General features: G+C 48.0%; 7 protein-coding genes across 7 annotated transcripts in view; 5 read left to right on the plus strand and 2 right to left on the minus strand.

Moving 5' to 3' along the window:
- The window catches only part of LPAR2 (lysophosphatidic acid receptor 2), a 10851-nt gene extending 240 nt beyond the window's left edge, over positions 1 to 10611 (plus strand). The window contains exons 2-3 of the mRNA XM_032205008.1: positions 3952 to 4694; positions 8812 to 10611. Coding sequence (XP_032060899.1) covers positions 3952 to 4694; positions 8812 to 9113 — 1045 coding nt within the window. The 3' untranslated portion in view covers positions 9114 to 10611. The remainder of the gene's footprint in view (positions 1 to 3951; positions 4695 to 8811) is intronic.
- Positions 10612 to 22613: 12002 nt separating this feature from the next.
- PBX4 (PBX homeobox 4) lies at positions 22614 to 37721 on the plus strand. The gene is made up of 9 exons (XM_032204989.1): positions 22614 to 22887; positions 26726 to 26799; positions 33891 to 34132; positions 34491 to 34681; positions 34996 to 35131; positions 35380 to 35536; positions 35737 to 35843; positions 36457 to 36543; positions 36919 to 37721. Exons 1-9 carry the CDS (start codon positions 22631 to 22633, stop codon positions 37009 to 37011), a joined length of 1344 nt encoding a protein of 447 aa, XP_032060880.1. The 5' UTR covers positions 22614 to 22630; the 3' UTR covers positions 37012 to 37721.
- Positions 37722 to 37878: 157 nt separating this feature from the next.
- On the plus strand, positions 37879 to 41012 carry DSN1 (DSN1 component of MIS12 kinetochore complex). Its single transcript, XM_032204990.1, has 12 exons — positions 37879 to 37929; positions 38031 to 38052; positions 38147 to 38201; positions 38390 to 38644; positions 39058 to 39131; positions 39340 to 39412; positions 39630 to 39717; positions 40045 to 40104; positions 40282 to 40353; positions 40462 to 40609; positions 40679 to 40766; positions 40856 to 41012. The coding sequence occupies exons 1-12, from the start codon at positions 37895 to 37897 to the stop codon at positions 40939 to 40941; spliced, it is 1056 nt and encodes a 351-aa protein (XP_032060881.1). The 5' UTR covers positions 37879 to 37894; the 3' UTR covers positions 40942 to 41012.
- Positions 41013 to 41159: 147 nt separating this feature from the next.
- Positions 41160 to 43554, plus strand: MVB12A (multivesicular body subunit 12A). Its single transcript, XM_032205007.1, has 9 exons — positions 41160 to 41258; positions 41339 to 41431; positions 41887 to 41983; positions 42060 to 42186; positions 42283 to 42420; positions 42576 to 42673; positions 43024 to 43088; positions 43176 to 43226; positions 43310 to 43554. Exons 1-9 carry the CDS (start codon positions 41169 to 41171, stop codon positions 43370 to 43372), a joined length of 822 nt encoding a protein of 273 aa, XP_032060898.1. The 5' UTR covers positions 41160 to 41168; the 3' UTR covers positions 43373 to 43554.
- Positions 43555 to 43781: 227 nt separating this feature from the next.
- Positions 43782 to 58023, minus strand: ATP13A1 (ATPase 13A1). Its single transcript, XM_032205006.1, has 26 exons — positions 57706 to 58023; positions 57092 to 57181; positions 56595 to 56785; positions 56171 to 56243; positions 55716 to 55871; positions 55248 to 55317; positions 55009 to 55115; positions 54255 to 54384; positions 53937 to 53992; positions 53176 to 53302; positions 52766 to 52903; positions 52155 to 52275; positions 51360 to 51517; positions 50419 to 50594; positions 50018 to 50128; positions 49358 to 49483; positions 48919 to 49027; positions 48137 to 48336; positions 47676 to 47772; positions 47113 to 47294; positions 46678 to 46792; positions 46190 to 46386; positions 45609 to 45751; positions 44919 to 45030; positions 44554 to 44697; positions 43782 to 44217 (listed from the first exon to the last, which is right to left on the minus strand). Exons 1-26 carry the CDS (start codon positions 58021 to 58023, stop codon positions 44107 to 44109), a joined length of 3558 nt encoding a protein of 1185 aa, XP_032060897.1. The 3' UTR covers positions 43782 to 44106.
- Positions 58024 to 58195: 172 nt separating this feature from the next.
- On the plus strand, positions 58196 to 59978 carry CHCHD5 (coiled-coil-helix-coiled-coil-helix domain containing 5). Its single transcript, XM_032204992.1, has 4 exons — positions 58196 to 58243; positions 58315 to 58455; positions 58559 to 58710; positions 59488 to 59978. Coding segments are annotated over exons 1-3 (294 nt in total). The 5' UTR covers positions 58196 to 58241; the 3' UTR covers position 58710; positions 59488 to 59978.
- A 5475-nt stretch (positions 59979 to 65453) lies between these two features.
- The window catches only part of LOC116500088 (LIM homeobox transcription factor 1-alpha-like), a 4436-nt gene continuing 3966 nt past the window's right edge, over positions 65454 to 65923 (minus strand). The window contains exon 6 of the mRNA XM_032204996.1: positions 65454 to 65923. This exon is cut by the window's right edge and continues 1269 nt beyond it. The gene's annotated coding sequence lies outside the window, so the exon portion shown is untranslated.

Consider the following 65923-nt stretch of genomic DNA (forward strand, 5'->3'; position numbering starts at 1 on the left):
AGTCCCTGTAAGCTGACTTCTCTATCCATTGTTCTGTTTTAATCAACACTAATTGTGGTTTTTTGGGGGGAGGAGGGGACGTAAAACCAGCCATTCATTCCTGTTCGTTTCCACGCTGCGATCGATGGCTGGTGGCTTGTTCCCAAATGCTAAACGTCCTCCCAGGTCTTGAGGAGCTGAGCAGCATTTTCCACTTGTGCAAGCAGGAGGAAACGGAGAAGGGAGGACGCTTGCACCTTTACTTTCTGTGTAAAAACTCTGAGTTTTACTGTGAACCCAGAGCAGTGATTACCTGAGTTAGAAGGGGGAGAGCGCGCGTGTGTGTGTAAAACTCAGGCAGGGAGAAAAAGGCATTTTGCACTCATTTTGTGTGCTCACACAGCAGTGGTTTCTACCAAGGACTGCCTGCAGAGCCAGACTCGGTGCGAAGGGGGAGAGACTTGAGCCGAGTTTGAAGCAGTGTGGTTAGAGCAGAGGACAGGTCTGTGCATTGCTCAAAGGGCCGCTGTAGTTGTTGCAGCGTGTAGCCAGCGTTTTGTTTTACCAAGTCAGCAGTACTGCTAGGGGAAAATCTTGTAGGATCCCGTTAAAGAGTGTAAGGCCACGGATGGGGGTTGCTCGGACACTGAACAATAGGCTCCTCCAGCTCCTTTGTGCATCATGGCCCCAGCCTGCCTTTCTGTCTGCTTGCTGCTGTGGGCAGGGTGTTTCTTTCCCCTGGCCTGCTAAATTCTGATTTGCAGCATTGTCTGCTCTTGCTGCCAAGCTCCGAGGGCAGTTTTCTAATTGCAGAGTGGCAATGAGCTGGTGTGCCAGCTCCCAGGGCCTGCCACAGGCATTTACCTGTCATTTACCCCACCCAGCTCGTGGAATTGCACGGGTCCAGCTCGTGACCTCGCCACCTTTCAGAGGGATCGCAGCTCTCCGGCTTCGTGCTGTGCTCCAGCTGGGTCTTGCCTACAGAAGCAGTTCAGAAACTGTCATTAGGATTGGGAACTTTCTACGCTGCTGCTTTACACATGCAGAGCACAGCTCCTTTGTGGGTTTGTGCAGCTCTGTAGTCCCCTCCCCCTGTCTGTGTACCACTGAAGTACTTGTGCAACGCTGTGAAAAAAGTTCACAATTTGGGAGCGAGCACTCAGGAAGCTGGCGGGGCACATCATAGCTGCTGAACTTCTTTTTGCAACAAAATCAGGTTGGTTTCTGTAACGTAGTGGCAACTAAAGGTAGCTTAATCTGGATTTAATCTGGTTTAAAGGTAGTTTAATCTGGATTTCATTTGTTTTAGTGTCTGCTCAGAAATCACTGAGGAAAACCCTAGATCCATCGCCATGTTATTTCACTTTGATATTGCAAGGCTTCTTAAAGTTAACTGTGGTATGAGCTGTCTTTGTGCTACAGCGTGCACAGGCAAGCGCCTGTGCCATGATGATCTTCAGACTCGTGTCCTGAGGGAGGGAGCATTTAACACTGCTCCCCAGCAGAAATATGAATGGGATTAAAGGGCCCTTGAAACTTGCTCCCTGCTTACGTGGGTGGATAGCGTATGGGGCGCTTTGAACTTTGATGCCACTTCAGGTTCTTCCAGCCTTCCTCCCTGGGCAATCCTTGTACGTAATCTTAAAAACAAAGTGATTTATCTGACTTCGGCAGCGGTTTCCTTTTTGGTTTGGGGTTTGTGCTTTCAAAACCGTTTTTGCAATAAGAACGGCCTAGCCCTGGATTTCACCTAGATGATTTCCACGTGGAGATGTGGTCGGTGCCTCCCCAGATACACCCTGCACAGGTGGTCATCTACTTGCCTGTGATTCACCGTGGTTGTGTTCATCCTGTTCTGAAGCTTTCCTCCCTTCCTCATTCTTCCATCGCTTTCTGCTGTTGAAACCCAAACCCTTACCAGTGATCTGCCAAGTCTCCACGTGGTATCTCGGCAGCACCTACTTGGTTGCTTTTGCCCCCCTGTGCTGAGCTTGGACCACACTGCTCTCCCAAACATCTTGAAAGAAGGATGGAATTACTTTACTGTGCCCCAAATGGCCCATGGGATCGGTTGATTTCTCTTCATCCTTTTTCCTCACCAGCATTTATAAGGATATTTCCCTATTCAGCAGCAGAGATGGGATTTTTAAGCAGAGTTGTGCTTTTTTTGTTCCCATCTCATGGCAGATGTGAAGCAGGTTGATGAGGAGCCCACCAGGCAGTGGAGATCAGAAGTTTAGGAGCACAGCAGGCTTTCCAGACCCAGCCGTCCTGTTTGCACAGCTCGGTGGTGTGCGCAGGCAGGGCTGGGTGCGGTGCGGGTGATAATGAGCCAGCCTGCCCGCGATTACCTCTCCTCCCTGGTACCAGCGACAACGTTGCTGTTGTGCCAGGAGCTGCTGCTGAAGCGTCCAGGAACACGGGGAGATCGCTGCCAAGAGAGCAGAGGAAGATGTAATTAAGACTCCTGAACTCTGTTGTGGGTTCAGGGTGATTAAAATGAATTGTAAGTTGGTAACTGTGTGTTTTTTTTTTTCCCCTGTCTGGAGAGGATAGCGCTCTTGCTGCATGGTCTCAGGCTTTCTCTAAAATGAGAGCGGCGGCTGAGCTCACGAGAGGATAGGAACCAGTGACTTCATGAGCAGAGCTCAGGAGGGTAAGGAAAAACGATGTCACTTTTCAGCACCTCGCAGTGCTGGGAGGAAGGAGGCTGCAGGCTGGGTCTGCCCTTCCCAGCAGGGACTGCAGCCAGCCCTGACTTGAGATTTCCAAGCCCTTGGTTAGGAAAGGAACACGAATATCTGCTGTGGGATGTAATGCTTGGGCTTGTCATCCCTTGGGTTCGTTCACAGTGCTGCGTTTGTCGCTTTTTTCCCCACAGACAGGCAAAGATGTGTCAATTACCAGGTTTCAATTCTGACCCTAAAGCTGTAATGTAAAGCATCTTTCAGCTTAACGTGCTGCCTCGTGTTTGGTTGCCCACAGGACAGGAAGTTAAAATGTCAGAGAGGCGCGTGGGCTTTGAAAATTAAGACTTATTGTCATGGTCCAGACAAATGGCTTGCCTGCTCTTGCTCTCAGCAATGCCCAGTGCTTCAGAGAAACGTGGAAAGCCCTTCCTGAGACTTGCACATCTCTTCCTATCAAATTGTCACCAAGTATAATGAGTCCTGAATTGCAGCCTTGTTCCAGACCTGGAAGGGAGTTGCTTCCTGCACAGGTGACTTGCTGGTTGGTGTTTGGAAGCGTGGGATGCTGACCCACATACTGGTGTGTAGCCTCGAAGTGCTGCAGCTCTTCCTGATGATCCAGCTCATCAAGACCCAGCAGTACATGCAGGCTTCTTGCTGTCACTGACTTCCTTGGGCCTGGCTCTAGGTACTTTTCCACTTGGTTCTGACTTTGGAGAGCGCTCCTCTGGTCTGGAAGGACCAGCAAATGCTGTGTGTAGTGGTCTTCAGGAGCAACGGTGAGGTTATATCAGCCCTGAAGCACTAAAGCTACCCCAGGCGAGATGAGATGCGTGCTTCCTGAACCAGAAGCAGCAGTCCTGGGGACTGCAACAGCTGCAGGGGCTCATTCTCCATCAGAGTTTTTTAGCGATTGACTGATAAGCCTCCTTTGCTGCTGCTTTGTTTGCACATTTCTGAAGCGGGACATCTGGGACAACAAAAATAGTTTTGTCTGTCACCCCTGCGAGGCTGCGTGGGGCAGGCAGGGAGAATCTCTTATCAGATCTGGCAGGCATCTGCCGGGAGCGTTCAAGGTTTGGCTGCATCCTCAGCATGGCTTTGAGGACAGATGAGGATCCAGCTCAGGAGACGTGTAATTTTTTCTCTCTTACAGAATGTTTTCTTGTATTTGAGGCTGTTTCTGTGTGCGTCAAGGGCACTAAAGCGACGCTCAGCATCCTCTGGGCTGGTAAGAATTGTGTGGGCACGACGAGCTAACGATACTCTGCTCCCTCCTCAGGACAGCAGCGATGAAGCACTGCTTTTACAATGAGACGGTGGGGTTCTTCTACAACAACAGCCGCAAGGAGCTGACCACGTACTGGAGGACGAAGGACGTCCTGGTGGTTGCCCTGGGCCTGACGGTGAGCGTCATCGTGCTGCTGACCAACCTGCTGGTCATCACCGCCATCATCATCAACCGCCGCTTCCACTACCCCATCTACTACCTGCTGGGCAACTTGGCAGCTGCCGACCTCTTCGCTGGCATCGCCTACATGTTCCTCATGTTCCACACGGGGCCCAGGACCGCGGAGCTCTCCCTGAAGACCTGGTTCATCCGTCAGAGCCTGCTGGACACCAGCCTGACCGCCTCTGTGGTGAACCTGCTGGCAATCGCGGTGGAGAGGCACCAGACTGTTTTCACCATGCAGCTGCACAGCAAGATGTCCAACCAGCGCGTGATGATCCTCATCTTCTGCATCTGGGTCACGGCCCTGCTGCTGGGGCTCATCCCGTCCTACGGCTGGCACTGCCTCTGTGCCCTGGAGAAGTGCTCCAGCATGGCGCCGCTCTACAGCAGGAGCTACCTGACCTTCTGGGCCATCTCCAACCTGGTCATCTTCCTCATCATGGTGGTCGTGTACACGCACATCTTCATCTACGTGAAGAGGAAGATGACGCGGATGTCCAAGCACACCAGCTTCCACCCCCGCTACAAGGAGACCATGATCAGCCTCGTCAAGACGGTCACGATTATCCTAAGTAAGTCCCCTTGCTCGAGTCGAAGCCCTGATGCTCCATCCTGGGTTTTGTGGGGCTGCAGGTGAACATGCTTGGGTCAGGGGGGGCTGGGAATTGCCTCTCTGCTTCTCTGAAGCCGCTGGGGTGCTGGTTGGGTTTGGCTGCTGGGTAATTCAATGGTTTTGGGACTGAATTTTGTGCGAGCCGTGGTCGGGGCAGGCAGGCAGAGAGAATGCAAGCTCCCAAATCCCTTCTCTGGCTAGCAGAGAGAAAAGGGGCTGTTACTGATGTCATTTTTGTAATATCTGACTACATTCATGTGCTTTAGGCAAGCAAAAAGCCCTCTGCTCTTCCACAGAGCAAGCACACAACGGTTGCACGGCACTAGAGCCCATAGACAGCCCTTATCAAGAAGGATTCATCCTTTAGAGGATGGAAGGAGGTTTGGGGCAGACATCACAAGGTGACGGGGAAGACAATGAGGGAGTTCTGTCCAAATTCCTCTGACTGTTTACTGGAACAAAGCACTAAACTTTGCTCTGATTTTTTTTTTTAAGCAGCTAGTGCTGGGTCTGTCTGCTCTGGTAAATAAATTACTGGGACGTCTCAGCTCCTGGTCTGAGCAGGGTCTCCAGCAGAGCGCTAAGTGCCCGCGAGTTAGCCCGGCTGGGTTCGGTTTGTAGTGCAAATAGGAGCAGATCAGTGACTGGAAGTGGTTGGCACTGAGGCTCTGCCTCTCCAAGCCATTTAACATCCTCCAGATACCTGACCTTATGCGGGTATGTTCCGCACGGTGCTGTGCGTCTTGGTAGCCAGGCTACCGAGATGAATGGGTAAATGCTGCTTCCAAACACCATTCTGTGCATTTTGTCTCTGTGTAAGTTGTGCAGAGGCTTCTGTCTGCAATCCCCAGACAGCAGCAAGCATGTGGGTGTCTCTGAAGGACACCTCTGAGGAATACTAGAGATCTAACAAGGCAGGCTGGCGTGCTCGTGAGCTGATCAGCAGATCACGGCGTTTTAAAATCTGTTTTACTGGGCTAGCGATGTTCCTTTAGAGCGAAATAAAGCAACACATTTGGATTTTCTGCAACCCTGCTTGACTCTGGGCTTACGGTCACAACCCCCTGGCTTGTAAATCTTGCCTGATAAGTGCAGAATTTGCTCAGTCAGGGAAACCTCGGAGCTGCAAACAAAGACTACTCCCTTGCAAACTCCTGCTGGCAGCGTCGGGCTCGGCAGTGGGGGGAGCAGAGAGGAGCAGCCTCTGCTGCTCGGTGCATCCCTGCTCGGGGGCACTCTGCTGCTTGCTGCGTCCTGTTGTAACTTGCAGGCACCGAAACTGGGGGGGTTGTGCCTGTTCCTGCCTTCTGCGGGATGCCTCCTTGCCTGCCTTACGATCTCGCCATCTCTTGTGCGCAGCTGGGAGCTCCGGCTGCCTCGGAGCTGGTCAGATGCAGTGTAGAGGGGCTAAAGAAGAATTTGCTTTTTGTTTTTCTGCAATCCAGAGCAGAGGGGAAAGCTTTGTTTCCTCCGTTTCTTCCTGAAAAGTATCCGAGGGGTCATCCCATGGTAACAGCGGGACTACTTAATTTTATGGCACTTCAGTCTCCTCTGGAAGAGGGTTGGCAGGGTGGGAGTGCTGGGCTACAAGGAAAAATGCAATTCATGCTTGGTGCATCGCCTTGTTTTGGGATATCCCGTTCCTCTTATTGTCCCCACTCCTGGCTTGGCTTGCCTGCCTTTGTCTTCTCCCTCGAGTGAGTAAAGCTTGGGTCACAGGAGGCTTGGAAAAGCTGCTGTGGTTTCACAAGGAATTTGGTGGCTGGGGCTGGACAGAGTGGGGAGGAAACTCATGTGGAAAGTTGAGGGAGAGCGAGGAGCTCCTCGGGCCTCTAGGACTCCCGTAACCCGAGGGCTTTTTCCCTTTCCTGCAGTGTTGGAAGGAAGTGACTGTTTCATACAGGTCACTCGCACGGGTAGGAACAAGAGGAGGAATTCCCCAACCCAGGGCCAACACCTTCCAGCTCAGACCTGGCGTGTGCTTGTGACTGCAGAGGGTTTTTTCCCCTCTCCCCGTGAAAGCCCTGGTGTAATTCCTTCTCCACCCTAGTTCCCTGGCCTTCTGCAAACTTGGACTCTGCTCAGAGGAATGCTTTGCGCCTTATGCATCAGAGGGTGTAGCTGCTGGTGAGCGTGGAGGAAGCCGAGGGTGCGGTGTGGAGGCTGCATGCCTCCTCCATGCAAGGCAAAGTACCCGCAGCGTAGAAATCCTGCAGGTCCTGGGCACTCAGAAGCCGGTCCCTAGAAATCAATAAGAAGTTCAAGGTACATCTGGAAGGCAATGGAGAGTTTCCCACAGGCTGGTTGAGCAGGACGGGATCCCCTGATGAGTAAACTTACGGGGCTGAGTTGCTGTGACCATGCTGAGGGGATTATTAAGAGTTCAGACTTCTTTTTGGCACGCTTTAATTTCCATTAAGGAGCAAAGCAAGCAGCTGAAACTTTCTAGGTACTCCTTTTTCCCCCTTCCATCTTTAAGATTCGCATCTTTAATATTCGCCTGGCTTTACTTAGTGCTGCTGGGAGCCGGTCTCTCCGGAGAATCTGGCTTTCATTGCAGATGCTGAAAACCTGGCCAAAAAAGAAAGTTGCATCACAAAACAAGCAGGTCCCTTTCCTGCGGATTGACTCGATTTAAAGGAGAAGCGTTGGACCTTCCTTCGTGACAGCCAGGCATCTATTTTATAGCTTTGCTAATTTTAAAGGGGGCAAAGCAGAGTGCTGGCCGCAAGTGCAGGGAAAGCACTGCCTGGCCCAGATGTGGTGGCTGCTGTGCTGACCTTCTGGGAGCACAGTTTGCTCAAATAAAAAGGGTTGCAGGATGCAGTTGCCTATAATCAGCCCCAAATGCTTCAAGAAACCCTGGAGATCCTTTACGTGTGCTCCCCTGGCTCTTCCCCAGTGCGGCGTTTCGTTTAATGACAGCTTTGAATTCAGCCTCTCGTTTTGGTGCGACTCCTCTGGCTGGTGTTCTTTCCCGTCTCAGATGTTTTCCAGTAAAGGGTGTAGTTGTGAAGTTCTCGGCAAGCCTGGCTCCCTTCCACCCCTTCCCAGGAGACGCAGCAGGGTGCAGCTCCCGTGCTTCAACCTTCTGCATGAGCTCCCGGCGCGCTGCTGCTGGGCGAGTGCTCCATTTACGTCAGCCTGAGAGTTAAAACCGCGACCATAAAAAGGGATTTAGGAGTTGCGGGGCACCTCCCACTCCATGCAAAACAGCAATTAGCCCAAGAGCTGGGCAGGTGGTGGCAAGAACAGACTGAACCAGTGGTGGAGTCCATCCGGCTCAGCCCTCGCGTTGGCCAGCCCATCGCTCGGCTGTGTGTGTGGTTGTGCAAGGTGGACTCCATCGCGCTGCCCCAGTGTTGGCCACAGCTCTTCCAAAATCCCCATAAGCTGCAGGGACAGTGAGGATGACTCCGTTCAATTTGTATTCCTCTGGCTCTTCCCTAACTGTAATGGGAGAAGAAGGGGAGGCTTTCGTTACAAAGCATTTTGTTTTCCCCAGCTAGGCACGCTGAAGCCCTCCTTCCCAGGACATGTCTGAGCATTGCTTGCTGATAGGAAGTAGAGAATAATTTTCCTCCTTCTGCTTCCCTGTGGCTTGTGCTTTTCTTCAATTTTTTTTTTTTTTTTAAGCTGTTCCTATCTCAAACCTGCAAGTTTTTTCCAATTTCCTCCTTATTTTCTTCCACCTCCCTCCTGCTGAGGAGGGGGAGTGGGGGAGCAGCTGTGTGGGACTTGGCTGCCCATCGGTGTTAAACCACAGCAGCACTTCATCTCCACTTTGTAAAAGCAGTGAGGGGAGAGGTAAGTCAAGCTACTCGGAAATGTTTGTGAATGAACAGGGTGGAGGAAAGGGGGGGAAGAAAAGGCAACGTCTCCATTTTCAGTAGTTTGTGGCAGAATCCTCAGGCTTCCTCCCAAGCACGAAGCAAAAATTTAGAGGGGAAAACTGGTGTTCTCCCTGTTTAATTTTTCCACTATGTAAAACACCAGTTGAGCATCCCTGTGGTGAGTGACTGGGCAGGGCCAGGAACCTGCTTTTTTTTCTCTAACAGGGGTTCTTCTCTTCCCAGGTGCTTTTGTTATCTGCTGGACTCCAGGACAAGTTGTGCTCCTGCTGGATGGCTTGGGCTGCAAGAGCTGCAATGTTCTAGCGGTGGAGAAATACGTCCTTTTGCTGGCAGAGATCAACTCGTTGATAAACGCTATTGTCTACTCTTATAGGGACAACGAGATGCGTAGCACGTTCCGGAGGATCCTCTGCTTCATCTGTTACAGGAATTCCAAATACACACCCACGGTGGTGAAGTTAAACACCACAGACCGCAGAACACTTTCTCAGAACGGGCACTTTACTGTGGACTCCTCTATTTAGCTCTTCAGCATCGCTGCTCTGTGGTGGCCACTTTCTGGATTTAAAAAAAAAAAAAAAAAGAGCAGAGGCTAAGAGCAACCTGCTTCTAAAGCAGTAGAGACCTCTCTGTTGTGCTCAAGCATAAATGTTTCTATAGAATGCTTGTCATCGATAAAGGACGAGGTGCTTTTAAGGAACTGCTGAATGGTGCGTTGTTTAGGACAAACGTACTTTGAGTAGTATTGTTATTAAAGACTGCTATTTCTAAAGCAAGGTTGATTTAATTTAGCAGCCTCTAGAAGCATGCTGTATGCAACGGGAATCTCGTGTGATCTCTCCGCAAGGAAAGTATTCTCTTGGTACTTCAGTATTACTGCCTTCAGAAATAGTCATTCCGGTGGTAGCGTGCTCCAAAGACCCAAAGCCCTTCAGTTTTACTCATCGCTTCCTAAACAGAGCTGCCTAGTGTTTCCCAAGAGGGTCTTATTCGGGTTGTGTTCCACACTTTTCAGGAGTCGTATTCTTCTTAAAGCCTCTTCAGAGAGGAATCTGTTTGAATTGCTTCCTGAGAAGCAGATTCCTGCTTTCCGAAGTGTCTGTTACCGAATTTCAAAGTATTCTGGGCTGCTGGAGGATGTCTTAAGAGCACCTAATTCCTCCCTAAAATGGAGAGTGGTGCTGTAACTAACTGCAGTTGTGTTTGTGTTCTGCTAAGTGATACCATGTGGTATGCACAAGTTCATTGCCTATTCATAAATGTGGAGTGAGTCATGTTCCCATTAAGCCATCTTTCTACTCACTGAAAGCCCTTTGGGACAGGTTTAGGTTAGATTCCAAGGCAATCAGTATTTTTGCCTTAGGCTTTCATGTGCAGTTTGTACCTTAATATTCAACTGTGCCAATAATGTGTTAAGTCTGTTCAAATGTAGTCTTTCTCTCAGCAAAGCACCGTAAGAAGTTAGCAGTATTATTTAATATCAGTGCGAGTAGGATCTAGTTTTCTGAGCAAATCCATTTGCTGCATCTGACACACGATGTCCCTCTTGTGAGGCCACGAAGAGCAGATGCTCTGCTGGCAGAAGAATATTCGTGGCCAAGGAATTGTAAATGCTTTTTGCAGGTTTCCCTCACCTTCACCCAGTTAAATTTTTAATGGTGTGAATGTGCCTGCATCAGTCCAAAATCTAGAGTCATGGGTTTTTGTGAGAGCGGAGAGGCTAACAGAAGGCAGTCTCTTTGAGTATTTGCGTTGAAGTCTAAACTTGGAGTTTCAGGGTTTTTTAATAAAATGGCCTGGTTCTGTCAGATGACCAGCTTCCTGATTGATCACCCCAGGTGACTTGGCAGAGAAGACAACGTACTGGAGGGATCGTTGTTCAAATGCACACGTATGGACTTTATTGCAGAACATGGTCAGGAAAGTGACTGTGTTAAGGCGACACACTCTTGGATCGATGAAAACAGCCTTGGAATATGGTTTTGTGTCCCAGAGACTCTTTGAATAAATACTTTGTCCTGGGTTTTAGAAACAAGACTTGGAATTTTTCCCTATTTCCCCTGCCTCCTCCCCCCGTCTTCCCCCTAAAGCCCTGGCTCTGGGAAAAGTGCCCTTCTCCAGTTTTGTGTTGTGATGCTGGAAGGGACAAATACCAACCTTGATGCTTGCATGCACTGTAAGGTGCTGTGTGGGGGACTGCCCTGCCACTGCTCTGCCTTCTAGGTGGGCAGCAGGGCACTGCCTGAGTGTCTTGAGGCTTCATAGCCTCCAGAAGGTGTCTGGAGATGTTATAGCCTCCAGAAGAGACCAGGAAGAGAACTGGAGGAAGTAACTGTAGCCAGAGCAGAGGGTAAGACTACAGTCTTGGTCCTCTGTTTACAAATACCAGGCTTGTCTCGTTTTTAGAAAATGACTCACCATTAAAGTATACAAGGCACCAGGGCTAAGAGAATAGATAATGGTTTTTATTGCCAAATAATTCTAGCTTCCTTTTCCTTGGAAAAGATTGATTTGGGATATCAGGCTGTGTGTACGTGCTGCAGGTGGTCAATCTGCAGGAGCTGGAGGAAGACTAAATAGTGAAACACCTGGAAAGTTGTTACTGGGAGTGAAGCTGGGATGGAACAAACTTAGACGTTTTCTCTCTGTTTCTCTGAACATCCCCAAAGCAGGAAGTGCGTGAGTCCTACTTCATGCAAAGATAATTTTTCAAATAAATACATGTCGAGCTGCTGCTGCTCCTTAACAAAGGAAAGGGGGTGGGGAGGAGAATGACTGTATGTGGGGTTAGTACTAGTCTGAACTGTAAAATGGGATTGAATTTAGTTGTGAATGAAATCTTTGTAGTGGGTGAGATGACACTTGGCTCCCAAAAGCACTGCAATTGGCTTTTATGCCCAATTGGGCCTCTAATGGGCTGCACATGTTCTTCCCTGAGGGCTTTGCTAACTAGCCTTACCTCACCCTTCTGCTGGCTGGCTGCTGAGCTGTGTTCCAGCGACGTGATCCCACTCTGACAAGTGCTTTCATGCAGGTACCCTCAACACAGGCAGACGTGATTGCTGATGACTGACTCCTGATGCCTTACGATCACCATATAGAGGGGATCATATTTTTTTCCCCAATATTTTAAATGGCTTATTTGAATTTAGCCTGATGGCCCTACTGGTGTAAGTACTAAACTCTATGCAAAGCTGGAAAGCGTATCAAGGATTTGACCAGGTTGTACCAAGCAGAACCCAGGCAAGGTCAATGCTTTTTGTATAAAAATAGTCTGATTAATAATGAAAACTGAATGTATCAGTGCAGCTTGTGCTCTAGCAGTCTTCAAAATGCATGTTTTCAGAAAGGTGAATAGAAACTCGTGAGTGTAAGGAAGAAAAAAGTCCCAAACTTTTATTGGAGCTTGCTCCTGAGTGATGGCTGCTGTGCATCAGGAATGGAGATGAAATTCTTGGAGATTGCTCTTCCTGGGTGACTTGGGACCCTTTGATTTCCAGTTGTTTCCAGCTGGCTGCAATAGACAAGAGAACAGGGAATCAGGAAGCATAGAAGCTAGCCTGGAGAATGCTGTTTTCAGTGTGATTTTTGGGAAGAAATGGTGACGGCATGAAACAGAAACGATGGAAGGATTTTTAACAGCCCTCCCAGATGGGGGAAGCAAGAATGGGAGCTATGAATGGTGCATAAAGAACTTGCAGTGCAGAACAGGGAGGTTTAAGCTTTTCAGTGTTGTGACAACTTCTCATCCTAGTTTTGTTTTGAAACACACAGCCTGGCTTAACTGTATGGAGGCAGGAATCACGCTGCTGTGTTTCCTGCTCGCTGTTTTGTGTCCTAAACAAGAAGCTGCAGGAAAGGGTGTGGTGCTACTGATTACACGTTAATTTTCCAAACCTGCTTAGAAGACCTGAAGTATAACTCTGTCACTGAGTAAGGAAGGAGCTGGTTGCTGCCAGATTTATGGGGTAGCTCACTTGTAAAGGCATGATCCCCAGCCTTTGGTATATCTATCTTAAATGTGGTTATATCTACCTTAAATTAGCTATCTTAATACCTCTCGTGTTCAGGTAGAGAAGCTTCCTCCCCCTTTTCTTTTTAAATCACAGTATGAAACTGCCTTTTAAGGTTCATTGCTGGTTTCACCGCTTTTTTTAAAGAGGAAATCTCCCTGGAGGCTGAAATTAGCATTTTTATTTTTATTTTTTTTGTCAGGCATGTGATTGTTCTAGGCTTGCTTTGCATTGGGTGGGAGGAAGGAAGGGACACCTAGGAACTATTTGAAAGGGATCGAATGTGGGACAAGTGGGAACACACAACTTGATCAAAGATGGGCCGTACGGCTCCAGGAATGAGAGGTCATGCCTTCCTGACTGGTTGAAATTCCTGAAGCAAGCTGCTGCCAAAAGTAATACAGATTTTGGTGCGTGTTTTTGGGGAGGGTAACGCTGGGGACTAATACTGTAGGGACTGATAGACTTTGAAAAATTTTATTTATTTTTTTTGGGGGGGGGGGGGGAATGCCTCCAAGAAGGGGGAAGACAGAAAAAAAGAGGGAAAGTAAGATCAATAAGGGGAAGCTGGTGATGGTGTGTTTTTCTTTGCTTTTAAGGTTCAGTTCTTCCTGACCTACTGAGACATGGAAAATGGAAATCAAACGTGCTGATGCACTTCTGCATTGGCCACGCTTACGGTTAAGCTTTCTGGAATCAGTTGGGCTCTTCTGGGTCTTGGACAATATTGGAATACCAGGGCTAAGGGGTTATTTTTAATGTGCAAGGATGGCTGGCGTAACATCTGTGGCCCCTGGTCTGCGTGATCATGGTAGCTTTGGTTTGTGTTGTGCTCCCCAGGCTGAGGACAGCAAGCACCTGGAAGCTCTCGGGGTGAGTAGTCCTTCCTGGCTTGGACGCACGATAATACAGGTGGGAAGTGAAGCCTGCTTCCTTTCTGCAGTGGAAGGCACGTGTAGCTGAGAAAATTTAGGAAAGAAAGGTCACAATGATGGTGTAATTCCTTCCCAGGGTATTTCTGTGAAAGCTTTTCTAGGAAAAGCACGGTGCTTTGCAGCAGTAGCTGGGTTTTGTGAATCCGCACTCCTGAACAATATGAGCAGAAAGTGAGAAGAGCCCACGTCTCACCTTGTCTGAAGGTTGTTAAAGCTCAGTCCAGCTTCAAACTGAGCTTCTGGAGGATGATGCTACCTTTCTAACTGGTCTTTACCAAGTTTTGTCCTTAGGCTGTGGCTGTCACAGAGAATATCAAGTACATCGTGACAGCGAGAGGTAAGTCTCCAAGTCATCACGCTTCAGTGCTAGCTTGAGATGTTCCCTAAATTTAGGGTAAGTAGTCCTGGGGATAGTCACCATGCTGCAGTTCCAGTCATTGATCGGGCTTGATATTTTTGCATGCTCAGCAGCTCTGAAAATGAGGCTGCTTTTCAGAGTCCCTAGCTGTTCTGTGGTTATTAAAGTTGATAATCTGATGTGAATGTCAACCTTGTATCCTTTAGCCAGTTATTTTCAGAGTTCTTGGCATGAGTGTATTTCCTTTGACTGCTGGGATGTTCCAGGGAAATTCAGTGTTTCTAGCTGATGCTGTAAGTATTCCTGCACAATGAGTACTTCTGGACCTGTTGCTGTTAGTGCAGGATTTTTTGGATATAATCCTCTCAAAGGTGAGTGCACCATTCAAGACAAATAATGCCCAAATTGTGTTCTCTGTGCGTACTGTACCCAGCACGGCCTGCCCTTCTGCCTGGCAGGACGATCAGAAAGTTTAGGGTGAATAGAGCAAGGTCACAGCAGGTCCCAGAAGGAAGAGGTAAGGAGGAGCTCTGATTCACATGTGTTCCCCAGCAGGGAAAATAAAGCTGTCCTTTAGTTGTTCACACCCACTGGCTGATAAATCTTGTGTCAGAGTCTCCTCTGCAATGGTGACAGAGCACTCAGCTGACTCCTGCTTGGCTTGCACCCAAAAAAGAGCATTTGGTTGTGTTGTGCTGCCCCTTCTCGTGCTAGAACCAGCCTTACCCCTCAAGCATTTATCTGCTCACTGAAATCAAGGAATACACAAATCATGCCTAGGATTTCTCAGGAAGATCTGTCCTGCATTACACAAAAATGTGCCTGTAGATGTCTCTAATGCTCCAGTGTCCCTGTCACACCCTTGCTGGTCTGAGCACTCCATGGAAAAGTCCAAAGGCAGCAAGAGAATTGAAGTATTATAACCATGAGGTCATCTAGATAAGTGCCATCAACCCGTAGGTAAGAGGAACTTTCACGCTGAATTTTGCCCTGCTGTTGTTCATCACAGCACAATTTTTGGTGCTACCCAGCTCTCTTTTTTAGCACTAATGCCAGGATAACTGTGGGTGGTAGAGCAAGGTGTAGCAGCAGGATCTGGGGCTGTCCAAAGCTGTCTGGCTGCTGTGCTGTTTGGGGACAGAGGAGCAGAACTGCTTTTGGTTTTTACCTTTCTCCCTGCTGTCTGTGGCTTGGGGACCTTCGCTGAAGCAGTGTTTGCTCTTTGCTGCTGGCTGTCAGGGAAATTGGAGTAATACCAGGAGGGTTCAGAGATGCACCCTTGTATCTTGGTGGTTTCTGCCGTGGTCTGTGGTGCGCACTGCAGCTCTCAGTGCTTTACTTCACTATTTGCTTAGTCTAGCTCTAAGAAACCATTTAATGCAGAGCCCAGTCAGAGCAAAACCCATATCAGCACTCGGAAATACGTCGGCAATTTGAGGCTGAAGCCCCAGGAGATGCGTGGACAACCACAGGAGCAGTGTGACAGTGGGATGCAGCTCTCCAGAGCCCACGGGGATCTTTACAGAGGGTGCTTGGAAATGGTGAGCGTAAGATTCTCCTTGCAGTCACTCACCTTCCTGGTTGGAAAAGCAGCTGTCTGTGGTGTGCTGTAGCTTTCCTCCGCCGGGAGGCAATGTAGGGCAAGCTTTTCTTTCACCAAGCCTTTCTTTCACCAGGGATTATTTTCTGGTCTCTGCATGGTGCCCTTCTTCCCCGAGGAGGGGATGCGCAGCCTTGGGCAGCCAAAGGTTCCCGGAGGCTTGTACAGCCACAGCCTGCTGAGTTTGGCGGCTCTCGTCTCACCTGCACTGAGTGTTTTCCTGGAACTTGTCCCCACTTCTAGAAATGCTGGAGTAAATAGCCACTGGAGGGGGTTTGTCCACCGGGCTTGCTGAGAGCTGGATTTCATAACACGGGTGTGTAAAACTCGTGGTGCTGCTGCTCCTTGCTGCGTTAAGGGGTGGGAGCAGGCTGCTGGAGCCCCGTCTCTGCCAGAAATTGGCTGTGCTCTGGCAAAACAGACCAGGAGAGGAACCTAATACTAAGGGTTTTAGCTTAGCCATCTTTATCACTTACCACCTAGCACATGGGGTCTTCACAAGGCCGTGTTTTTGGGGCCAGGAGGGCACTTGCTGTGCCCCGTGAGGCTCTGACACCACTCGGAGACCAACCAAATCCCTTTGGGTTCTCTCAGTTCTTTCATCTTGCTCCTGACAAGTGCTATGCTAACAGCCAACACGCAGTCCAACCACGCCACAAAGTGTCTCACAATGGCTTCATCTGGAGCAAAACTATTAGTGAGTCATAATGTCCGATACTTATTGTGATGCATCATCCACACAGGAAACTTCTGATGTAGTAAGAAAGCTTTTTTTGTTATTTTTCCTTTACATTAGATGTTCATAATGGAAATGCATCATCCCCTACCCCAGCACATGCTTCTGGCCCCAGATCTTCTCAACTTGGTACTGGTGTTCTTGTAAAACTTCCCAGTAGAAGCCCAAGAGCAGAGAGGCCAGAAGACTGAAGCTGATACTTTATGCTCTTGAAGTTGGTAGCTAGCTGGGGAATAACTCAGTGCTTTGCTGGTTCTTTTTAGTACTCTGATTACTCCCAGTGCTGCCCGAGGGGCTGTGCCACCCATGCTGTCGGTGGGATGTGAGTGTAGGGGCTGGACAGCTTGTTGAGGCGGTGAGCTCGGTTCCTACAGCTTCCCTGCTGGGCTCGGGGCTGATTGAAACCTCTGGCAGAAAAAAATGTTATCAGTGGAACCCAGTCCATGTGCTGATAGATGCTGATGTTTGTATGAATGAACAGCATGCAGGGATGGAGTGCAGGTATTTCCTTGCCTGTGTACATATAACTTACCCATTTTATAGGCACTGCCCTTACAAGCAAGCCCATTCTTTGCCCAGGTGGACTCTGTGACACAGCCAGGGTCAAGTTTCCTTCCCAAACTGAGCTGCTTTTCTTTCTCCAGAGGGAGCTCATGGCTGCGAAAAGCAGCGATTGCTTGTCTAGCAGCTCATCTAATCCCATCACAACACAAACATTTGTTTGGGTTTCAGCTCTTGCTATGGAAATGCCGAGAGATAAGGCATGGATTACAGCGGGGGTGCATCTCCCTGTGAATTTTATGCTCTGTGGGTTTCAGGCTCAGTTTATAAATTGTCAGTTGACATGTGAAGTCCTGGCTTTAGTTTTAAAATGAACTCTTCCCCCACCCCCCTTTTTTTTTGTGCTGACAGGAGAGAATTCACTTGCTAATTATACCCCAGTCCATTTCCTATCGAAATGCACAGGGCGATTTATCAGGGAGCTGGAGACAGCTCTCCCTGTTCCCTTGGCTGCATCAGCAAGAACTTTTGCGAGACAATTTAATTTCTTGTCATCTTTTAATCCAGCTCCCTTTCCCCCTATAGTCAGCCTGTGAATGAGAAAAGATGGTTTATTAATCATTTTAGCAAAAGGCTGAGAAATACAGCATTTCTTCAGCAGTGCTTGCTCTATATCTCATCAGTCAGCATTCCCCAAGTACTCAGAGAGCCACAGGGTCATAAACATTCAACCCTGTGACATGGGAAAATTAGTTCTCTCCTTGTGAAAACCTGACAAGTGTGAATGCATGGAGCTGGGTTTTGCCTTCTCTGGGCTCTTAATGGGTGTTACTCAGACCTGGACTTGGCCCAAGTGTTTTATGAAAGATGCTGCTTGCAATAAAGCCTGAAAAAACATATGCACGTGCTCAGCATCACAAAGCAGGGGGTCACTGTCACACTGAGCTGGGCAGGTGCCTAAGATGAGCCCTAAATCTGTTCTAACACTGGAACAGATGGAAGATCCCCAGATGCTGCAGAACTCCACCAAGAAGTTGTGCTGTGGGATGATCACTGATCATTTACACGCATCTTGGTGAGCAGGGCCAGCTTGCTGATCCCAGCTAGGGTAATGAAGGAAGGGGGGTTGACCTGAGCCAAGCCATAACCCAGGGACTTGCAGTGTTGTTTCCTCTCACTGTCATTTTTATCCCTGCTTTGCTCTTTCTCACCTGCTTTCATCCTCTTACTTCCACTGTGATGCCTTTCCAAGTATATTGTCCCTTGTTCATGATGTTCTCTGTATTATTCCAATGGAGTTTTAGCTAAAACTTCTGACCTGAAAGAACAAAAGCAAAAAACATATTGTAAGGAAAAAAACAAAACAAAAAAAACACATAACATACCATTGCCATAATTAAGGCAAAAAGCCATACCATAACACTGTAAATGGGATACCATAACAATTATATATATATATATATACACACATGCACATATATCAATAAAACAGCAAGAAGCTGCTCTGTTTCTGGACATTAATGCTGATTATGGTCCAAACACCGCGCAATGATTTTTTTCAAGATAAATATACAAAGATCAGGTCGATTGAGAGTCTTATGGGGGGTTATTGTTTTCCCTTCAGATCTAAAGCTTCAGTCAGTTCAATCAATAAATGCAGCGATACGAAGAGAAAGGTAAGGCTCTGCCTGGAAACAAGACTTCATGATCTGTACGGAGGCCAGCAGAGTTCTGGGAACTCAGTACTTACATGTTTGTGTTTGCTGATAGGGCAATTTCTTGGAAACTTTCTCAAGTGACATATTTTTTGCCTGTTTTTCTAGGTACAATAGTTGCCCCCTAACAGCAGTGGAATGCTAAAACTTTTGATTCTAGTTTTAGCAGTAGGTTTAAGTATATGGGGTTACAGGGGAGAGTCAGCTAAACCGAGAACAGGAGGAGGATGAGATTTCCCTCCTTTGTAATTCTGGAAGATTTTCTTCCTGCTCTCAGTTGTTTGCAGATCAGAAGAGTCACCTATGGTGTACTTCCCTCTGCCTCCCTCCAAAAGATATGAACAAAACACAGGTATTAACAAATATGTTAAATGCTTTCAGTCCCCTGATTCCTTTAAAATGTGTGTGTGTGTGTATAATCTTCTGAGCTGTTAAACAGTGAAGTGCCAAACTTAACAGCATCAACAAGGTTTTAAAAATTTAGTGGAGAAACACCCTTTTCATGTCATCACCATTATATTTTATAGAAATGAAGTCTTTCGTTGCAGCACAGGGCTGAGCCAGCCACAAGTCATCCATCCTCCTTCCTCTAAATCAATTAGACCATTTCCCTGGGAGGGAGAGGAGCAAAGTTGCTATCAAACAGGATTAAGGCTGGATGTAAAATACTTGTCACAGTCATTGTATCTTTTCTGGAGTTATCTGGTGAAAGAGGATCATCATCTGTGGTCACTCATCAAACAGAGCAGTGAAGCAAGTGCTGCACAAGAGCTGCACTCGTTCTGCTTAACTCCAAGAATAAAAGGTCTCTAAGTAGGAGCCTGGCACAGAAATAAAACCGTGTCGCTGTTTTTGAAAGCTGAGGCAATCGAGGTGTGGTGAACTCAGGGCTTGCAGCAGGGTGATAAGAAGGACCCTGCGCGTTACCGCAATTGCCACTTTTAATAAACTTTTTGCTCAACAACTTCCATGTGCTTGCTTCGGAGAAATGGAAAAGGTGCTTTAATGTTGTCAGAGCTCAGCTACTTCAGCTGAACAATTGCCCATCCGCTGCACTTGCTCCGCGTGGAACATCCCCAGAGGGGAAGCTCCAGATCACTTTGCAGCACATTCATCATTCATCATCTTGTCTAGGAGGGAATGTTTTCTTTACCAAGGTTTTGCTGAGCAGTCGGAGAGGCTGGTGTTCCAGGCTGATGCAGAGACCTGGGCTCCAGGCATCTGACGGAGGGTTTGAATCTGAATTTTGTGTTCTGAAGCAGCAGAGGAATGTTGAGCGCCAGCTTGCAGTGGTTAGTATTTGCAGGATTGATATAATTGTTATTTTAAACAGCTCTAAAACTGCAACACTGAATGCTAAATTACCCTTGGCTATGAGGTGAAGATTCAAGCGTTGGATTGTTAGCAATCGGGAGCATGGAAGATGCTTCTACTTGAAGTGCAGCTGTAAAGGGACATAAATCCTGGAAGCACATTACACTACCGGGAGGGAAAACTTTGAAAAAGATGATAAACGACAACTGACAGTCAGAGAGCTCTGTGCTTGTGCACAAGCGTGGAAATACATAATCTAGATCTGCATTTTTCCCTCTTTTAAAATTATATTTTTGCTCAACCCTAGGCCTAGGTATAATGCTATGACTTTAATGTAGCAGCTTAGGAAGGTGCCCAGGCTTCATATAGAGCCATCTGGGTGACCCTCTGCAAGAAGAAACTTTTCCCACCCTGCTTTGTGCCTACAAACCTTATTCAGCAGCAAAAATGTGAGATCTGCATCAGCTTTGGTGCCAAAACCTCTGCAAGTGTAGATCTGCGTGTGGTCACGTTAAAGCTCATTTCCAAGGTCACAAAGCCATGAGTGAGTACGACAAAATCCCAGCGGAGTCCAGGTTGCCCTCTGTGCTGCCTGCTGATGGAAGATGTCAATTCTGGTGCCGTTTGGTGCTTGTGGTGGTGGTGTTTCAGGTAGTTTAATGCCAGCTGGGTAGTTTAGTGCCAACTGAGCAGAATAAATTAGTTCAGTTTCCTCAGGTTGCCTAAAAGACTGAGTAGAAACAAAGAAGAAATATATAATCTAATTCTTCCCTCAGTTGTGATTCTTACTGATGGGACTCCATGAGCATTGATCAGAATCATTCCCATCTCTTTTGTGTGCAAAATGTGGAGAATTGGGATGAATTATTCTTTATTCAGTGCTTGGCTTGATATCAGGTGTGTGTGAAAACCAAGGCAGCTTAGCAAAGGACAGGACAGGATAGGATGGGATAGTTCAGATAGAAGGCATCTTCAAAGACCAAGTCCAACTGCCTGACCACTTCAGGGCTAACCAAAAGTTAAAGGAATGAGGACATTATCCAAATGCCTCTCGAACATTTCCAGAATCCTTGCCTCCCATTTGAATGTGGATTTGCATGTTTAGATTGCTTTCTGTGATTCCAGACAAATTATGGGACATTTAGCTGGTGAATCCCACAGCTTATTTGAATATAGTTTTGTAAAATGGTCGATTGTCGCGCTGATACATGGCATGAATTTGATCCTGCCAGTTTCTGGGGAATCATAAAACCACAGAACGGTTTGGGATGGAAGGGACCTTAAAGACTCATTCCAAGCCCTGCCATGGGCACAACCACTCAAAGCCCCATCCAGCTTGACCTTGGGCACTGCCAGGCATCTGCAGCTCCTCCGGGAGACTGGTTCCAGCTCCTCACTGCCCTCATGGTGAAGGATTTCTTCCTCGTGTCTGATCTACATCTTCCCTCTTTTAGTTTAAAGCCTAAGCCATTGCTACACCCCCTGACAAAGAATCCTAGAATCATAAGAGGTTGGAGAAGACCTCCAAGATCATCTGGTCCAACCGTCCCCCTACCACCAATGTCACCACTAAACCATGTCCCCAGACGCCACGTCCAACCTTTCCTTGAACACCCCCAGGGACGGTGACTCCACCACCTCCCTGGGCAACCCGTCCCAATGCCTGACTGCTCTTTCTGAGAAGAAATTCCTCAACATTTTCAACCTGAACTTCCCCTGGCGCAACTTGGGACCATTCCCTCTGGTCCTGTCACCAGTTACCTGTGAGAAGAGGCCAACCCCAGCTTCCCACACCTTCCTCTTGTGTCCCTGGCCCCTCACCAGCCTCGTAGCCCTTCTCTAGACATGCTCCAGGGCCTCGATGTCCTTCTGGCAGTGAGGAGCCCAAAAAACTGAACCCAGCACTCGAGATGCGGCCTCACCAGAGCTGAGTACAGGGGGACGATCACCCCCCTGCTCCTGGTGGCCACGCTATTCCTGACACAAGCCAGGATGCTGTTGGCCTTCTGGGCCACCTGGGCACACTGCTGGCTCGTGTTCAGGCGAGCATCAAGCAGCACCTCCAGAGCCTTTTCCTCTGCACAGTGCTCTGGGGGGGAGGCCAAACCAGGGCTGGAGACACTGGGGTTGGGGACACCAGAGCTGGGGACAGTGGGGCTGGGGTCACTGGGGAGGAGGACACTGGGATTGGGGTCACCGGGGTTGAAGACACCGGGGCTGGGGACACTGGGGCTGAGGACACCGGGGCTGGGGATACTGGGGAGGGGGACACCGGGGTTGGGGACGCTGGGGCTGGGGATACTGGGGAGGGGGACAACAGGGAGTGGGACACTGGGGCTGGGGACATCAGGGTTGGGGACACCGGGGTTGGGATCACTGGGGTTGAGGACACTGGTGCTGGGGTCACTGGGTTTGAAGACACTGGGGCTGGGGAACACTGGGGCTGGATTAACCGGGGCTGGGGACACCGGGGCTGGGGACACCGAGGTTGGGGACACCGGGGCTGGGGACAAGGGGCCATCGCCGTTGCCGTTCTCCAGCCGCGGGGAGCAGCCCTGTGGGGTGCGGAAGCCCTCAGGGGCCAGCCCCGTGATGGCGCCTGAGGCGGGAGGGGGGGGGGGGGTGGTGGTCGCGCAGGACGAGGCCGACCGGGAGGCGGCGGAGGGCCCGGGGCGGAGCTCGGCGGCGACCGGGGAGGGGTCGGCGGCCACCGGGGCTTGGAGGGGCGGCGGTTGGGGCGGGCCACGTCGCGGCGGGCGGAGCGGCCCCGGCGGGGAGCGTGAAGGGGGTGGGTGGGGGGGGACCGGGTGGGCTCGCGGCCGCCGCGGCCCTGTTGTGTGGCAGCCGTTGGGGCCCCGGCCCCGCCGCCATGGAGGACCCGGCGCGGCTGCTGGTGGCGGCGGCCGCTCACGGAACCGGGGTGGCTCTGCCCGGGGGCATCCCCCCAACCGGAGGAGCCGCCGCCGCTGCCGGGGCCGCCGCCGCCGCCGCCGCCGCTGGGGATCCGGCCGCCGCTCCGCCACCGGGGCCGCCGCCGCCGCCGCCTCCCGCTCCTCACGATACGGGCGATGTCCTGCAGCAGATCATGGCCATCACCGACCAGAGCCTGGACGAGGCCCAGGCCAGGTAGCGCGGGCCTGCGGTGGGCCCGTGGAAGGCGGCGGTGGGGAGGGAGCGGCCCCCGGGGGGGGGTGAGGAGGGGGCTTCGGGGTTCCCCCAGCACCCGACACCCCCGGTACGGAGGTGGGTGGTGGGTGGGTGGGGGGCTCGGGTGGGTGCCGGTCCTTTTCCCTCGCAGCCCGGTGCCGTGACTCAGCTGGGTGTCGGGGATGTCGCGATGGGAGTCGTGGGGGGGGTTTGGGTCCGAGAGCTTGGGGGGCACGGCCGCTGAACGCCGCCTGGAAACGCTGCTGGGGTTTGGGGTCTGGGCCTCCGGGGTCCCGTCCGGCTCGGGATGTGTCCTGCTTGTGAACTGGGCTTATCGGTGTTAAAGGGTCTGTGGTGGGGAGCTGGGGTCTGGGGGCACAAAGTTCCCCGTGTGTTCCTGCATCCTCGCTTCTCCTCTGCTGGGATGTGCTTGAATAGTTGGATGGAGCCTGGAGGAGACGCGGGTTCTTCACGTCTACTTCTCAGCCCCCTTCCTTTTCGTTAAAGCCCGCTGACAAATTCAGGTTTGGGCTTCGGACTCGGACCGCAGCCACCATCCCCGGTAAAACCGGGGTTGTTCTGCATGGTGGGACCTCAACGTGGAGCGGCGAAGCGGTGGCTGCCGTTGAGCGTCGAGGTGCTTGGATCACGGTTTGCTTGGCAGGGAAGGAGGGAGCCTGGCCCGGTGCAGGTGCACCCAAAGATCTGTCACCACCCCCTTGCTGCTCTGAGTTTTGCTAGAATCACATAAAAATTAGGGAAAAGAATCGGGTTCATTCTTTTCCTGGGCACGCTGTAGTGCCTTGTTGACCTCCTTGGGATGTAAATAATTGCAGAGAATAACATAACGTGCTGCAAAGAAATCACCATAATTCAGCATCTTCTCGTGTATTCTCTTTGCCCTAGAGGTACGTCTGGCCCTGATTGGCGCTGTGTAATTACATGCTTTGCTTACTTGGCGTGTGCTGGTTACGAGAGGTGGGCAGCCCCGATGATGAGGCAGTTTGGAAGAAGGTGGAGACTGTAACAGAGCGGGCTTATGAAATCGGCGACATGGTTTTCTGGCCTCCTCTTCCAGTCAGTCGCGTGCTGCTCCGTTGAACCTCCCTGCCTGCCCCCAGTTTTCCCCCCATCGGATCTGGTTGTAATGGTGCCAAGCTAGCGGCTTGGTTTTTTATTTCTGCCTGAAGTTTAGCCCTATTCAGGTACACCTGTTGCTGTCGGATGCTGTCAGTGACTGATGCAGCCCAGGCAGACGCTAGGCTCCTGGCGGCTTGAGTGGGTTGTCTGAATATAAGCAAAAATGGTTCTTTCAACAAAAGTCATCATTTGTTCTTAAAGAAAATGCTTCCAGGTAGCTTTCAACTGCAGGGTGTAGGGAAATACCCCTGTAAGTGGTGCTTGCTCTGGGTCAAGCGTATGACCACTGGTAATGCAGGAGTCATCCCAACGCTCAAGTATGATTTTCTTTTCTACCTGGCACCAGATCTCAGAAATACCTGTGTGCAGCTCCCATCAAGTTTCTATAGGAGTAGAATGGCCTATAGGTAGCAGAAAAGAAAATTGCAGCTCTTACAGCCTCATATTTAAGGTAACTGAGAGCAAAAGAAATTTGTCAGGAACTTCAGATCCAAATAACAGGTGAAGAATGGGTTTGGAAAGATGACTTGAACTTTGTTTAAACGATGTTATTTTATCTGCACTCATTGTCTTAGAAATGCTGTCAAAATATACTTGAAGCACGGCAGACCTGAAGGCCCCGAAATTTTACAGTGCCTTTACCATATTTTCATGTCTACGTGCATAACAGAGGCTTTTGTGTTCTGGACAGGAAGTTTGTTTGGTTTACTCAGAAAATCTTAAGAGGACTTAATGCTGAGAAAGTAAAACTGGGGCCTGGTTTTAAACCCATAGCTCCAGGGACACAAATAGGGATTTGGGACTTCTCATACCTCAGTGGAGCAGCATTGCTATGATTAACGGCTTTATTTGTTGGGAATTACTTTTATTCTTTTGCATTAAAAATGCATGTTGCTGTACTTTGAATGTATTATTTATATGTAGGTTTGAATGTCCGAGGGTTCTCCTGAGTTCCAAGGTTCTTTCAGTGCAGATAACTCGGATTTTTAAACCGTAAGGTGAAAGCTTGGGTCAAAGTTTGATTTAGAGAAAATTAATGTAGCAAGGATAAGTTTAACACTGCTATTAAACGTGTTACCTTATCAATTTACAGCTCTTGACAAGAGTTAGAGGCGTTATTAATTATGCAGTTATTCCTGGGAAGCGTCTTGGCTCTAGTATCTCTGCCCTCCTGCCTTGTACGTAAAGCACCACTTTTTAAACCCGGGTGGAGAGTACAGTCTTGAGGCTTGGTGTTCATTTTCCCTCTCTCTCCCTTTCCCTTCCCCCCTTAACCCCCCCCTTTTTTTTTTCCCTCATCAGGCAAGGACAATAGACTCCACTAGGCTGTCTTCTCAGCTGCCTTTGTTCTCAGGCTGTTTGTCTTTGGGTTGATATTATCAAACATCTATATAGATGAACTGGGTTTATGCTTCTTTTGGCCGTGTAACGAAGGAAACTGGCCAATTGACTTCAGCTTCTGCTATTTTTGTTAAAAGCCTGCGTTCTGACGTTCACTGGTGGTTCAGTTGCTGTGAATGTTATTGGTGCGAGCTTGTAAGGAAGCTGAAGCTGAGCACCTGTGTTTGTGCTTTTTCCAATAGCCTGAAAACTGGCTGATGTGCAAGACCGAAGGCTAATTTGTTTACATAAAACCCATCAAAAGCATTGAAACCTAGGCGTGAGGGTGATTTAAATATTATTTCTGAACTACAAAAGAGGTCGTGAGAAGCAAAAGAGACTCTTTGAGGCGTACGTTGCAGCTAGGCACTTCTTTCCACTGCCAGTCAGCGGAAGCGAGGCGCTAACCAAGCGAGGCACCTACCTGCTGGCTGCTTTTTAAAATTGGTAACAGCCTGTATCTCTGGAAAATGCTGCTCACCCTTTGTGAGCAACTTCAGCTTCCTGTCTTACATGCTGCTCTCCACACTTCATGTTTGTTTTCAACAAAGCAAGAGATAAAATTCTCAAAGCATGTCTCTATCCTCAGCTTCAGCGAGGTAGTATTAGCACGTCTTGTAAAACTTGTACTAAAATGCTGTTAAATGCAATCTGTGCGATGATATGCAAGAGATTCTGGCATTATATTCATCTCCTTACAATATGGTCAAGTCTGATTTCAGCAGCCCTCCCTCCCTCCCTGAGGTTCCCCTCTAAAAACACCTTGTTCTTTATCTTGTAGGAGGTATCTGGGTACCTGTCTGCCCTTAATCACTAGGAGTTCCTGAGTTCCCTCTCAGAGGAGGCATGTTTTTAATCAGGTGGCTGCTAGCTGTTTAAATTGAGCAAAGCCGTGAATGGTAGTGGTGTTCTCTGTTGTTCTATATGCTATAAAAACCTCTGATGTTTTTCTCCTTTTTCTCTGGATTCCATTATTAGATTATAGAGAAGTTTACTAACTGAAGGCTGCACTTCTTGCCCATAAAATACTCTTTTGGTAGAACTGAAGTTGCTTATGGTTCATATAAGCTATGCAAAATTCTGAATTTAAAGGCCTGTGTGTTTCTGTGACAGCTTGCTCCCAGTGATGAATGAGCATGGCACTTAAATGAAATATATCACCAGAACTTGCAAATGTACTTCTTAATCTTATACGCTAACCTGCTATTACTGAAGCACGATCCAGTTCTCTGCAAGCCTTGGCATCTTCGCTGTGTTTCCTGTTGGCATTCACTCACTCTTTCTTCTTTCATTTCAGAAAACATGCCTTGAACTGCCACAGAATGAAGCCTGCTCTTTTCAGCGTGCTGTGTGAGATCAAGGAAAAAACAGGTGCGTTGGTGTCTCTTCTGGTTTCAACTTGCAAAAAAGAAAACCAACCCCACCAACAGTCGGTGATTAGCTTTGCTCTTGTTTGATGTGGCCCACATTTTCCCTTATTGGTTGTACTACTTACGGCTATTTTGGGGGATTAATAATGTTCTGTAAGCTGGGAATTGTTTTGATTTGTTTTTCATAATGCTTTTAGTGTTTTCATTTGGAGAAAACAATGCTTGTTTGTTTGCACAAGTGTTTTGCTTGTGCTGAGGGAGGAAATTTATAGATTTTTTTTTTTTTTTTCCTTTTTGATATCTGGCAAAATACCTAGACTGTCCTGAATAATGTGTCTGTGCTGTTGTGCTTTTTTTTTCCCTTTCCTTTAAGGAATTGGTACCAAAACTGTGGTGGTAGTAAGAGTTCTAAGCTGACAAATAATTGTATTATGGAGGAAAAGAGACAGTAAGAGAGAAAGCTTTGGGATATTGGAAAACAGAAGTGACAGGGAGTGGAATTGGTGGGTATATCGTGCAACTGTCTTTTTGAAGAGCAGAAGCATCAGGAGCAAACAAATTTCAATTTTGGATCACTCAGTGTGTACTCATACATAAACTCTTAAACAATGTTGCTTGAATATCTAATTTCTATAAGCTGTAGTGAACTTGGACTTTTTAAAACAAAATATCTATTTCCATTATCTGCAACTAAATCGGTGCTTTTTCAGCTTCTAGCTGTATGAATGCTTGACAACCTGAAGCTGTGTTTGCATTATTTCTTCTAAAAGTGTGTTGCACCTCGCAGTACATTTCATAACATCACCAAATAAAGACCATACGGTTACGTCCTCTGTGCTGCCCTTGTCATCCCAGGTAGCTTTAAGGCAGACGTTGATGTTCCCTTTTTAGGGTTTGCTTGCATATATCCCATTCTCACGGTAGCAGTTTCATAAGAAAAACGTAGAATAAGTGTGAGTGTGCTGTCTGGATCTGCTTTTCCTTCTGTCTGTACTTTGAGTGTCGATATCCTTAAAACAGGGTCTTTCATCTGATTTTCCTTTCTACGTTGAAAGCTGCCTTCTGTGCTTTATTGATTGAAGCTGTGACTTCTCCGAGCTAAATGCACTTGCAGGAACAGGCTCTGGTATCTCGGTTATGCTGGATTTGTTTTGGTCTCATAGGTTTTTGAATGTCTGATGGTCTGTCTATTCCTTATTTAAATTATGGGGAGCAGATGTTACGGCTTCAAGCAAACAAAAGCCTGGACATACTGTAGCACAAGGTTTTGGGCTTTCTTTGTGACCCAGGCACACAAGCTCCTTTTCTAGCTCTGAAATCAGTTTAAAACATGTTCCTCCCCCCCCATCTTTCTTTCGTCCTTTGTTGGAGTGCTAGTATCATTCACAATAGCTCAGGATAAGCCGTACGCCTTTGCAAGGGGCAGCCAGCTGAAAGGTGCTGAAAAATTCTGCCCAATAGCAGCATATTAATTAAAAAAATACAAATGACTCTGATTTGGCCACGTTTAATAATTGTTCAAGCCCTCGTTTTTCCTAAAAAAAATATATAAATATATATTTTTAGATTTTAAACTATTCAGTTATGGGGAAAATGGGTATTTTGTTTTCAGGTAGGTCTTAAATATGTATGCCTGGAGCATATGTAGCTATTTGAAGAGGCATCTAATCCAATAAATCCTTCTTAGTTTTTTTGGGGGAACTCACAGAAGCAGGAGCATTTTTAATCTATGCAGCAAATAGGGTTTTGGTGTGCTGCTGATTGGGTTACGCTTCAGATATAAGATTCAAGCTATATGAATTCAAGCATGGCCTAATTCTATAATAAAAATCAGAATTAAATGCCTGTAGTGTGGAAGATGCGTGCTTTTGGTGCTGAATATTCCATTTTGGAGGTCTTGGCTGTACTGTGCTAAGGGAATGCTGGGCTGTGATGGGGCTTGCTGCCCTTTGGCACAGGGAGAGTGTGTTTCTGCACACTTTTGTGGAGCATGCTGCACAGTGGGACCCAGATTCTGTCTTTCTGACCTGTGGTACTCCACAAACACATTCCGTGCCTCCCCTTGCCTTTTCTTTCTCTTTTTTTTGTTGCCGTTGCTAGCTGCAATCTGCTGGCCTTCCTTTTAATGTGCTGGCACTCAGCTCGGTCCGTTCAATGGGTACCTTTTGATTCGGTCATAAAACTTGGCAAACGGTGTGGCCAAAGAACACGCTTTCTCTTTGTTGCTGGGTTTGTTGACATTCTTACATAGCTGTGCCTTGTTCCTCAGCACTCGGAGCCCTGCTGGCTTTTGTCTTCTGTTTCAATTCGCTTTCCTCTCTCTCTCTCTCCCCCTCTGTCTCTCTGAGTGAGCAAGACTGCCTTGAATTTTGAGAAAGTGCTCTCCTGTTACAATGCTTTGAGACCAGCTGAACCAACAGCGCTGTCATTCTCTGTGCTGGCATTCTTGGGAAGCTGGTATCCTAACTAACTGAAAAATGCAGTGTTTTGTATGCCTGAAGATTGTTCTTGTGGCTGCTGGATGAAAAATCTGTTTGGTAATGTGTGAGCGGGGTTATGTTAGCACTGAGAGGTGGTTTGGAAGGGGTTTGTGATGGTTTTGAGCCAGTTTTAAGGTGACCTGCTACTAAAAAAAATGCTGCTTTCTCACCTAACAGCTTGATTTGCTACATGGAATGCCAAATGGAGGAAACCCTTCTGCTTGAATAAAACATCACAAGTCAGTATTTAGCAGTATTTATAGGATAAATGTTTGCAGGTGTAACATAGGTGATAGGATCATTTGGGGGGAAGACTAAGCCATTGAGGAGGAGGGATGCAGGTTTGTGGAACTGGACATGCACAGCATTAGTGCAAATTACTGTCTGCTTGCACTGCTGGTGCTGTGCTGGCGAGGCATGTTCCTGTGTTTTCACTGAAAAAAGAAACAAAAATCAAAAGCAAACTAATGGTGGCCAACATGGGACCCAACTGCCTACTTCTTTGCACTCTGCATAGGTATTTCCTGCTAAATACAGTATGGGCTGTTCATTTCTGGCCCTAAGATGACAATTTTTGGTTTTAACTTAGTATATTCTATACCCACTAGATGCGTTTATCTTGTTCTTCTGCATTATTTGCTCTTTGAAAGAAAATCTGGAAAGGAAAGCAAGTCTAAGCAAAGTGTGCATCACTTATTTTGGTACCACTGATCTTGTACAGTTCATTACAGAACTGCAAATCTTTAATTAATGATATGTAAATATATTGTAATGATTGCATTTGCATACTGAGTGAGGCTTCAGCACCTTAGGTTGTGATGTGTTTTAATTAAAGATTAATTAGAAATGATGGGAATTTCATTTTGCTTAGTATAATTATTTTACATATTTGATGAATATCTGGTAGGTGATGTGCAAGAGAATGCACAATATTATATTAGTGCTTGTGACTCTTCAGGCGTTTTAATCCAGTCTAGGGTTTTCTTAAGCGTTCATAAAAGTGAAATATTGTGAAATTTATAAAGTCCTGATGTAACAGTACATTTAAATAACACTAACTGTGCAGTAACTGGTTTAGTGGAAGGGCAAACCCAGTGTTCAGCTGTCCTCTCAACAGGTAGGAAAGAAAATGGATAATTTGTATTTTCTCAAAGCTTGTATTTAAAGGCAGCCAAAGAATCACATAGTTACTGAGCTTCTTTGTGTCTTTGCCAGAACTGTTGGGAGCAGCTGTGTTTTTTCCTGGTGCTTTTGCTGTACCCATGCTCCAGTGTCTTCGCGTCTTGACTCAAAGCTCCGAGTGTTAATAAAGAGCTGTCATATGCTACGTTCTTAAAGTGTTGTGGGAACTTCAGAAATCTGATGGTCAGAAGGCTGCTGAGAGGGGAAAGCTTTCTTTCTGGCCTTATAAGCATTGTGAGTCAGTAGAAAATAATCAGTAGGTAAGGACGGGCGTATTTAACAAGTCTGTTGATTAGTATCCTTGGTTAAAAGTGGTAAGCTCTCTCCTTTTGGAATCCTTTTTGTTTAATCCAATCTAGTTTTTACAGAAACCACAATGCCAGCAGGAGTTTGCCATCTATCAGGACTGTGTGCAGAAAGGGGGTGATGCCTGACCTGCAGAGCATGCCAAAAGCTCACAGGGCAGAGGAAGCTGCCTTGACAAACTGCTTGCTGGTACAGCGCGTACTGCTGGAATTGTTCTTGCTAGACTGTCAAAAGAGACTTGCAGAAGCTGGTGTGAACACGGCATTCCTACAGTGGCAAGGGTTTTGCTCTCCCATTCTGTCACTTTGGTGAGATTATCAACTCTGGGAGGTTGGTAGACAAGTGACTGCAGCTCTTGTACTTGGAAATTAGAATCAGCTGCTGCACGCAGCAAACACGGTTATGAATTCACTGACTAGGTAGTTTTGACTGAATCTCGTGTAAGTTATGATCTGTACAAATATTATCACCGGGTGAAGATGCTAGGGGTAAAGATAAAGTTCAAGCACAAGGTATCCATTCCAGGAGATGATGGCATCACTTTAAAAATAGTATCTGTGCTGATGATTTCTGTAGAACTTGTATTTTACCTGTCAGGCAAATTAAGATGCAGTTATGCCAAAAAAAAAAGTTTGAAATCAACCTGAGAGAGCGGGTTGGACTGACTGAGCTGCTTGCATTCATCCGTTCTTAGGTCTGTTCATCTTTGAAAGAGTTCATTCAATAAACCCTTGAACTACTAGGTTGGAAATGCAGTTTACAGCATGTTAGTGGTAGTTAACTCCTCTCTAGTTTCTTGCGACTTACCAGATTCTTCCAGCCAACCGGATTCTTCCCTTGAGATTGTGGAAGTGCTTTATACATGCTTTTCAGCAGTCAACTTGAGATGAGCTTATGTGTAATTGATGATAACTAATGTCTAATTACCATAATTAGACAAGTGACATAAAATTAAGCTGCAGCTGGGAGCTTGACTTCAACATGAGGTATGCTGATATGCATCATAATGTGCATCAAAAGGTGTTTGGCAGAAACGCATTCAAATAAGAACACGACACCAAAATACCTGTTCCTCCAAACTTACACTTGCCAGTCCAAACAGTTTAATGTGGGTTTTGTCAAAAAAAAATAAAAACAAAAACCAACAAGGAGCATTCTCTGCTGTGCCAAGGCCTTCTGGAAAAAAAGAGCCCTTTTTGTGTTTTGTTTCTTGTTCATTCGGTACCATCAGGTTTATGCTGTAGATGGTCTGCTATTATTTTTAAGATATTCTCATTTTAATTACATAATGGTTAGAAAATCAACTAACATTCTACATATTTAACAGGCCCCTCCTGTTGTGGTTTAACCTGGCAGGCAGCTGAGTACCACACAGCCACTTGCTCAGTGCCCCCCCCCAGTGGGATGGAGGAGGGAGCTGAAACAGGGAAAAGTGGGAAAGCTCGTGGGTTGAGATAAAGAATGGATAATAAGAAAGAAAAGGGGTGGGGGGAAGAAATGGGGAAAAAAAACACAAAGCCAAACCAAGTGATGTAAAACACACCCAGCTGACTGATGCCCAGCCAGCCTACGAGCAACAGCAGCCCCCTTTTGGTCAGTTTGGGTCAATGGTACATAGGTGTGTTATCAACACTATTTTCCTTCCAAGTCCAAAACACAGCACCGTGCCAGATACTGTGAGGAAAACTGACTCTATGCCAGCCAAAACCAGGACACCTCCCTTGTCGTTGTATCTGGAGCTCAACAGTTACATTTAGTGGCCATACCATGTGCTGCATTTTAGCTGCAGTTGCTTTACCTTGTTCTGCTTGCAAAGAGCTCTGGGTTGTCCTGGAGAAGACCTTGATTGTTGTGACAGATCTGCAGCCACCCCAAATGCTCTCTTTTCTTCAGAACTGTGTAGTAATTTCTGTATGGCCTGCAAAATACCAAGTTCAGCTACATGATTGTAAGTTCAGACTGTGCATTCAAAGTTGTGCACCTGGCACGTTGCTTTTTTAAAAAATATGCTAGTTTGCCTATAAAATGCTGAATATTACTATGAATTCATACATTAAATGTCTCTGTACATATACAATGTTCTCGTGCCCTCATACTAGCATCTATTCATAACAAGAGATGTTCTGTGCTTAGCTTTGGTAGGGAATAAAATATTCGTGTTAACCTGCTGATTAAAAATAGGAAAAGGTCATTTGAGTTTTGTAGCTTCACAAGATTAAGACCAACTGTTCGTTAAACTAAAATTGCCTAGCAATTAAAATCCAATTAAAAGGCAAAGAGCTCTTGGCGTTTTTTGAATTGACTCAGTATCTCATGAGTTGTTTTTTTTTTTTTTTTCGTTTTGTTTTTTAAGGGAGTTCATGATAAATTGTCAAAAACTGGGAAATTAAGTTTTCAAAACAAATTTGCTCAGAATCAATCTTGAGTAATCTGAGCACAGAGTCCGGCTTTGTTGGTTATAAGCATAATGAAACTGGCTTCTCATCCATATTTTCTTTTTTTTTCAGATTTTAACAGGACAAAATGTAGTCTGTTGTTGTACACTATAATTGTGTCCTTGGCATATTAAGCAGCCTAAGTGAAACCTGTCCCTTGTGGACAGATTTCAGCAGGACCTTACAGTGGTGCGGTGTTCTTTCCAGTTCCTGGACTTGGAAATGTAGCAGCTGTAGTGGTTCAGGCCTTCTGTTCACCTACTGCAGTCTGTCTTCTTGATCCAGGACCGGTTACTGCTGAGGACCATGCAAGCAGCCAGGCAGCAGGCTGATAGGTGGTCAGCAGCTCTGTAAGAATTTCCTGATTTGTACAGGCTGTTAGGAGTGCTAGTGTGTGAGCTCTAAAATCATTTCTAAATGTGTATGGAGTGTAAACTAGTAGGACCCTGAGTAATCTTATCATCTGCATGCTTTGGAAAACTTGCCTTGTGACTTCATGTTTCTCGATCTGACCGATGTTTTCTTCTGATGTGTTGTCTCCTGGCTTCTTTAATACTTCCTTTTTTTCCTTGACCTCAAGAAGCACTCTAAAGCCTGTGAAGGGTGTTTACATGCTCTACCAGATCTGAAGTGGATGCTTTGTCCTGTTTCAGAACTAATCTTTTGATTCCCTCTTTATATTTATCTAGTGTTAAGTATTCGTGGTATTCAGGAAGAAGATCCCCCCGATGCTCAACTAATGAGACTAGATAACATGTTGCTGGCAGAGGGTGTCTCCGGGCCCGAGAAAAGAGGAAGAGGAGGACCAATGGCTGTAGCAGCAACATCAGGTGGCTGTCCAAATGACAATAGCATTGAACACTCTGACTACAGGGCCAAGCTGTCACAGATCCGACAGATATACCACTCTGAGCTAGAGAAATATGAACAGGTGATCTTTCTGCATGGAAGAGTTTTTATCATCTCAATTAAAAATAACCGTTTTTTCCTTTGGTGTTGGTTTTAAGAACAGAACAGGAAGCATAATAAATTCAGATGAATGCAAGGATATCAAATTCGGTTGAAAACTTATCTCAGTGTTACAGAAGTAAGGTGAAGATAGAGGGACTGGACATCAAACTAAAGATAATAAATGTCTCGTTTATCTTTGTTGCAGCATTTTGTAAGAGTAAATAAAAGTAAAACTGAAACATGGAAACTCCTCTAAAGTTTTTGGATATGTATTCTTGTTGGGGAAATTAATTCCGGGGTATTTTATTGTTTGTCGATACAAATGTATTTATTTTCAGGCCTGCAGTGAGTTTACTACCCACGTTATGAACCTGCTTAGGGAACAGAGTAGAACAAGACCAATTTCGCCAAAAGAAATAGAGCGCATGGTGAACATAATCCATGGCAAATTCAGCACCATCCAGATGCAACTGAAGCAGAGCACGTGCGAGGCAGTAATGATCCTGCGTTCACGGTTTCTTGATGCAAGGTACTGTGAAAACACAACCTAGTGATAACAGATGTTTAAGTCTGGACTTTCTCTGTTGCTCGATGCCAATGACTGCTTAAGAAGCCTTGAGTCTGTCATTCCCAGTGTTGACTTAGTTTAAATATTGACAACTTGCCACCTGTTCTGCTTGCTAAGGTATGCTTGCTTTGACATTAACATCTGATTAATTCCGTGCAATTCTTATGTTCTCCTTCAAATGGGATATATTTTAGAGTAGACCACTGGCTTGTTGTTCTCTGTCAGGTCTACTCTGTCACGCGGTCTAAGTAGGAATAATTGTGCTCTTTTGATAGGCGTAAACGACGTAACTTCAGCAAACAGGCAACAGAAGTACTGAATGAATACTTTTATTCGCATCTGAGTAATCCTTACCCCAGTGAAGAGGCCAAAGAAGAGCTAGCAAAGAAAGGTGGCATCACAGTTTCACAGGTATGAAGGATTTTATCTGAATTAAATTAAGTGACTTCTTTTCTTAAATAATGTTTTGTCCCCAGTAGCTAGCAGGAGGCTTCACTCACTGCTGTGAAATAGTACACAGCATTTAGGTTATTCTGAAGGGTTTAGTAGGGTGCATTTTTTGCTTGAAGCCTGCTTTAAAATGCTGCCTATGAGTAACTTGTGAATAGAGTGTAAATGTATTAGTTTAATCAAATGCTAACGGGGATATATGTCTCCAGGTTTCCAACTGGTTTGGTAACAAAAGAATTCGATACAAAAAAAACATGGGGAAGTTCCAAGAAGAAGCCAATATTTATGCTGCAAAAACAGCTGTAGATGCAACAAATGTTGTGGCTCAAGGCAACCAGGCAAATTCTCCATCCACACCAAATTCAGGTAAGCAAGAGCACTAGTGAGGAGAGTGTTTGCTTGAAAAGTCTCTAATTATTTCCTGCAATGACAAGTACCATGAACTACTGGTTTTTGAACCAGTCACAAGATTTATTTTTCTGTTAAACTTAGTTTTTTCTAGGAGTACTACAGTATCTATGCTTTTGCATCACAAAGTGGTTTTTGTTTGTTCATTTTTTCTTAAGCTTCCTCTGGATCTTTTAAGATGACAAATTCCGGAGATTCGTTTATAAACTTGCAGTCATTGACTTCCTACCAGAGCTCCCCAGTGGGAGGCAATGTGCAGTCGCAGGTAAGCAGGTTTTTTAAAACTAGATTCTCTTAATATCAGATAAGGATGGATTTTTGGTTCTCTAGCTAGCCCTGACCAGAATGCAAGAAGTGACTAGAGTCAAAATGCTGAAACGAGTCAAGAAACAAACCTGCTCAAATATATGTTTTCTGTTGCAACCAGACCCTTTAAAATGAATAAGATCTAAATTAACCTACTGGTATTCCTCCATCGTTCAAATTTATATTACTAAATGTTTTTTCCTTATTTTAGAGTCAGTCTTGATCTGTATATAGAGAACTTCGTGTAGCATTGTAGTATTTCTGTTAATAGTGTTGTCAGATGCACTGTAAGCTTTCTGATGAATTCCTGAATGCACATGAACTGCACAGAATTTGTTCCTCTCACTAGAACCCGAGTTGCTCTATGAAAAGCTGCATGTGACAGTAGGCTCGATACCAGATTCTAGTTCTGTTAAATGACCTCTTTAAGTATAGCTCAGTTAATAGCAAGCAGCTGCAAAGAAAACTTGAAAGTTTTAAAATAAAATAGGTAATCCTACTTATAATGCTTCATTTCTTTGACTTATTTTTTTCCTCTCTTATTGTTGTTATTCTGTGGGCTCTTGTTATAGATGGATTCCTTGCATCATGTCATACACCAGACAGGAAGATATGACACAATTGTGGGGAATCCTTTGTACACGACGCAGCGCATAGATGTAAGATCTATTCAAGTATTACTTTAGTTGAACTAAAACTCATGCCTGAGATTGGCTAACAATCTGTAAATAAACATTAACTTCATTTCCTACCCCCTGAGATGTCTGTTGTGGGGACAGGAAAAAGCTGAAAGTAGAAGCTTTCGGTTTATTCCTGCCACAAACAGATGGCAGTAAGAATGCTACTGTAAAATCGGGGTGGGGCGGGCAGGAGGTGTTATGGGGTGTTCCTGGACTGTTCTTTGCCAGGAAATAACAACTATTTGATTTCATAAGCACTGTTACTTGTAGGGTTTAAGCATATAAAGACATACTTTATTGTCTGCAAGTAGTTTCTTAAAAGATCTAATGAAATGATGTTTGTTTTACCTTCAGGCTAATGGCAGCTGGCAGGATGCTACCACCCCTTCATCAATCACTTCACCTGCTGGAGATCCTGGAAGTGTTAATTCGGATGCGTCTAATTAAGTTTTTAGGACCTATTGATGAGAGGAAAGAGGTCATTAGTGTAATTTGTCAATGTTGCTCTTTTGCCAATACTCTTGTTTATACAACTTGACACACAGCTAATTACCTCAGAAAAACCCTGGAACCAATAGAAGATTGTGATTACAATGATACCTCTCTACCTCTCAGCCTCACGCAGTTGAGTTCTTTTTACTTATGCCCATTGGGATGTGAAATTGTTTTAAAAGAACTTGCTTCATTTTCCTAACCAAATTCATTTTTTTAAATATCAATTTTATGGTAAGAATCTGAAAGTGTCTCTTCTAGAACTTGGCGTTTGTCTCAAGTTTTACAGCTTAAGAAAATTGACTTATTTTAATTTCCATGAAGTTTTTTACTCTGAAATTTCTGTTCTAGCTGATAGATACTAACAATTAAACCCCCTGTATTGTAATTGTATGCGTTCTCTGTATTGTAATTTTGTATAGGAAAATAAGCTTTTCTTACCTAGACTTCATTCTGAGCTGATTAATCAGAACGTTGCTTTACCAAAACTCACTGGACTTGGCTCTCGGGTAGCCCCTTCCATCCTGTGTCACCCCTAATCCTAATTTAATGTCTAGTGTAAAACCGCCTCCCCCCCTAGGTTCTGTGCATTCCTGCCGCTGTTAATACAAAGACCACCACTTTCAGTTGAGATTTTATCAAAGATAATAAACTTCCAAAGCCTTTTTTTTTTTTTACTATTATTATTATTATTTTTTGGTTTTCCTCTTTCCCGCCTACTCCGTGAGGGGAAGGGGGGGGAGGACGCTGAGGGGAGCTCCCGCGCATGCGCCCTCCTCAGGCGGCGCCGCCATTTCCCGGCGTGCCCCGCGCCCAACGGCGGGCAGCGGGGGCCGCCATGTTGGCTCGGACGGCGGAGCCCGCCCAGTGCCGGTGAGTGACGGGACCGGGAACCGGGGAACCGGGGCCCGGAGGTTTTAGGGGGTGGGCAGCGGGGCCTGGCCGCCTCGAGCTTGACCGCAGCGTTCTTGCAGGTCCGAGGAGATGCCGCAGGAGGTGAGCGCTGGAGGGATGCGGGGGCGGCCTGAGGGGGCGGCGGGGCCGTCCCGCAGCGTGTGGTAACGTTTGCGGGGCCGTTTTTTCCCCTCAGACATCGCCCGGTGCGGCTCAGACAACCCCCTGTGCGGCTGACGGTGCTGTGTCAGGTAGGGGAGGCCGCGGGCAGCAGCAGTCTTGGGGTGCTGTGAGGGAATGGTGCTGGTCTAAGCCTCACACACTGCACTGCTGCTCCTCTGAGCAAGGCCCTGTACGTTTAAACCTCCAGAAAAAGCCCTTTTCTCTCTGTTTTCCATCTGGCGTTAGCAACGTGGTGATTTTGAGTGGTTTTTCTCAGAACCTGACTCCGGAGAAAAGAAAGGGGATGCTGAGCAACCCGTAAAGGCACCTGACGTAACTGCTGTTAGCAAGAATGTTAGTTCCCTTGTGAACGCTGGAGCAGGTACAAGGAAAAGCTGCCGTGGAAGTCCAAGCCCCAGGAAAAGCCCGCTCCTTGTCACTCCTCAAGCCAAGCGTCGCTCTTGGCGTCGTTCAAGCCTGAAGGGGACGAAACGCCGGAAATCTCTGCCTCCTTTTCACCAGGATGTCACTGGTAATGCACTTCTTCCTCCCCTTATCAAGCTCTCTTGAAAAACTCCTGAAGTAGTCTGCTGCAAGTTGAAATCTGATTTCATGGAATGGTTTTTACTGTAATTACGGAGTAATTGCATTATTCCAAGCTACTAGCCTATGGCTGTGTTGGCAATGGCCTCTGAGATCCAGGTAGTTGACGTTAAGAGGACGTTGCTGTGCTAATGGGTTCTGGAGAGCTGTGTTTGCAGTTTCTGCCTTTTTACTTCTATGGCTGAGTCTTAAGGAGGGTTTTTCTTGCTAGGAGGTCTTTCTGCCTCTTCCGTGTCCTGCAGATGGCACACCTGTACAACAAAAACAGGCTTTAGTGTCTTGTGGAATGATTTCAGCTGCTTGCGGCTTGGCGTAAAGTTGTTCCTAAATTTTATTTTTCAGAATTGTGCCAGTCAATTAGCCTTGATCTGCCGGAGACAGATCGGCTTTCTGAGTTGTTGCTGTCCAGTTTCCAGGTAAGCTTGTCTGTTGTAGAAGCTCGTTATTCTTCTTTTAACTTTCTCTGACGTTCTGATTCCTGTAACTGAGCTTAAACACCTTATGTAGGTGTTTAAGGGGGTGGAAAAAGAGCAGCCACACAGCATATAGAGCTTAGGGGTGACCTGTTTAACTTTGTCATATAGCACATTAAAGGGTGCTAAGACCTTTTCTATGTTCTCATAGTTTTCTGCACAGAAACTTGAAAACGTCTTGAAGCAGACAGAGGGTTTTAGTCCTGAGGCTTTCGAAGCTAACGGTAGGTTGTATTTTGTGCATCACAAAGCAGGGGTAAACCCAAAGTTTTAAATACCAACTCTTCACTGGCATTCTCTTGAGATGAAACCAGCTGTCCTTGAAAGGAGGGGTCGGAGGGGTCAGGTGCTGCCAAAATTACCTGAATGATGATATTTGCTTTTTGGTATTACAAATTCTGTATGTACAAGCGTTCCATCTTACTTTGTTTTCATCTCCAGTCAGCTCGGTTTCAGAAGACCTGAAGCAATACATAGAGAAGCTGAAGCTAGATGGAACACTGAAGACCTGCATAGAGAAAACTGAAACGTAAGGACTCGCCTGGCTCATTTCTAGTTTATTATTTTTTCTGTTTTTACTTCATGCCCTGCCCAGATGTCTCAATTTGCAAACAGTGAACCTGTTGCCTGGGGGTGCCAGGCTTCGTGGGGGGCAACGACATGGCTGAGCAAACAGTCCAGTGAATATTTACAGGGCTGTTATTTTCCTTGAGGAGATCAAGGAGGCTTCTCTCTTCTGTGCTGTGCAGTTTAAAGCGTTGATGTGTAAGCACTAAGCAGTCACCAGAGCCCTCTGTGACGATACTCAAGTGTTTCATCTCTGTATATCGTACTGTGTTGCACTTCTCTGCTTTAGGGCTTCGTTGGATTCTGTTTCAGATGAGTCAGTGGCCCAAGCCAAGGAGCATATTGCCAGGTAAGATGGGCTGTGTGTGCTCTGAGACTGTATAAAGACCAAAATAGGTTTTCAAAGAGGGTTAAGGTGCATTTGTGGTGTGTTTAGTTCTCTGGCTCTTTCTGAAGGTGAGTGCTGTAATTTAGCCTTATGAAGGGAACACCGGTCGTGTGCAGACCTCTTTTCTTCTCTCCCTAGGTTTTCTGCTGAATGTCAGGCTTGGGATGAGCTCTTACAGCACTACCAGAAGGGAGCTGAAGAAATGGCCAGGTGCGTTGGTAGCTGAAACGAAAACCTTTTGGCAGAAGAAGAAACAGAGAAGCCTGCTCCGAGAGATGCCGCAGGCAGCGCGTAGCAGCTAACCGCCTTGTTTTCCAGGCAGCTGGAGGAGTGCAAGGCTAATCAAGGACACGCAGAGCCTCCAAACTACATGGAGACATCTCAGGCCGAGGTCCTGAGCAGCAAACCCAACTACCAGGCGGTCCTGGACGCGCAGGGCGAGGGCCTGAAGTGCATGGAGCTGGTGGTGAGTTGCGCTGCCCCGCACCCCGGGACCCTTTCTGCTCCTCGCTGAGCCCCCGCGGCCTTTTTGCAGCTCGACGAACTGCGGCAGGCGGTGGAGCTGCTGCGGGCTTTTGGTGAGGACAGCCGCCGGTACCTGCAGGGACTGTCACAGCACCTGGGTAAGCACCGGGATGGGCACCGGGACCGTTACTGGGACCGTGAGCACCCAACTGGGGGCTGACGGCCTCTCGCTGCCCCTCTCTTCCAGCCGCACGGACCTTCCGGCGCCTGCAGGACTCGCCGGTCCGCAAGCTGCTCGCTGCCCCGCGCAGGCCGGCGCCGCCGGAGGGCTGAAGGGGACCGGGAGCGGCACCGGGAGCGGCTCCGGGCCGCGGGGAGCTCAATAAACACAGCTCTCTTCCGCCTTCAGCGTCCGTCGCAGCTCATTGGTCGCTTTGCGCGTCGCTCAAAGCGCCGCCTCCAATCGCCTCAGCGCTCCTGTCGGTGTTAGCCAATAGTCGCGCCGTAAAGCGGGGTGGGGGGCGGAGCCTGCCCTCAACGCGGAAGTGGCGGCGGCGGCCATGGCGGCGGCGGTGGAGGAGCCGCTGGCCCCGCTCACCGGCGTGGGCTGGGCCGCGACCCCCGAGGCGGCCCCCACGGGGTGGAGCGTGGTGAGCGGGGGGGAAGGGAAGGGGGCGAGGGGGGTGCCCGGAGCGGCCCGGCCGCGGTCTCACCCTCCCCGTGCCCGCAGCTCGCCACCAGCACCGAGGGCGCCCCGGCCAACCTGGGCAAGGGCTTCGGCCACAAGGGCGGCGGGTACCTGTGCGTGAGCACCGGAGGGCAGGTACGGGGAGCGGGTGGGGTGAGGAGGGGTGGTGGGAGCGGGATGAAGGCCCCTGGTCCTGGGGCCGAGACCCCCAGGGTCCTGGGGCTGAGTTGGTCTCGGTCCTGAGCCCTCGATCCTGGTCCGGGTCCTGTTCCCAAGCCCCCGGTGCCAATCCTGGTCCCAGTCCCGTGGCCGAGTAACCCCCTGGTCCAGGTCCCTGTCCTGAGCCTGTCCCAGTCCTGGTCCCTGTAATGTAATGGGGCTGAGCTCCTGTCCTCATCCTGGGGACGAGGCAGTCCCAGTCCAGATCTCGGTGCTGAGCCGGTCCCAGTCCTGGTCCCAGTACAGGTGCTGAGCCCCCATCCTCATCCTGGAGCTGAGCTGGTCCCAGTCTGGACCTCGGTGCTGAGCTGGTCCCAGTCCTGGTCCCCAGCCCCATTCCAATCCCGTTGCCAAGCCCCCATCCCGTGCAGGCAGCAGCCAGCCCCGTGGTGACCGACGTGCAGGTGCTGAACGATCGAAGCCCACAGCCCGCCGGTTACAGCCGCATCCCCGAGTTCCCGGAACCTCGTAAGTGTTCAGAGGGGGCAACGGGGCCCAGAGCTCGGCCCCTAGCCCCTGCCGCCCGCTGTTTTCCCCCCCCCAGGTGCTGGGGTGTCTCGCAAGAAGCGGGTGTACGTGAGGCTGCAGCCGCTCAGCGCCGCAGACACGGCCGTGTTCGACATCAAGCTGAGCAGCAAGAGCAAAGCCATCCCACACTACATGAAGATCGGGTAGGGAGGCTACAATCCTCACTTCTGCTCTCACCCTTCCCAGCTTTCTGCTGCAAAACGCCCTTTCTGCCTTTTTTTTTTTTTTCCCCTCCCTAGAGAACTGGGTGGCTTTGCTGTCTGGTGTAAAAAAGGGCCCGTGTCGAAATCCAGCCCCCCACCGGTCCCCAAGCCCAGGTCCATCAGCCTGGGGCTGAAGCAGCTCTCCCTGCAGCCGGATGCAGACTCAGAGCAGAAGTATGTGTGCTTTAAACGCTTCCAGTCTTACCTGGACCTGGCCGGCGCTGGGAACAGCTCCTGCTGCTGCCACCTCGTGGTTCCCACCCTGTAGGGTCAGCTGCATTTTAATGCAGCGTCCCGCTGAGACTTGAGTTAATTCTGGTGTCCCCCAGGTCACCAGAGAGACCCGTGGCTCGGTGTGGCACCAAGCGATCTTCCTTCACACTGCACAACTCGGTGGATGACGCCTCCAGCATCTACAACCTCTCAGGTAAGCTCTGTCTTCATCTGCCACGCACCAAGGAGCTGCATAAAGCAAGTGTTACCCTAGTTAAGGAGAACTTCAACTGAAATTAGTGTTGGCTCATACACTATTTCTGCACAGCTCATCCTTGTAAACATCACAATTGAGCACAGTTTTTAGAGGAAATTTCTTTTAGTGAGACTTCTCCCCGAAAGCTATTCCTGGCTTGCATTAAGAGACATCCCTGGCCTCTCGTGGAAAGTTTTTCTTCTCGAGGTGCTAAGATGTCCTCAGCTGCTCGGTGTAGCACCCTGGGTGTTTTCAGGGGGGGCTCCTTGGATGTTATTAAAGCCTCTGCCCCTCACTTCTCCTTTCAGCTATGGATGGGGTACCTTTCACACTACATCCCAGATTTGGAAACAGCCTCAGCATTGGCAGTACCGTGAGTATTCTTTAAGGTGCTGACACGCTGCTGGTTAGCCCCAGCTCCTAACTAGGCTTACTTAGAAACATTTAATGCCCCTTTTAGGCTGTTCTTGCAGAGCTGAATGTTAAGTCGCTTGCGGACATTGAGAAAGAGGTAAGTAGGCTGCTTTTACCATTCCTGAGTTCTTGAATATCTGTGTCTTGCCTTGACTGACTGTTTTTTGTTGTTGTTTTCAGTACGATTATGCTTTTGTAGTGGAAAGGACAGCTGCTGCCAGACTCCCACCCAGCATTTGCTAGCACTGGGGTCTACCAGTCCCGTGAGGATGTAAAACGCTGACAAACATCCAAGCTGGTCTGAGCTCCTCTCTCTCTCTCTCACAGATTAAAGTTCAGGGTACCTGAAGAAACCTAATCAATATGCAATTACAGGAATCACCAAGGAAGAAAAATAAATGCGTTTCTCTTCTCGACTGCCAAAATATTTTTGTAATGTTTTTGAAATAGAGGATTTAACCAAAGTCTCTGTACAGGAGCTCCTGGCAGTGTTCTCCTATGCTTTGTCAATTCTTTATTCTGAGCATTAGCTCGTGCAAGAGCATGTAGTGTTCCTGTTGTGTAAGAACTCCTGCGTTTGACCCTAATCTTTAGTTTACTGCTGATCTGCTCCTGTGCTTTGTCTCACTGTCTATTAAAAACATCACAAAGCTTTCAGCCCCACAAAGGAAGTTCCAAACATGTTTCAAAATACATCGATTTTGATTTAGTTAACCAAATTCTGTAAACGTTTCCTCAAACAGGGCAGTACAAAACTCCCGACAGGTGGTGGTGTGTCCCGGAAACATTAAAAAGTCAGGTCTTGTTTCACAGAGGTGGTTTCCACGGGATACGGAAGAAAGCTTCCCCATGTCTGTTTCTGAACAGGATCAGAGTTATTGTTAAAACAGTAAGGATGATTCTTGTGATGTCAAAACACGGCCCTGGGTGCTGTCCTTCGTGTAGCCCTGCTGGGGGCGAGGACCTTGTAACCGGTTTCAGGAAGGCACTTTAAGTTTTGCGCTCCCCAGCAGAAACTGAAGAATTCGGTCCACTAACAAGGCGAGGAAGAAGTCAGCCAGCAACACTTCCGTGATCACAATCTTAAACTAGGAAACAAACAAGTGATTAGCCCCTTCTCCTCCCCCACTTCAGTGACTGTCCCAGCAGCACAAAACCTCTGCTCTGAGGCGCTTTAATAGAGTACCTCTGCAGCAACCACTTAACCAGAGGCTTGAACTTGCTTTTGCAGCATGCTACAGTTACCCCAATGCTCCAGGAGGATTGCTACCACATTCTCTACTTAAAGCTGGCATTCCTGTAAATTATTGTCTGTTAAAACCCTTTAGCTTCCTTCAGAGTTTCTGAAAACAGACTGATTCCTGTTCTCCCCATGGAAACTGTGTGTGGAATGCAGTAGGCACAGAGAAATGTTGCCTGCTCACCTCGGTAGGGATTTCTACCAAGCCAAACTGTTCGTTGAACTCTGGAGAAGAGCCAGTGAGCAGGCCCACAATGGCAAGGCCTGAAAGGATGATGCTCCACAGCAAAGGCTTGTTCTCCTGCAGACTTTCCATGAAAGGATGGCCCTGAAACACAGCAGGGAAGAAACATGAGTAAAAGTGACACTGTGCTCACCCACTGGTGACGTGTTCGTGCTAGAGGATAGAGCAATTCCTGACATGGTTTGGGACACAAAGAGAGGGAGCTTTTCTCTGCAGAAAAGCAAGAACATTGCTCTGTTCTGTGGTATCTTAGTTGTAAAATCACTCCTCCAGTTCTACTAGAGATGCAAATAAACACGACTTGCCTTGTAGTTAATAGCAAAGGTGGCCATCTGCATTGCCATCGACATGATGTACACAGTGCTGTTCACAAGGCTGGGCTCAAACTCCTTGTAGAGATCTACAAACTCCTCCCGTCTGAAAGAGAACAAAGCTGAACATCAGCGGACCAGACTCCGGATCACCAGGAACAGAGTTTCCCTTGCCTCACCCCACTGACATTGATTTATTTAAATTATGCACAACTTCTGCTGGCCAGCAGAAAGTTATTCCCAAATTTTGGTAGCTCCCATTAGCAGCAGCCCTCCCCCACGCACGTATGTTTGCACAGCTGAGAGTGGAGCTGCACATGCTGCAAGCAAAGTTAAGCATGGGGTTCTTGGCCACAAAACAAAAATCAAGTGGAAGGTTTTTTTTTTATTTGCTTTTTTAAAAAGCTTTCCAGTAATCTGCCTCATCAGTCTGGGGCCAGGAGACCACTGGAACTGTAGGGTATCACAGACCATATTCCCACCATTTCTATCATCCTTGCCCTGCTGGGTTGCTGCCAGCACACTGAATGTACAGCACAGCACGCTTGCTCTGCACATTTTAAACTCCTAACGCTCAGCGTGCTCAACAGAGCATTCAGAGAGAGCACTGTGATGTCTTTTCCACCCTCCTGCTTAGCAGCAGCTGGAGAAAACGTGTTCTGTGCTGGAGGAACAGACACTTACTTGGAATCGCTGCGCACCTGGGCACCGCGGTACAGGTAAATGAGGCTGAGGAAATGCACCAGGAACTGCAGCAGCACTGTCAGAACCGTGTAGAGGTTAAAGATGTTTGGCAGCGGGCGCTCCTTGGACAGCGTCTTCAGAGGCTGGGAGCAAAAACCAAGCAGGGTTGAGTAGAACAGTTCTGACCATCCCTATATGCAGTTGTCCAGCACAATCTAATTTCTCAGGAAATGCCTGCGAGGATTCCACTTCATGCAAACAAATATAAGGTCCACATCTTGGGTGGTGCAGGTAACAGCTTCCATTGAACCATTTCTCTGCATTACCCTTCCCACCTCTTCTACTTCTTCCCAAAGCTGAAGAAAGCAGCTTGCCCACAACCACAAGATGCTCCCTTAAGCAAGCACTGGCCTTAGGGAGTTTTCCAAATGCAGTGGAACTAAAACCCGTCACCCCCTGGGGCATTCTGGGCTGTTAATTTATTAAAAACGCTGTTTTGTTTTGGAGAGAGGCACTCCTCCAGTAATTCTGATATGACTGATGCCAACCAGCCACTGTCCTAATGCACGTTCTCCCCGTACCTTTGACCTGGAGATGAAAAGGAAGCAGCCAGCCAGCAGCAGACCCTGCAGAGTTGCCTGAAAGTCGCTGAACTTCACCCCTTCCAAGTAGAGGACACTCTGGCTGTAGGCAAGGATCAGGGCGTTCAGGGCAAGGATCTTGAACATTTGGAGTGTTGTCACTAGTGTGCAACGACCTTGCTTGATCACGTGGCAGACTAAGGAGCAAGAAGAAGCAGCGATTGGAAACAAAACAAAACAAGTCTGGGGGCTTTGTCCCTCAGTCTTCTCTTCTGAAGCAGTGCAGAGAGGAGCAGTACACAGCATCCCTGTCTGAGAACCCTCCACAAGGTTTCTGCACACAACCAACTGGCAAAGCCATGGGTTTGGGAGCATTTCTCACCACCCCACGCCCTCTGGGGCTTCTTTCAAATCCAGACTTATTCTCACCGAGGACTGTGAACACATGGAGATCCACACCAACTGTTCAGCTACCCCCATGCACTTACTGCACTGAATGGAGGAGAGCTTGGAGGTAAAGGGGGCTGCAATGCTGGCATCACCCAGCTTCACGACTGGCACACGCTCCTCTTCCAAATCCTTCAGGACCTGACTAATCCGCTCCTGCAGGCCAGTAAGAAAAAGACACACATTCACACCTCTCTTTCACAACCTGGACTGATGACAGTCTTCCCTATCCTCCCCCACACCCTAGTTCCAAGGTGAGGCTGAGAAATCTTCATTCTTGGAGCTCAGCAGCTGTCTAGCAAAACAGCATCTTCCCTGCCCAAATTAATTCTGTCATTTCAGGATAACAAGAGGCCAGAGAGGCTGGTCTTTTCCCAGTACATCCTGCCATTTCCAGTTCTCATGAATTAGCAGTAAACGTGAGGAAGAACCAAGAGCAAGGATAAGTTAACACTCTTAAACACCTAGTTACCAACCCTCTGGATGGCCAGTTGTTCCTCTCTTTGGGACATGACTCTGTGCTTGGCACCACGGGACGTGGGCTTCACGGTCCCGCTCCCCATTGACAGCACCGGAGGCCTCCCATCACTGGGTCCATCTCGAGGTCTCTTCTTCCGTTCGGGCAGTCTCTCAGGAGCATTTGCCAGCAGAGCCACTCCTGAAAGACCAAAACATTAGCTGTAGGGAGAAGTGTCGTAATCCCTTTGCTAGCAGAGCATTTTTACCACACAGAAATCCCAACTGGAGCCAGGTGAGAGGCTGGTTACACAGAGACTTCAGACAGGTTACACTTGCTGAAGCAAAGCTTTGAAAAAAAATCACGAAGAATCTTTCTCCCAGGGAAATGCTTTGCAGCTAATTCCCACTACCTGCTTGTATACACACAGCAGTATTCCACCAGCACAGAGATCCTTCTTCAAATGATATTGCTCAGATCAATCCCAGCCCGCAAACCACCAGAGAAACGAACACTAATTTTGTGTGCAGAAACACCAGCCAAACTCAGACAAGGCCACACGAGTCCTGCATGCACACTCACCCACATCTGCATGCTTCAGAGCTCCAACATCGTTGGTCCCATCCCCACACATCAGCGTTACATAGCCCAGGCTCTTCAATGTAGTGATCACAAACTCCTGCAAGAAGAATTGTGCAGTGAGGCTTGGCAGCCTGGGGTGATCTACATGTCTTGGTCAAGTGTTTCTGTTCTGCAGGAACTTGCTGGCCTCACACCCAGGCTCCAAAAGGTTCACCCTCAGGCGTCGTTTTATGCATGCAGAGCTAGAATGGGCTTGAGAGTCTTTAGGAACACTATGTGACACATCCTGATCTCTGGTTCTCACTGCCAGCTGGCATGGGTTTCAGGAGTGGTTACACTGGTTTGTTGCAAGCAGCTTTAGCACTAATCATGTGCTAGTATCTGTGTTGCTCCCAGGCACCAGGTAAGCCCTGCTGGCAAACCTGCCAAAGTTGGGTTTTACCCCAGCAGAAACCCCTCACCTTCTGCTTTGGCACCACTCTGGCAAACACCTGGATGTGTGGTATAAGTTTCAGCAGCTGCTGTCTGTTCACAGACTGCAAGTGAGAGAGACCTTCCCCGGTCACACACAGGTCGTATTGCTGGGTCAGCTCTCGCAAGGAGCTTGGCAAGATCGGGAGCACGACAGCACCATCGATGGATTGCCATTGCCAGCTGGAGTCTGGAAAGAGAAGCACAAACTTGACATGAACATGCCTGTGAGATGCATGGCTGTCAGTAACGCTCCCAGACACCCAACATACACTAACCCTGCTGTCTGCAGCCCCTCGCCATGAAAGACACGAGGCCCCTCTGTTTCTTGTGACACTGACACCCCCGCCTCCCATCCAGCTGCAGTCTTTATGTGGACTCCCTGCACTGCAGCCCCTGGCAGTCAGTGACACAGTGCTCTCAGCTTCCCCCGGCTGCACCGTGCTTTAACAGATGGACAAGCTCACTCCTATTGTGTCAGCTCTGGCCTCTGAATCTGCACAGGACAGAAACCTTCCAGCTGCTGCTGTTTTTGTTAATTTTGGTGCTCTGGTGGCTTGGTTAGGAGCTGGCAGAGCTCTCATAGTACTCAGAGAAGAAAGGGGCAAAGAACAGAGGTTTGTCTGGGGCTCTGGAAAGCAAATGAGCAGCTTCCATTATCAGCATCAAGCAGCCACACTGCTGTCACGTGGCGAACTTTGATACAATCCCAGGAGGGCTTTAGCTGCTGTCCCCCAGAATGCAGAACGCTTTCCTGCATGGAATCAGTCACCTTTGCTCGCAGGAGGCTGCAGAACGAGGGTGTGCTCCCTCTGGAGGAAGTGGAGCTCCCTGGCCACGTGGCAGGCAGTGAGAGGATTGTCTCCTGTTATCATCACTACCTGAAGGGAAAGAACAAGAGGTCAAAATGAGTTCCGGGAAGGCAAGTGGCCATTCTCGGTGAAACTCCTTTACACTGAAAAGAGTTCTGTCTAGCGGGCATGCTGGACACATTCCCTGTGAGATGTAGCTCTGTGAAGCACCTTGCAGAAAGGCCACCTCTCTCTAGGTCAAGGCAAATCCCATCATAAAAGTATTATCACATCCACAAAGCTTCCCTGCCTTCATCACAGGGAAGCCTTTGCCCTCACTCCACAAAGGTTTCTGGCACTGAAATTCCACTTCCTGAATACCAAGTCTGCCAGAAAGGCCAGGATGCTGCTGATGCTTACGTGGTGGGATGCATTCTGGATCTCCCTGATGACAGATTTGGAGTCAGCTTTGAGAGGACAGGAAACCACAATGAATCCAGCAAATCTAAGGTCACACTCCAAAGCTTCACGCTTCATCTCTCGCACCTGCCAAAGCAAATCAGTAACCGCAGCATTACCTGGTGCTTCAGAGCAGCAATCTGGTCTTCCTGTGGGTGCTTCCAGGCAATCAAAGCATCACTAGAAAGACAACTGGTGCTTTGAGATGCACAGAGCAACCCATCAGCTGCTCTACCAGACAGAATTCTTTGGGACAAAGCTCCAAAGATGGCCCTGATGGCCCTGAGAACAGTTACACATGCCCATCCTCACAAAGTAACAGGTTCACAGCTAAGAAGTTCAGTGCTAATCCTCTCCCCAGCTGCTACAAGGAAAAGAGTTGACCCTGCTTTACAAACTGGGGAAAAAAAATATGAATCGATGACACACAGGGAGTCAAAGCTGGGAGCACAACGCAGATGCTGCAATCTTCCCAGAAGATCCATATTGTAAAATCAACACAACTATTGCAATTTTGGGCAACAGCAAACCAAAAGAGACCTCACTCTTCTGCAGCCCTGCTCATGCCATCTGTTTCCTTTCACAGGTGCTCAATTTGAAGGTTTAAAAAGAGAGGTGTACCTGCTGGTGAGTGAGGTGCCCCAGTTCCTTGTAGCCAAGGGCCAGCACTCTCGCCCCCTCATGCGAAATTTCTGTGTGGACAGCATGATAGTTGCTTGGGCACTGAGACAACTAGAGGAGATGTGGGGAAAAGTCACGTTAATACAGCTCCAAACACAATTCAGTAGCACATTCCAGTATTTCACATTAAATAATGCTGAGAGGGAAAAGAGGCACATTTGGGTAGACTGAAACTCCCTGGTGGAGTTTGTTCTCAGGCATTGGTTCAGTATGGAATTTTGTCTTGCAGAAGAGCTATGTCCTGTATTCAGGCTCCAGACTTTGCAGGGACAAACTGAAGTGTAAGAGCACGAGCACACGTGCTGGGGAAGGCTTTTCCTCTCCTAGAGAGCTGCGCTCACCATTTTGTGCAGCGTCTCTGGGGCCCCTTTCACAGCTGCAATGTAACAGAGATCAGTCGAGCCAATCTTCTCATACGACGCCAAGACAGACATTCTTTTCAGGGCACTGGCAAAATGAAAGCGCTGGTGAATTTTCAGTCCCTGAGTTTTAATACTTCTGGGGAAAACTTTCTCATCTGGAAACAAACAGATCAGGAAATCCTGAAAGGTTTCTCGGTATCAAAAGCAACACCCCTCCCTTCAGGTCCCAAAGGAACCCACAGATCACCGAGATCATAAGAATTTCTTCCTTAAATACAAGCATACAAAGCTGGAAATTCTAATGCCAAGAATTAAAGGACGTAACCAGTCAGAATGTCTAAGTGCATTAATATAAACAGCAACGCAGAAGGTTGAAGGTGCATTTACACCATTATAGTTTTATCACAGGTCAAAATCCAGAAGCAGAAAACACAACAGCATGGGTTTCGGTGAGATATGCATTCAGGATTTCTAGAGGATTCTTACTTTAGTTATTTGTGTGTGCCAGAGCCAAGGAAGCAGAGCAGAAAACCTCCAGAGACTGCACGCAGACGGTGCTAAAACACACACTGTCGTGTTTTCACAACTGTGATCTTCACTAGCCAGTCACACCCCCATTTTGCAGTTTGCTTAATTAGAACCAAAAGGCAGCAACCCAAGCACACTGGTTGCAGAATGCATTATCTGCAGTCCTGAGAACAGCCTTTTACTATTTGCTGTCCCCGAGATACGCAGTGCAAGGATTTCCACTGCCCCAAGCCAGTTCCTGTGACCACACTAGATCAAATTCATGATTTACAGAAAGCCAGCATGAGGCACAGGAGATCTCCAGAGACCAGACAATTTCATGCTCAAACCGACCGACAAAAAACAGCGTTATCATCACCAACCCTCCCAAAACAAACACACGAAGGTTTTACCTTTGGTCAGGGTCCAGTCCACAGCCATCAACATTGCCTTCTCTAACGGGTCTCCCACCAGTGTCCCGTCATCCAACTGTACAAGTGAATGGCAAGTAGCAATCGCTCGGTGGGTTTCTACAGGAATGTCAGATACTGGTGTCACTTCCTTCCCATCCCTGCGGCATAAAAGAGACTGCCCATGTTAGCAGACCCATTCACATTATCTCAAACAAACCCTGGAATTTTTCCCAGAAAAAAATATAATTCTACTCTAACACAGTAAACAGCAGAGCTTCTCATGGCAAGATCAAAGCCATGGGAAACCTGGCTCTGTCTCAACTGCAAACAGCGCCAAACCCTGTAATTTTTGCCAGTTCTCCAGAGCAAACTTGATTCAAGCAGAACACGCAAAACAGAAGACTGAACTAACACGTTTAAGTAACTGCAGAATCAAAGGGCCAAGAGATCCCTCTGCTGTGGCGTCTAGCTTTCTAGCACAGTTCATTAGGGCAGTGAACAAGAAAGCAGGATGCTACCACACGGCAAGGCTGCAAATACATCAGCTGCATAAAAACTCTGTGTGAGAAATCCCCTGAGGCAATTACATTTTGAAATCCAGAGGTCAGGAAGCCTGTTTTTGAGTGTTGTTGCCAGAGACTAACAACCCTCTCCCCTTCCAGTTCAAGCCACTTCTTTCACTCTCTGAATCTCTGAATTTCTTCCCTTCCCCACCGTGATTTCAGCTGTGCCTGAGGAGTGCTGCCGTGCCCAAAGCCCAGAACACAGCGAGTCACTCTAACAACAATCACCTACCTGAGCCCAGCTACTCCTCTCACCACAAGGTGATCACTGGTTAACGTTCCAGTTTTGTCAAAGCAGCAAACTTCAACCTTGCCTGCAAAGGGGATGCGGAAGGGCTCTGTGCAGTACACGTCTAGAAGAGAGCAGAGGAAAGTCTGTGACGCATCAGCTACAACAACGCCAGGACAGATCAGCAGCTTTTATCACAGGACAGAAGCTATAAACATGGTGTTCAGCTCTCCGCTCTGAAGCCTTGTAGTGTTTAAAACCAGAACAGACACGAAGTTGTAGCAGCATAGTTCAACACAGAAGCCCCTGACCTTCCTAATCCGCATACAGGAACCTGCTCAGTGCAGAACTGATGACCAAGCAGGCTTTCATGTAAATATTTTGGTTCAGCTACTTTGGATCCACTTCAAAACATACCCCTCCTAGGCTCTTGCATTTGAGAGGGGGGCTTAAACCTCATAGACCAGCTCCAAAACCCACGTCAGATACTGCTACAGCGTAGAAATGAGGAGACTACAGCAATCTCACACCCATTTTCTCACCAATGTCCCCCACAGTTCCAGGTGCAAGAAAGCAGTCTGATTTTTGGTTTTGTGTTTAGGCTTAGTACTTACAGAGCTTGGCCAAGGCGATGAGGGAGGTGTTGACAGCCAGAGAGAGCTCAATGGGAAGTTCAGGTGGGACAACCGAAGTCAGTATTAAAGTACACTCGAGGAAGAGCTTGTACCGATTCCTGCTAGGATCCTTCGTGCCTATAGGATGAGACAGGAGAGCTGTAACTCCTCGTCCTTCGACTGTGTGCCCCACAGAACTAAGGCGAATAGCACAAAGAAGCACACCTACCTAGGAAGAGCTGTGGGAGGGCAAGAAAAGCATCCAGAATGCAGTCTGGGCCCCTACACTGAAACACTGGAGCAGCCCAACCCAGCTATTGTAACTCTCAGAATTTACGTCAACTGTCCTTCCCACAAGCTTTGGTACAACTCCTGTGCAGACACCTGGAAGAGGCAAGAAGAAAGCTCACCTTCAATCCAGACGTATGCTGCAGCAGCAATGGCAAAGACCAGCAGGAACAGGATGAAAATGAAGGTCTCTAAGTTATTGGCTGTCACTCTCTTCACCCCAAAGAGGATTGTACGTAGCAATTTCCCCTGAGAAGAACAGCCTTCAGTGCAAGAAGCTATCTCTGCAGCATGCAGTGGTTTGTTACAAATATGTATGAAACCCAATTTTAAAGTTACACTCTGGTATGCTGGTGCCAGAGCCTGAAATGTATTCCCAGTTCTGTGAACCTCTTAATAGCCATCATCCTAGAGCCACCCACAATTAATCTATTTAAAAAATAAACCCACTCCTAAGCCACTTAAGTTCAGTATAGCTTTTTAATCAGTCTTAAAGTTTGAATTGACTCCTAAGAAGCTCACATTCACATCTCTAGCCTCTGCAAACACACTCCAGTTAGCCCTTCCTGACAATTACTGTTACACAAACAGGGATAACCAGGAGCTAAGCATGTACACATAACGTTGCCAGTCACAAGACCAGCCCTGAATGCTTACTCCCAGGCTTCTGCATCAAACATCAGACAGCTTATTTGGCGCACACAGAACAGAATACCAGAGACCAACTTTATTTATCCCTCTTCCAACCAAACAAGCAGTTTTGATGCCCTGATTTATATTTTTCGCTGCTGTATTTCGTGAGGATTTCCTTATAGCAAAGCACTAAACAACAGAACCAGCATCACTGACAAGGCAGAGGCGAGAAGGCACATTCACATCTTACCTGAGATGTGTTGAAGCCTGTCCTCAGAGCATATGCCACACATCCATTATCGACAGCTAGAACAGCAGCAGGAATGAAGACAGTAAGTTTACTGCAAATCTTTTAAAGGTTTATCTCAGAAAGAATACACTTGAAACTACACCCTCCTCTCACTTACAAGGGGATACAGTCAACTTGAAAACCAGTGTAAGAATCACAGTAAGCAGGGCCAAGGAGATTTAACTCAATAACCACCTTCAAAAGTTGCACCAAGCCACATGAAATAAACCTGTGAGCATACTACGTGCCCTCTTGGAGGGAATTTGTGCAGGTACATACGTTTCAGTCCTGTGCTGGCTTTCTGGGGCGGGATGTGCTGCACCACCTTTGTTCCCCCAAATATGATGTGTAACCGGGCATCTGTCTGCATGTCCAAGACGTGCTCTGGATTGAGATCCTCCACAGGCTCCTGCAGGACAACAGGCAGATCTCAGATTCACAGCTATCTAAAGTAATCTTCAAGCATTGCTTTCTTTTATCTCACACGAGATGTTCTCAGCTTCACTTCAGCCACAGGTGGCCTGAACTGAATCTAGACATGAACGTGTCATTCAGTTTCTGATTTATAGCCTGGTTCCTGTGGAAATTCTGGTTTCAGAGGACTAGTTCACCCTTGGCACAGTGAATTTAGCAAGGGAGGCTCTGTAAGCACTACTTTATCATTTTTAAGTCACTCACTGGCACAAAAAGAAGGAAGGTGCAGGGTTTTGAAGTGCTTTACGCTTGTTCCTCCCACCTCTACCCAGCCGAAAGAATCCAGACTGGGGGGAATGCGTAGGAGGGTGATGCCGTGCCCACATTACAGTTCAGGCTCAAAGGCTGGAGACACAGCCAGACAAAACAGGCATTCTGTTTCTCATTTACCAGAGAACATCAATCACTGATAGGGAGTTGATAACAAACAGACCAGGTTGCCTGGGCCAGCGTTCACACAAGGAGATTCATTTGCATTCACAACTACTACAGTGGCGTGAATATTTTTTACTTTTCTAGGTTGCAACAAGGGACAACGAAGAAGATGCTTCACACAGACCTTCATCTGTGGCACGGACTCTCCTGTCAGCATAGCTTCGTCTACAATACACCTTCCACGTAACAGCAGCACATCACATGGCACTAGATTTTCATGAGGAGATCGGCCTGCAATTAATACAAGAGAACACAGAAGTTTGAAGGCAGAAGTAACTACTGCGTGGCTATTTGGCTGGGATGGAACAGCTCTCCTTCAGTTTAGCTGAGATAATTGATTACAACCATCACGCAAGCCATTACCAATGGAAACGATGTCCCCTGGAATAATCTCATCGCTGGAAATGGGTCGCCACTTCCGATTTCTGTAAACCTGCAGGAAAAAAAAAGAACTTTGAGAAGCCCTGCATGCATCTGCGTAGTCAAAAAGGACAGTGAAAAAAGATGGGAAAAAGAAACAGCAAGCCAGCTGAAAGAGAGCTCTGTCAAGAACTTTATGCAAAGCAAGCTAATCCAAAAAAAACAACAACCCAACCATGAAAGAACATATAATAGAAAATAAAGCCAGAACCATAAGAATTAATGGAATGAAAAGAAGAAGAATTTCAGACTAAACTAGCAAGAATTTATCCCGTTTACACTGGACTTTTGTTCCTTTTAGAAAGAAGATTCTCAGCCAGTGATGATCTTTCCCATTTCTAGGCTCTTGGTCTCACTGCCAAGCACCAATTTTCCAGTGTTTGTGACCATTCCTTCTCTAATTCTGATTACCTGGATCATGTATGGCTTGTTGCCCATTTTTCGGATCTCTGACATGTTTCTCATTTGTTGCTGGACCAGGGAAGCTTCAAATGCAACCAACATGGAGAGGGTGAAAACGCTGTAATACCAGTACTCATCCAGGCACCACAAACCCACACAGAACACCTGCAGGGAGAAAAACAATGCAGAAGTTGTTCTAATCTCACTCAGACAACAAAAGCCTTCCATTTCCAGTTATTTTTTTTTCCCCAGCTAATTTGGTATGCATTTAATTGTAATAACTCATTAGGGAAAAACAGGCTCACTCCCACAACAGGCAAATAAAATCATTCTAAGGGTGTGAGAACAGCACATACTTTTGATTTTAGAAAACTAATTCCAATGCTCAAACCAGGATTATAAGGATTTTTTTCAATTTGTAACAGGACAAAGTATTTACAGCCCTTTACGTCTCCTCATTTTACCTGAAAGACGAAGAATGGAGCTGTAGCTCTTTCTTTAAAGAGTTCCAAGAACTCTGGCACCACCATCTCAGCCCTGGGAAAGAATTGAATCTGTATTAACCTAAAAGTTTTCAACTCTGGACAACAGCCCAACCCCAAAGCCACTTGGTGTCACTCCAGGCTGTGTTTCACAGTATCCACAATCTCCCTCTTCTCAGCTAGTTTGTCTCAGTCACTTTGCTACCCCTGATTATTTTCCATCCCCAGTCTGGTCTGACACTGTTCTACGGCCTTAAATAAGTTTGACACGTGCAAAGGAAGCGCCAGGAGCAAGCATTTGAAAATCAGCACCAGGATTGTAGTTCTACCCCTTGGTTACTGACACACTGAGATACCTTGGTCCCCTCTCACTCTGAAAAGACAGATCTGTGCCTGGAAAACTCACTTGTTTGTGCCATATTTCTTCTCAGCTGCTCGTATCTCTTTGTCTTCCTGATAGCCTCGGGCATTCTGGTAATAACACAGGGGATGCTCCACAGGGAAAGCTACAGGAAGAAACTGTTTCTTGCCATTTATCTCATACGAGTACTTGATTTTCTGAAATTCAAAGGAAAGAGCTTCCTGCCCATCCTCATCCTGTAAAGAGGAAAAAACAACAATTGAATACACATCAAAAACCTCACTTTACAGCTGAAAAAGGAAAAGAACTCCCAATCCCTCACATCTCTAATTCTTGTATGATTCTGCTTGTGGTACAGACAACAGGAAATAAAGTGCAATCTCCAACATCCCCACCTGTGACTGACTGCAGCTGATGTTTCCCCAAGAAGTTAAGTTAGGAGCTAAGAAACGTCAGGCAAGAGGTCTGCATATTTGACGTAAAAATTCCGTTTTCTGGCATGTGATGGATATCAGTTCTGCTTGCAATGGCCACGTCCTTACCTGGTCTCTGTGGAGCGGCACTAGTTCTACAGATCCGTTATTTGGGGTTGGCACAACTTTAGCTAATGTGGCTTTCTTAGGACTGGGTTCCTGAAACACACACAATACGCACATCGTAAAGAAGACTATAATACTCTGAGAGACAGGAAGAAATGTTTTATGACCATGTTAAGGCACAAAAAGTAAAGAAATCCATGCAGCAAGGTGTTTTTGCAGACCAAAAGCATGACAATCAAGGACATTTTGGGTATCATAATCCCTCCTCAAAACAGAAACCCACCAATTAGTGTTATCTGTAGGGTTGTCCCCAGCTTATGACTATGCTAAGAAATTATAAGCCAACATTTTATTGGCGGACAGCACGCACAGTGAGGCACGGCTGCAACAACGACTGCCAAGAATGCATGGGGATCGCCCCTCACGGAAGGGCAAAGGGCCTGACGGTCACAAAGACAGCCAGCCCTGCTCCGAACGCTCAAAGATCACCCCAGATTTGAGTCGGACCAAGCGAAACGGCGACGTTTCGGTGCACAGCGACCCACCGCACCTCCCTGGGGGCCTGAGGCGGCTCCTCCCGGCCCGGCCCCGCGGCCAGCACCGCGCCGGGGACTCACCCTTACGCAGGTGAGCGCGCAGTGCGCGTGCACCGACCAGAGCCCCGAGAGCGCCGTCAGCAGATGCAGCACGCCGATAGCGGCCAGGGTCAGCAGCGCGGCCTCGGGGGGCGCGGGGCCCTCCCGGTGTTCCGCCGCAGCCTCCTCCTCGCCCCACGCTGCCCACACCCGCGGCCCCCACAGCCACAACCAGGCCGGGTAGAGCCCCGCCACGAAGGGCAGCACGGTGCCGTGGAGGAGCCGCGGCCGCCGGCGGTACAGCGTCACCGACGAGACCAGCTCGTCCGCGGGGCCCGCAGCCGGGCCGGCCGCCGCCATTTTCCCCTTAGCAACGGCGCGCTTCCGCTTCCGGGTGTGGGCCGCGAGGCGGCGCGCACGCGCAGTGCGCTATGGAGGGGAGGGGGCGCACAGCAGGAGGGGGAGCAGCGAAGGGCGCGCATGCGCGTTGTCAGCCTGGCGGCCGTACAAGGAGAGGGCACATGCGCAGTGAGGAGGGGGCGGTGGCAGCGCATGCGCAGTGAGGAGGAACCGGCGGGATGTGAGTAGAGGGGCGGCGGAGGGGGGCAGCGGGCAGGGCCGCGCCGCGCTCACTCCGGTGTCGCCCCGCAGGGAGGCGGCTCTGGAGGTGACGGCGCGGTACTGCCGCAGCGAGCTGGAGCAGTACGGGCGCTGCGTGGCCGCCAGCCCGGCCTCGTGGCAGCGGGACTGCCACAGCCTCCGCCTCGGCATCTCCCGGTGCGCCTCCGCGCAGTGAGTGAGGGGCGAGAGGGGTAAGGGGGGAGGCCAGGCCAGGCTAGGCCCGGAGGGGGGTAGGGGGAGGCCGGGGGCTGAGGGTGCCGGGGTGTCCCCGCAGCCCCATCGTCAGGAGGATCCGCAGCGACTGCGCCGAGCCCTTCGCCGCCTTCGAGAGGTGCCTGCAGGAGAACGAGGCCGCCGTGGGCAAGTGCAGCGAGCACGTCGCCGCCTTCCTGCGCTGCGCCGAGCAGGTGAAGGTCGCTGCGTGAGGTGAGTGGGGGCTGCGGGGGCTCCACGCTCCGTTTCTCTCACTTAAGCAGCTGGAACGGCTGTGCTGCTATCAGCCAGCCCAGCAACATTGCAATAGGCCAGCCCAAATTCTGCTTGCACCTTTGTTTCTCTCCCACCCCTTGTTAATTCTGACCTAGAGTCCTCCCAAAAAACAGAAAGCACTGGAACAGGTTGCCCAAAGAGGCTGTGGACGCCCCATCCCTGGAGGTGCTTAAGGCCGTGAGCAATCTGATCTAGTGGGTGGTGTTAGAGCCAGGTGATCTGTGAGGGCTCTTCCAACCCCAGCTACTCTGAACGCAGAGCAGGAAATTATATCAAGGTTAAACCCATTGGTATGGTTCATCAGGGGAAGTATTTCCTCTGTTTGTGACCACAAGTGCAGCAGTTTGTTTTTCCAAGTGGTCATTTTATGTTGGACTGAGGTGCTGCCCTGTGGTGAAAGACCCTGGGATGAAAGTAGTCTTGGTTTAATTGGTCCAGCTCGATTAATCGACTGGGTCGTCAGGTTTGCATGGTAATATATGCAGAATGGGTTTGTTGGGTGGGTCAGGCTGCAGCACACAGCACTGTGATAAAGGTCCTGTAAATTTCTGTGGAGCTACATTAAAGCAAATAACTTGCTACTAAGTGTATAGGAACAGAGTTACTGTGACATCCTCCTGTCACCTGAAAAGGTAACTTACTCTGCCTCATGACTGGGGTGTTGCATACCTGATTCTTTTATTTGTGCTGTTTGTTTTTTGTTCTTTTTTATAGGGGATCCTCGGAATTAATGTTCATCCTCAGGAGTGAATGAAAACTTTCTGTACTCTGGAGTCTCATTCCAATGCTCAGTTGGGTTGTTGCTCCCCTCTGAGTGCAGCCCTGCAACGTGGTTCTCTTGGTGCTTGTCTTCAACAACCAGCTGGACTCTGACACGGCTGTCAGAGCATTCCTGATCTGCTGGCACTTGTGTGCTGCTAACACTGGGTTTTCTCTACTGGTGCTCCATGCCCTTAGCAGCTTTGTAAGTAAAAAAAATAATTAAAAAATTACAGAGCTGTGTTGAACACCAAAGGATCAGCGAGCAACCTGCAGATGTACTTGAATAGGAAGCAAAAGCTAAAATCAGCCTTTACCTCTTTTTTTTTTTTTTTTTCTGCAGTCTGTATTCAACAATTTCTTTGATAATTACGTACAGTATTTTCCTTCGTCCCAATAAAAGTCACTCCTGAAGATCAAAGGCCAGTTCTGGCTTTTCCCCCTGATGATGGAAGCTGCCCTCAGAGCTGGACTGCCTACAGTGATGTTGCCTTGACCACAAAGGTCCCTGCTTGAAAATTTGCTGTGCAGCTCCCAGTTTTGGGGGTGCCCTGGCTCTTCTGCTGTTTTAGAACAGCAGAGGGAGTCTTCCTGCCAGCAGAGATGGCAGAATAAGCGTGGACTCGAGAGCTTTCCTCAAACCCCACTGCTCTATCGACGGCACAATGATCTCTCAGTGCAAGGGGGGGCCACCACTGGTGTTCTCACACAGGGGGACAAAGAGCCCAGCTAGAAGGAAAGGCGGTTTCTGGGCTGTAACTGGTGGGGAGAAAAATATACAAGGATGTAAAAATAGCTGGTTTTACAGGGAATGGATTAATGGCTTGTGAGACCTGTGAGCACTCTGCAGAGGCACCGCAAGCTGTGGCTCTCCTCCAGCATGCTGGTGGCTGAAAACTGCTGTGGGTCTGCAGTGTGTAAGGTGGGACTGAGAACCCCCCCCCCAAGCAAAAAATAGGTCTCTGAGGTTTAGAAAGTCCTTTGGGATGCTCGCAGGCCAGCTACAAGGAGAAACGAGCTGCTACAGCCTGCTTACACAACACAACGTCTGCTGAGCTTCACAGCGAGCGCTTTGCTGCTGTCCAGAGTAGCAGCTTCCAGAAAAGTTACAGGGAACCACAAACCAACAATTTCCCGAAGTGTGCAGCCAGCAGAGCACATGCAGAAAGTGTCATGTACAGCACCAGCAGTCTTTGAAAGCACGGCACAGCTTTGCTGTGTTTTCAGCGTGAGGTTTTTGTCCCCCTGAGGGTGAGGCATGGAGCAGGAACCTTGGCTTTGACCTGGTTCCCAGGGGTTCTTACCCCCTTCCTGGGACACATTAATCCTCAGCCGTGCTTCAGCCAGGCACAAGTCCAAGCTTTTGCCTTTGAGCCTGTGGTGGTTGGCAAACATCACTTAGCATTTTCCAGTTGGGCAGAGTTTAACTCCTTTGGGGAGAGGGGCAGCAGATTGAAGTTGATCTGTTCCAGCTTCTAGCAGAGCCTGACTCACGAAGCTGGCCGTCGGCGTGGCTGCAATTCAGCAGTGATGGGATTCAAAGTGTGTCTGGATGCTGGGTCATGTCTAACAACGTGTATGCAAAACCCACTTTGTTTCCTTTTATCAAATGCCACAAATGTAGGAAGAAAAAAAAAAAAGTAAAGATAAAGCATGTTTTATTTCCTGGTGGAAAAGCTGAGAGGAAAAAAGTGACGGTAGCTTTGCTTCAAAGTGAATTTAGAGGAGGCAAGTGCTACCAGAAAAGGAGGAGAAATCTTTTTGAAATTTATTTGTTCTGGGCAGGACCCTATTAGTCAGAAATGTCTGTGGCGTGAATGGCTTTATTAAGGGTGCCGTTAGACGGGAGCGAAGGTGCTTTACATGTTGTTGACATTGTATTGAAATGTCAGCCTGTCAGCAGAAAAGCCATTTTTCATTATGTTTAAGGTGCAGTGGGCCCCCTCTTAAGCCTGGGTATGTCTCCTCCTTCTCAGGAGCCTGAGCTGCTCTATTATTACTTGCTCAGGCGCGTTAACCGCTGAGCTGCCACTGCCATCGAGCAGCCAAACGCTTGTGGGGTTCAGTAAATTCATTCCTAGCGAGAGGGGGCAGAGGAAGATGCTGCTCCATCCCGCTTCTGCGTGCAATCGAGGAGATAAAGGCTTTCTGAGAACAAACTGGTGAGGCAGCTGCAAGTTTTACTCTGAATAAAGAACGTCCTCGTGCAGCTTTCGCTACCCAAATGTCACGGAACAGAGAACTGGGACAGAACCTCCCCGTGGAGGGAGGTCTTGGGGTGGGGGCTGTGGTTTGAAATCGGTGCTTTCCCCAGTTTACCAGCACCCTGGGAAGAGTTTCTAGGCTGAATCAATTTGTAGCCTTGGCAAATTTGGCAAACGTTGCAAAAAGCAAAGGGAATATCAGCAATTTTCTTCCCTGCAAGTGGCTGTGCCAGAAAATGGCTGGAAGAAGCCGAGGAGTGTTTTGCTTCTGAGCCTGAAGGGAATCTGTAGCTGCGTGCTGGAGCAGGCTGAGGCTAGGCCCTCTCCTAAGCACAGAGCAGGAGTTTTGCAGCTCTTTTTCTAACTGCAGGGGCTACCTGTTCTTGCTGGCTGCTGGAATAAAAATGGAACAGCAATTACTGCAGTTGTTGGCGTTGGCAAACGTGAGGGAAGGGCTGAGGGTGTGTGATAGAGGCTGGAAATAGGGCAAAGCCAGATGCAGAGGGCGAGTCCCTGGAAGTGTAGGAAAAAGCTCTTCCAAATCCAGTTTTCTACTCCTGTCATTGGAAATGCAGCCATGCAAACATTTCCTAAAAGGAGCATCGGTTGCTCCGTTATCTTTCCCAAGGTGCAAATTGCCAAGGGAGAGGTCTGAAAAACCTGGAACAAGAACTGGGGACTCGGGAAGCGTTTTTTTTTTGTTGTTCCTGTACTGCAGGAAGATGAAAACACCTCACACCACTGGGTTTGGTTAGGCCAGGGCTGTGGAAACGAGCGCAGGAAGCAGTTACAGGTAGGACAGACACTGACATAAAGCCGAGCAAGGGGAAGAAGACCTCAGGCAGTCAATCAAGCTGGTAGGTTCAGGTTGATCTCCAAAGGCTGCAAAGACTCGGCTAAATTAACGCCGAGTGGCTGAAATCAATAAGTGAATAAGCCCGTCTTACCCAGAGTGGGAGGCTTAGGGGGGGTAAAAAAAAAAAAAAGAAAAAAAAAAAAAAAGATTTAGACCAGGATTTTTCTAGATTGAACCTCTCACATCCTCACGAACACAAAATAGCCGAAATAAACACTGAACCACTGCAGCAGCGAGGAGAAGAACCCAGAGGACCAAGCTCTGAGATGCCTGAGGACTGGGAAGGCAGTGTCAGACTTTTGAGGGCAAACGCTCCATCGTTCACCAAGTCCTTGTGTCTCTAGTCCTGTGACTTCTGGCATGGGCTTTTCTGTTCTCCCTCAGTCTCCTGCTCCTTTCTCCATTTTTAGTTGCTCTCAACGCTTTTTTTCAGGCAGATGTGCATTTTGGCTGGTAGTTTAAGCAACCTGGATGTCAGCTCTGTTTTCACTTACCCTCCGTCTTTCCGTGGGGCCTTGGATGCCAATCATGACATGTTCTGTGCCTCTGATTACTCACCTTTAAAATAAATAACACCTACCTGGCTGGGGAGTAGTGAGGGATCATTAATTAATATATGCAAGGAGTTCTGAGGTCCTTAGCTAAGAGGAAGCTAAGAATCGTGAGTTCATTCTTTCCTTTATTTTTGCTCAATTTCTTTCTGGTTTAGATCTCAGCATACGAAGTTAAGTGTGTCAGGGCTTTTTTCAGCCTGTTGCTTTAACTCCTGTTGATGTCACTTTTCCTTTCAAGTGGAACTCGAAAACCAATAAGGTAAATTACACACGATCCTAGAATGAGGAACTAACAAAAACATCTCTTTAATTTTTCATCCAGAAAATATTCTCGTTTTACACTCTGCTTCTCTTACTTAAAGGAGCCATAAATCAGCGTGTTCCTTTGGTGTTTGCAGTCACCGGGAGAGATTTAGTGCTGCTGGCAGGGCCAGGGCTGAAATGGGCAGCAGCCGAGGGCAGGGAGCTGTGCAGAGCCACATTCCATCCCCACACACGTTTGCTTTGCTTGGCTGTTGTCCAGTTGGTTTTCGAGTCCCTCGCAAGCACGAGGGGAACTGGGTGGGCAGAGGGGGAACGTTTTTCATCCGGTGGTCACCTTGATTCGCTTTTATTCACCTTTATTCTCTCTAGAGGGAAAAGAGAGGGCGTCCAGGTGTTTCAGCATGCTGTGGCTCCATTCTTCACTCTGCTGCCTAGCAGCCGGAGCCTTCTGGAATGATTTCCAGGTCCCGTGATAGCCGTGAGACTTAGCTCCCTGACGTCCATGGGGTTTTGGGATGCACGCTGTTACCCCCGAGGTGCAGAAGGGTCAGATCCCTTCTGCGCCATAGTCACAGAGCTGCCTCTGCCTCTTCCCTTTTGTCAGGGTCGGTGCTCGCTGCCGCTCCTCTCCGTGCCTCCCCCGGCCCCTTGTGTCTGCAAGAATGGAGATGTGAGAGCTGCAAGAGAGAGCAGGTTCACCTGCGATCACCAAACTGACCCCTGGCCATCCTGGTGATGCTAAAAGCAGCCCCGTCCTTCAGATTGATGCCAGGAGAGGCATCAGGACTCGCTTGGCAAGCCTGTTAGCTCCCCAGGCATGGACAGCATCAGCTGTGGATTTGGTGCCCACCTTTCTGCTTTCCCTCTGCTCCTTTCAGGCAGAATCCAGCCCTGGAGAGCGCCTGCATGCTAACAGCTGCTCGTTTCTAGAGGGTATAGCTCTGAAGTGGCTTTGGCACTTGATCTCTCGTCACCATCAGACTCCTTTTCTCAGCAGCTCCGGGTCTAGCACAGCTCCTCACAGCAGCTCGCCGTATTTATTTATTCTCGTTGGGATCCTAGCTCCTCGTGCAGCTACCTGGGACTCCTACTGTTGAGCTGGCTGCCTGGGGAGGTGGAGAGCTGCCAGCACGAGTTCCTCGGCTGCTCCAGGATACCTCGCTCCTGGGGAAGGGAAGGGAAAGGCTGGGCTGTCCGAGGAGCCCAGGCCAGCCTTCCCTGGGGCTGCCTGTGCGTGCAGGTTGTCTGACTGTGCTGAGGCAAGCTTCGGGTTTCCACTTACAGTTTGCTTTTTATTTTCAAATGTACATGCAAAAAAAAAAAACAAACAAAAAAAAACCAAACCAAAAAAAAAACATCGGCACATCACAGCACGAAATCACAACGAAGAGAAGGGAGGGTTTCAGTGGGTGAAGCTGGCTCCAGCGTCCAGGAGAAACACCAATTTGCACAGAGTTCACCGTAACATTCTCTTAAAACTTAATCTAAACTGAGACCGTCTTTGTGCAAAAAGAACCGTACAGCTTCAGGAGTTTTTCAGTGTCATTTCTTACGGGTGGATGACCACACAACAAAGGTGGAAGCCAACCAACTGCAGTAGCTGGGTTTAGAACTTGTCTTTGTGGGCAAATGTACGTCAGAAACGTCTGTTTCTGCAAAAGGCTCCCCCTTCCCTCCTGAAAAGAAATGCCAGAGTGTCTGTAAACTATGTACACAAGCTGAGGGTGAGAGCAAAGGAGAGTCCAGCTACAGAATCTGGCACTGCAAACACAACGGGACGTGTCACATTCACACAGCTTTATTAAAGGTGAAGCAATGCTGGAGTGAGCTTTATAGGGCTGCGGTTCTGTTACACAGCACCTTTATGTCCTTTATGTTCTCTATAAGTAGTCTTGAGAAGGTGAAAAATTCCTGACAAGAAGCAAAATGCATCAGGACTGCGTCTCCTTTCATTCCCCAAAGCCAGGATTATATAGTTCCTGGGTATCTTCCTCCACAACCACAGACAACAATAATTAGCCTTTTTTTTTTTTTTCCTTTTTTTTTTTTTTTTTTCTTATTGGAGAGGATACACACCTTTACAATCAGACCGGCAAGCCTGTGGAGGCGCAGAAGTAAAACACCACATACAGAAACAGCAGCCAGCCAGGTTCTCAGGTTGCGTTCTTAGGCTCACAACCCTGGAGATCGAGATGCGAAAAGAAGTTGTCATTTCCTTCTGGAGCTGTCTGCCAGATAGTGTTCAAACAGACGTGGGACGGTTGGGTCTGAAGGACCTTGTCCCTTCAGCTGGCATGCTCTTGGGGAAACCTGACCTTTCTAGGAATTCTGGCTGTCCTTCATAAATACAAAGAACCAAACCCCAGATTTGGGTCCTGGGTAGGAGACCGAAGGGTTTCCCTTTGGTAATAATTCAGGCTCCCAGTCTCTGCTCTCTCTTTCTTGCCCATTTTAGTTTTTGTGGCTGTTCACATCGGCACCCGTTGGCTTCTCGTAACTCTCGCCTGCCTCAC

Source organism: Aythya fuligula, chromosome 30, assembly GCF_009819795.1.
Source record: "Aythya fuligula isolate bAytFul2 chromosome 30, bAytFul2.pri, whole genome shotgun sequence".
NCBI classification, from domain to species: domain Eukaryota; kingdom Metazoa; phylum Chordata; class Aves; order Anseriformes; family Anatidae; genus Aythya; species Aythya fuligula.

Coding starts and splice junctions, on each gene's coding strand:
- CHCHD5 (XM_032204992.1), top strand. Junction 58,456..58,558: donor TCCCGGTGCGCCTCCGCGCA/GTGAGTGAGGGG, acceptor GTGTCCCCGCAG/CCCCATCGTCAGGAGGATCC.
- DSN1 (XM_032204990.1), top strand. CDS start 37,895: ATGTTGGCTCGGACGGCGGAGCCCGCCCAGTGCCG. Junction 38,202..38,389: donor GGCTGACGGTGCTGTGTCAG/GTAGGGGAGGCC, acceptor GGTTTTTCTCAG/AACCTGACTCCGGAGAAAAG. Junction 39,132..39,339: donor TGTTGCTGTCCAGTTTCCAG/GTAAGCTTGTCT, acceptor ATGTTCTCATAG/TTTTCTGCACAGAAACTTGA.
- PBX4 (XM_032204989.1), top strand. CDS start 22,631: ATGGAGGACCCGGCGCGGCTGCTGGTGGCGGCGGCCGCTCACGGAACC. Junction 35,844..36,456: donor GAGGCAATGTGCAGTCGCAG/GTAAGCAGGTTT, acceptor CTCTTGTTATAG/ATGGATTCCTTGCATCATGT. Junction 36,544..36,918: donor ACACGACGCAGCGCATAGAT/GTAAGATCTATT, acceptor TTTTACCTTCAG/GCTAATGGCAGCTGGCAGGA.
- MVB12A (XM_032205007.1), top strand. CDS start 41,169: ATGGCGGCGGCGGTGGAGGAGCCGCTGGCCCCGCTCACCGGCGTGGGC. Junction 41,259..41,338: donor CCCCCACGGGGTGGAGCGTG/GTGAGCGGGGGG, acceptor CCGTGCCCGCAG/CTCGCCACCAGCACCGAGGG. Junction 43,227..43,309: donor TTGCGGACATTGAGAAAGAG/GTAAGTAGGCTG, acceptor TGTTGTTTTCAG/TACGATTATGCTTTTGTAGT.
- ATP13A1 (XM_032205006.1), bottom strand. CDS start 58,023: ATGGCGGCGGCCGGCCCGGCTGCGGGCCCCGCGGACGAGCTGGTCTCG. Junction 57,182..57,705: donor GCGCGCTCACCTGCGTAAGG/GTGAGTCCCCGG, acceptor TGTGTGTTTCAG/GAACCCAGTCCTAAGAAAGC. Junction 46,793..47,112: donor AACAACTGGCCATCCAGAGG/GTTGGTAACTAG, acceptor ACTGGCCTGCAG/GAGCGGATTAGTCAGGTCCT.